This window comes from Phyllostomus hastatus, unplaced genomic scaffold, assembly GCF_019186645.2.
Source record: "Phyllostomus hastatus isolate PE091 unplaced genomic scaffold, TTU_PhHast_1.1 phas_scaffold_93, whole genome shotgun sequence".
Lineage (NCBI taxonomy): Eukaryota > Metazoa > Chordata > Mammalia > Chiroptera > Phyllostomidae > Phyllostomus > Phyllostomus hastatus.
Window position 1 is genome coordinate 12,585,845 of NW_025334042.1, and position 72,089 is coordinate 12,657,933.

Genomic DNA, 72,089 nt, shown 5'->3' on the forward strand with positions numbered 1-72,089 from the left:
TTTAATTATTTTCATACTAGATTTATAAGTGGTTGGTCTATCATCTTTACTATATGTTTGCCTTTACTAGTGATAATTTTTTCCATATATTTACTTATTTCTAGTTCAGGTCTTTTTTTTTCCACTTAAAGAATTCCCTTTAACATGTCTTGTAATGTTGGTATAGTAGTGATGAACTCTTTTAGCCTCTGCTTATCTGGGAAAATCTTGATCTCTCCTTCAGTTCTGAATGATAATCTTGCCAGGTAGCATATTCTTGATGGTAGCTTTTCCCCTTGCATCATACTGAATACATGACACCACTCCCTTCTAGCCTGAAAAGTTTCTGTTAGTTTAATGGACATTCCTTTTCAAGGAACTAGTTGTTTTTCTCTTGCTGTTTTTAAGATTTTCTATTTTTATCTTGAAATTTTAACAATTTAATTTCTTTAACTTTTAACAATTTAATTTCAATGTGTTTTGGTGTGGGTCTCTTTGTGTTCATCTTGTTTGGAACTTTCTGTGCTTCCTAGACCTGGATGTCTCTTTCCTTCACCAGGTTTGGGAAGTTTTCAACCATTATTTCTTCAGATAGATTTTCCATCTCTATCTCCTTCTCTTCTCCTTCTGGGACCCCTATGATACAAATGTTGGCACACTTGATGTGTGGTCCCTTATGCTATCCTCATTCTTTTTCATTCTTTTTTCTTTTTGATCTTCCAGTTGGGTGATTTCCACTATCCTCTCTTCCTGATCACTGATCCATTCTTCTGTGTTATCTGATTGTTGTTGATTCCCTCCAGTGAACTTTTAATTTCAGTTGTTATATTCTTCAGTTCTGATGGGTCCTTTTTTTATAACTACTATCTCTTTGTTGATGTTCTCACTGAGTTTATTCACTTGTCTGCAAGGTTTGATGAAATTAAATCAAAATAGTCTTCAAAGTTAGATGACTATTCACATTAAATAGGGGTGTTATGTTGTTTGGAATTAATATTATGAGGTCCTTCAGATATAGTATCACAAGTGGGATTGCAGGGTCAAAAGGCATATTCATTTTTAATTTTTTGAGGTATCTCCATACTGCTTTCCACCGTGGCTGCACCAATCTGCATTCTCATCAACTGTGCAAAAGGGTTCCTTTGTCTCCACATCCTCATCAGCACTTGTTTGCTGATTCATTGATGACAGTCATTCTTACATGGGTGAGGTGGAATCAGTGGTTTTAATTTGCATTTCTCTGATGATTAGTGATGTTGAGTGTCTTTTCATATGCCTATTGGCCATCTCTATGTCCTCTTTGGAGAAATGTCTGTTCCAGTCCTTTGCCCATTTCTTAATTGGGTTGTTTGGTTTTTTGTTGTTGTGTTTTATAAGTTTCTTATAAATTTTGGATATTAACTTTTATCAGATGTACCTGTGAATATGTTCTCCCATTCTGTGAGTTGTTTTCTTTTTATTTTGTTGATGATTTCCTTTGCTGTGCTAAACTTTTTTAGTTTGCTATATTGTCATGTGTTTGTTTATTCATTTTTTTGTTTCCTTTGTCTGGGCAGATACAGCTGATAAAATATTGCTATGAGCAATGTCAGAGATTTTGCTGCCTATTTTTCTTCCAGGATATTTATTGTTTGGGGTCTAACATTTAGGTCTTTGATCCATTTTGAATTTAATCTTCTGTGTGATGTAAGAAAGTGGTTTAGATTCATTTTCCTGCATGGATCTGTCCAATTTTCTCAACACCAATTATTGATTAAATTATCTTTAGCCCATTGTATGTGATTGCCTCTTCTTTTAAATATTAATTGACTATAAAGGTGTGGGTTTATTTCAGGGTTCTCTCTTCTGTTCCATTGATCTATGTCTGTTTTTATACCAGTATCATGCTGTTGTGATTACTGTGGGCTTATAGTATACTTTCATATTAGGTAGAGTGATATCTTCATAACCATATCAATAGACACAGAAAAAGCATTTGATAAAATCAAGCACCCATTTATGGTAAAAACTCTCAGCAAAGTGTAATTAGAGGGAACATATCTAAATATACTAAAAGCCATGTATGACAAACCCACTGTCAGCATCATATTCAATGAGCAAAAATTAAAGCATTCCCCTTAAGACTGAGAACAAGACAGGAATGTTTGCTCTTACCTCTCTTATTGAACATAGCACAGGAAGTGCTAGCCACAGCTATCAGACAAGGAGAAGAAATAAAAGGCATCCAAATTGGAAAGGAAGAAGTAAAACTGTCATTATATGCAGATGACATGATTCTGTACATACAAAACACCAAAGATTCCACCAAGAAACTGCTAGAAATGATAAATGTATTCCACAAAGTAACAGGATGCAAAATTAATATCCAGAAGTCAGTTGCATTTTTCTATGCCAATAATGAATTAACAGAAAGGGAAATTAAGAAAAATGATTCAATTCACAATTCCTATATAAAGAATAAAATACCTAGGGATCAACCTAACCAAGGGTGTAAAAGACCTCAGAAAAGACTCAGAAAATTATAAGACACCGAAGAAAAAAACAGAAGAAAATACAAATAAGTGGAAGGACATACCATGTTCATGGATACTAAGGATTAACATCATTAAAGTGCCCTTACTACCCAAAGCAATCTATAGATTAAACACAATTCTTATCAAGATTCCAATGACATAATTTTACAGAAATAGAAGAAATATTTAAAAAACTTATATAGAACCACATAAGGCTCCTTAGATCAACAATGATCCCAAGAAATAAGAACAATTGTTTTCGGTATCAAAGTACAAAAAAAAATCATGTCTTATGTTTTTTTTTTTAAAGCCATCTTCCCTTTTAAAAAAGAAAACTATGTAAGATATTTCCCCTTGTTTCACAAAATACTCATCTCAGACTTGAAGTATGATGGAAATGATTTTAAAATAATGTTTCAGATAATATATTAGACAAAGAATAGAAAAAGAAGAAAAATAATATTTTAAATATTAGGCATTCAATCATGTGTTAAAAGTTTTGAGCATATATTATAGTTCCTGAATCCATAAATTAAATTTGGTTGATAATTCTGAGTATTCTAATTAAGATCTTCTGTTAGCTTGATATAAAAGAATTTTAAATGGAGAACAGTTGAAATGCTATGATTTGCTCTTAAATCATAAAAATGGAGTTGAGTCCTACTAAAACAATTTCAATTGGGGTATTACTTCAATAACAATTTTAAAATGGTTTTCTTCCTGTCAAGTTCAATTGGGATAGCCTGACCAGGGCCTTCTGCATTGTCACTTTTTAATAGAACAATTGTCAGGGTTAGAGTAACATTAAATTGTTCTTATCTCAGCTTTCTACATAATGATGCTTTTAAAAGCCTAAAGTAGACAATATGATTATATTTTATGTAGGTACTATAAAATATAAAACATTTCTGCTGCATAGACAGAGAACAAAAGGAAAGCTAAAACATGCTTGGACTGATACATTTGTATCATTATATGCATCAAATAGTTTAGGCTTTACACTGATAGTAGATTGAATTTATTTGTTCTATAATAGATAATTTTATTTATTATAGAAGAACTAAAAAACCCAGCCTTAGAGCCATTTCCTTCAGATTTTACGTTCTTTTTTTCCCAAGGTGTTATAAACTCATATAGCATCTTGAAGCAACTCATCATATGACAAGTCATGTAACATATTGTCTCTTATACAAGCTATTTCATCAAATTAATATGTCAGTTTCTTAATTTTGAGTAAGAGATAAAGGATCAAGTTTTGGAGTAGAATATAGTATATAAAATTATTCTTGCAGCTTAGAAATACAAAATATATTATCCAAATTTAAAATCTCTTTATCAGAGCTGGGACATAAATCTATCTCTTTCTGACTCCATGTGCTTAATTTCAACACTCTGTGGTTTCATAAACATTATATGTGTCCATGGTTATTTCTTCTACTATACTGCAAAATTTCTCTGAAGTCAAGGCTGAGTTTTACTAATCTGGTTATCCCCTCTATGCACACAGGATGTACACAGCACAATGCTTGCACATACTTGCTACTTTTACTCTTTTTAAATTTCTGTTTGTGTACTTACTGACAACCACCATAAACAAAAACAATAACTGTTTCTAAGTGTGCTTATATAATAAAATATACTGGGATTAAAATCAGTGCAAGTGCAGAAGTACAAAGAATAAAATTTCTCTGACTTTCTACTGCCTGAATACCTTTTGTTGAATAGCCTCCTCTTCATTACATTCCACTTGTCAACTTGATACTGGGAATAAAAACTGATATACTGATATAAGTACAGCTTAAATAATAATTATAGTTCAAGCTTATATAATACATTGTAATTTATAAAGTGCATTGGAATACATTATCTGTTAAATCCTCAACATCTAAAGACTATACAGGACTATTAATTTTATTCTAATTTTATAAATGTAAACCATGTTTCAAGAAAATTAGAAACTTCATGATAGCATGGATGGAACTGGAGAGCATTATGCTAAGTGAAATAAGCCAGGTGGTGAAAGACAAATACCATATGATCTCACCTATAAGTGGAACCTAATCAATGAAACAAACAAGTGAACAAAATAGAACCAGAGACATAGAAATAAAGAACAAACTGACAGTGGCCAGAGGGGACGGGGGTCGGGGGGTAGAGGGGGAAAGCAGGGTAAGGGTCAAGTCAAGGAACACAGATAAAAGACCCAAGGACAAAGATAATGTGGGGGTGGATTGAATATGGAAGGTGGGGATGAGTAGGCCAGGGGAAAGTAATGGGGGGAAATGGGGACAACTGTAATTGAACAAAAATTAAAAAAGAAAAAAAGAAAAAAAGGGAAGAAAAAGAAAATCAGAAACTTAATGAAGGATATGTGACAGGAAAATGGAAGATCCTGGATGAGAACTTCGGTTCCCATGTCACAATTATTTTAATTTCTTTTATTCTACAGTGGTAATTAAGGTTAATAATTTTATATGATATTAATGCTAGATATTAGAAACACTTGTAGTCCCCTAGTGAAGACATTTTACTTTTTGTTTAAATATTTTCTTCTTTTTTTCTTAATAGAAAATCAGCTATGAGAAAGTTGACTGTACTCACTCATCATGACTAAATCCTAATCTTAGCCTTCTGAATTGAATTATATTTAAAGATGGCTTCTGATAATTTGGTTAATGACTCATGAGAAAATTCTATGGTGGGTTGAAGGTATTTGGTGACTAATTCACATCTAAAATCAGACATACAAGATGAAAGTTTATTTAGAATAATGTTATATCCCTATGTAGTACTTGGAACTTTTGCATCTTTACGATAATGGCCATCTGAGCATTTGGGATAAAATCTAGGTTTTCAGAAGCATCTTTGAGTCCTCAGATTAACTAATCCTGAACTACCCTCACCTCTGGTTCTGTAATATGTGATATAGGAAACAGGTCTTACTACTTAAATCATTTTATGTCATTTCTCCCCTGAAACATGTAAACTGATAAAATTAGGTATTTATTAAACACCTAATTTGGTGTTTAAAAAATGAATGAATCCTATGCATATAGAATACTTACTAAAAATAAAGTTTCAATTATTTTAGAGAACATATACACATTTTCAGTAATATGAATTATTATTGACTGAAGCTTCAATGCTATTACACTGGTATAAGTTACCATAGATACCCACCTTACCAGGTTGATCATGCAATTACTATACTTCATTTCAGTTTGGTGTCTTGAGATATAAAACTTGGTGGGGTCCAGGAATGAGATAATAAACACTTTTCTAAAGTTATTACTATTTATGTGACCAAAATATCCATATGTAGTGAATTAGGTTGAAAATCATATTCCTCAAAATATAGTTAATTTTGAAAACCTGAGAGTCTTCCAAAACTGAAAATGGAACCACATTTTAAATTTTACTTTTGTTTTCAACTCTAGAATTATGATTTTAATTCATGATTTGGTGGGTTCACATTTGAAAGAATTGTTCATAAGAGAGAGAGACTCCCAATGACAAGTTGTGTTTTTTTTTTTTCTGAAACACTTGGACTAATTGAGTTTAATTAGATTGCTAGTTAAAATAGTTTTTCCATTGATTTTTAATGTGTGGCAATGAATGGAGAAGTTAAAAATTTATTAAAGTAATGGCCAGGTGAAGGGTAGTGGGTGGGAAGATAAATGGAATTTTTCACTGTGTGTTGAAGTTTATGTTGCTGTGATTAGAGGGCGTGGCTTCTAGTTTAACATACAGTCTAGCATTCAGTCTAATTGCTGGAGATATGCTCCCTATTTTCCTGTGAAGTCTTATATACTTCAATCATTACATTCTATTTTCTGTGCCCCTTTGATAATTGATAGTTTTTATTCATGCTTTATTTAATAACTGAAAAGATTATTTTTAAAGTTTGTGCATATTATTTGGTGTTATCCTATACTATGATCATCCACATATCTCCTCATTTCATGCAATTTTATCAAATTATTGTCTCTATTTATTCATCTTATATTCATTATTATCATTTTGCTAATATTTTAATCTATATCTTGTCCATTTCTTGGAATTTTTTTTAAAGATTTTATTTATTTATTTTTAGAGAGGGAAGGGAGGGGGGGAGAGAGAGAGAGAGAGAGAGAAACATCAATGTGTGGTTGCTGGGAGTTATGGCCTGCAACCCAGGAATGTACCCTGGCTGGGAATCGAACCTGGGACACTTTAGTTCCCAGCCCGCGCTCAATCCACTGAGCTATGCCAGCCAGAGAATTTTTAATTAAAACATCTAGTTGGTTGTTTATTTTGCTGTGCAAAAAAATCTTTAGTTTCATGTAATTCTACTTTTCTACTTTTGCTTTTGTTACTTTTGCTTTTGGTGTCATAGCCAAAAGAAATTATTGCCAATGTCAAAGAGCTTTTACCCTATATTTTCTTCTAAGAGTTTTATGGTTTCAGGTCTTATGCTTAAGTGTTTGATCCACTTTGAGTCAATTTGGTGAGCAGTGTAAGAAAGGGGCCTAATTTCAATTTTCTGCACGAATTATCCATTTACCCAACACCATTTATTGAATAGACTATTCTTCCCTTATTGAGTATTCTTGGCTTTCTTGTCTATTATAAGATGACCATATATGTGTGGGGCAACCTGTGAAATGGGAAACAATATTTCCAAAATATGTAAGAAACTCATACAACTCAATAGAAAACAATTTAAAAAATAGAGGAACTGAAGACATATTTTTTCCAAAGAAGACATACAGATGGCCAGTAAGTACAAGAAATGACTTTCAATATCACTCATCATCGAGGAAATGCAAATCAAAAACAACATGAGTTATGTAACCTCATAACTGTTACAATGGCTATTATCAAAAAAGAAAGGAGAAAGTAAGTGTTAAAGAAGATGTGAAGAAAAGGAAACTCTTTTGCATTTTTGGTAGAAATTTAAATTTGTGCAACTACTATATAAAATAATATGAAGTTGGAGGTTCCTCCAGAAATTACAAATAGAATTACCAGCAAATAGAATATGATCAGCGATCACACTTCAGGGTGTATAATGGAAGAAAATTACATCCGTTTCTCAAAGATATGGCTGCATTCCTACATTCATTGCATCATTATTTACAATAGCCAAGATATTAAAACAACCTAATTGTCCATCTACAGACAGGTCAATAAAGACGCATACACACACACACATACACACTGGAATGTTATTCAACCACAAGAAGGAAGGAAATTCTGCCATTTGTGACAACATAGATGGATCCTGAGGGCATCATGCTGAATGAAATAAGTCAGAGAAAAAGAAATACTGTATGACCTCACTTATATGTGGAGTCCAAAACAGCCTAATTCATAGAAGCAGAGTAAATGGTGGTTTCCAGGGCCTGGTGGGTGTGGGAGGGTTGGGAAATGGGAAGACATTAGTCAAATGGTAGAGTTCCAGTTATAAGATGAATAAATTCTGGCAATCTAATGTATAGTGTGGTGACTATCGTTAACAATACTTCCTCATACACTTGGAAGTTGCTAAGAAAGTAGATCTTAAATATTCTCACTCCAAAAAGAAATGGTAGTTATATTAGGTGAGAGAGCTGATGACTAATTTTATTTTGGTAATCATTTTGCAGTTTATAAGTGCATCATATTATCACATTGCACACTTTAAATTTACACGTTATATGTCAATTATATCTCAATAAAATCATGTAGTTTTTATTTATTTATACAAACACTACATGCTCTTATATATTTTATGAAACTGTTACTGTTTATCACCATTTTCAGTTGAATCTGTCAGACGGACAGTTGTGTCACCTGCCAGTAATGATGGATCTGCTGTATCTCCAGTATTAAAACTGCTATTAAAATTCCTTGTCTAGTATCATTGGACATAAATTCCAATCTTCTTGTCAATGGAGACCTGTACTCCCTTATGAATTACATCTTTTGATTCACTGCATTACTGCCACTCCCTCTCTCCCAGCTCTCTGACTACTCTAGATGACTCTTGTCTGACAGGATGCTGTTCAAGTAAAAATTAATTGGACTGAATTAAGCACATGAGTTTTTGTCGTGGCAGCTAATATACTTTACTTTCAATGTAACCCTCAAATTGTATTACTTTTAAAGGTTTAAAATAGCTTTAAATGGGACTCAAAAACCAATTGTGCTTCTGGTCCTTGCTCACCACAACATAAAGTATATTTGTCTAGGATTCTCAGAAGTAAGTCCCAGCAAAAAAATGAAACCCAAGAGTCTCAGGCTTAATCTAGTCTTTTCTGTCTTCTATCTACCAAATGTTAGTAGAGCTGTATTATTTTGATATTTTTGCCAGTTTCCATAACTACTGCAGGTTCTCCTTTTATAGATGTTTGAAAGGCATTTCATTTGGAGGGTGATGCTAGGGTGGGAATGGAGAATCAAATATTTATTTGTGTACTTAAGTTACTGCTTTTTTGTAGAAATCTTCCCACGCTTTTTGGAAAACAAAGACAATTTTTTTTGGCCATAGGATGTTGATTTCTCATATTTTTGAATGGTTTATTAAAATATAGCTTCCCATTTGCTATTAAGCCATTTCATTTATTCTTACCTTCTCCCCACTTATTGAAAATACACTGGTTTTTAAAGTTTATTTTTATTTAATCTTTATTGTATGTATTCACATTATTATTTAGTCCCTTCATAATACTCTCACCCCAGCAATGACCACACAGTTATCCATACACAAGTCCTTTCTCTTTTTTGTTCAATCTCTCTGCCCATTAACCTCCTTCTGCCACTAGCTGTCATCTTCTCTCCCTCTGTGAGTCTGTCCCTATTTTCCTTGTTAGTTCAATTTGTTCATTAGATTTCACATATGAGTGAGACCATATGGTATTTGTCTTTCTCTGACTGGCATGTTTCACTTAGCACAATGTTCTCCAGGTCCATGCATACTGTTGCAAAAGGTAAAATTTTCTTTATTATGGCTAAATAATATTCCATTAATGTCCCATAGTTGTTTTATCCTTTTTTTTTTTGCTAGTGACAAAGGCTTAAATTCTTTATTCTCAGAAGAAATATTTTAAAAGCACTCATGTTTAGGCATTATTTTAAAAAATTCTCTCACTTCACAGTTTGAAATGCTTTCTCATTACAGACACCTCTAAGGTCTGAAAAGGCTTCTGGGGTGTCTCTATGTGTACTTTAAGCATTTGTTTCTTTGGTTTGGCAATATAGATTATCTCAATTCAGATAGCCTTTGTGATGAGATTAATAATAATTAAAAAATTAAGATATAACAGGATTGCAAGAGAAATTGGGATTAATGCAGTGTCTTAAAGAAGCTTGGTGTTGGTCAAATATATAAATAAAGCCCCTGGTTATGGGAAATTCTTCTGATTAGTATGCAGCTGCTTAATTGCCATCTTATTGTATAAGGTCAGCATCAGAGTCTTTAGCCTGCTGAAATATCAGAAGTGCTGTAATCATACTTTCTTCTATAACCTTTAGCTTACAAATATCAAGGCTAATACTCTTGCTCATATTAAAAATTTCTGGGGAATCCAACCCAGAAATCCTCTCCACAAAAGTAACAAAAAATACACTTTTATTATTGAATATACTTTAAACCAGAATGTGATGCACATCAGGGCATGTGCTAAGATGGCAATTTTCAACTGGTGTGCTGTGAGAGACACACTAGTGTACTGCAAGTATTTTTAAAGCATGTAATACCTGACTATTTAGTCAGGAACACTGACCTCTTTTCTCTTAGATTGTCAAATAAAAATGACAATAGCTAATGCAATAGCCTTCTGGTATAAATGAATAAAAATTATATCTATTTCTTGTTAGATGAGCAAAACATATATTTTTGGTGTTCTACAGATTTTCAGTAATTAGTTTATGAATGCCATGAGATGAATGAGTTTGAATATCACTCTGCAAAGAGATTGCAAAGACAAAGAGACTACAGCTATTTAGATGGCCAAGGAGACATAGCTCATTACATACACACTTTCCAGATGAACAATAACAATTTTTAAGTAAGAAGAATTGACAGTGCCATTTGTCACACATACGTCATCCTAAATTTACCTGGTAATGGAGGTGACCATCTGTGTTAGCTAATTGGCTTAATGCAGAGGAGAAACAAACTTCGTATATCTTTATGACAGGAGGTAGTTTTGCTACCTGAAGAAAGTGGCCAGGGAAGTGAGGCTCCTACCCTGTCACAGAAGGGGGAGGCAGGGTTGTCCTCTCCTCTGATGTTTAACGTTTCAAAGGGATGCTGCCCAGGTACTTCAGGAAGACTTTCCTAGTTATAAGTTGACAAAAGGCCAGCTGACAAAAGGCCCATCTATTCTTCAAAAGAATTTATAAACATTTTGAAGAGATGAGAAGGTACTTACAATTATAGTGTAACTTTTCTACCAGTAAATGCTCTTATGAAATGGATAGAAGGAAGATTTTTCTCTCATTACGAGAGGGTGAATTAAGCCTCATTTTTAAATTGACATTTGTCCTTAAAGTGTTCATTCATCCACTCATTCATTTATACAAAAATTTTGAATAATTAAATAAAAAGGTAAAGTAAATTATGACCATATTTATAGCATTCTTTGAGGTTCAGAAAATTAACTGTGAGTCTGTTTTACACAAAGTTAGCAGAATAGCAATAATTAAATGAAAACAAGATATCAACCTAGTATTTGCATTTCTGACAATGCTTTTTATGATTTTCAGCATGCTTTTGAATGACTCAACCAGACTCAACCAAAACAATATATGAAGCTGTCATGAAGTGAATTTTTTTGTTACTCATAAAGTTAAATAATAACTACAATAATATAATAAAAGGAAGATAAATACATAAGGTAACAATGATTGTGAATCAGGACTAGGAATTAAAAGCTAAATGAACAAAGAAACATTTATCAAGCTCAAAAGCAGTAATTTCTGCAGCTCTATGAAGCACAGCTAGCAGTGACATGTAGAACATGACTATCTAATTAACACTACATCAGCAGGTGCCTCTCTTTATCCAGGCAATTACATTTTGCCACACATACTAAACCTTACTACTGAGACTCCTCTTTATAGATCAAATTATCTTGAAATCTATTATCACATTGTATTTCTAATGCTATGTTGAATATATTTCAATACCCACAAAATTAGAGTTTATAAACTAAAAGGTATTTCTCAGCAGAGAATTCAACATAGCATTTATAAAGCATCGGTGTCCAACATATATTGCAAGCATTTGTAGTGTCTATCTATTTCCTGTGTGCCTTCTTTACCGAACAGTTACTGTCTAGTACTAACTTGTTCTAAATTTATTTAACTACTAATAGTGAAAATATGTAGTAATAGATAAGTCTTTTGAAATGTTTAAGAGTCTGAATTTATGCTATTGGTACAAGTTTAAAAACATACTGAAAAGAGTTTGTAAGTGCCCTAAAATATTTTTATGTAAAAAATCATGCACAGATTAAATATCCTGATGACCAAAACCATGTCTATTTATTTAACGGTTCTCACACAGCCCCAAGTACAGTGCCTTGAACTGACAGACTCTCAATAAATATTACTAGCTAAATTAAAAATGAATAAAATTCTAAAGTGTGGAATAATTATAAACATATCTACTAAATGTTTAGGGGTTTATTAAAGAAAAATTGAAGACAGTTATTAATTTACTTATCACAGGATTATGTCTAGTTTATATGCTAAAACACAAAGAATATGTAAATGTGAAAAAACAATAACCTGACAGCCACATTAATTTTTAACCTATGACTCAATAATATTTTGTGTATTTCAAAAAGTACGTCAGTTTTTAATATAATTTTATTAATGTTCATCTAATTCTTTAATTTTTGACTCACAATAAAGCTGCATTGTTTTCCAAAGACTAATTAGGACATTGAATCTTTGAGCTAAAATGATAGATATTGATATCAGAAATCTTTTAATCAAGGATTGTAACCTCAAATGTTTGAACATCTAGAAGTTCACTGGGTGAGATTGAGTCAACTTATGTAATCTGCAACATTTGTGTAATATTTTGAGTGTGCTGTAGCTCCCTTATCTGTGGGGAATATGGCCCAAGACCTCCAGTGGATGCCTAAAACCATAGATAGTACTGAATCCTACATATACTATGCTTTTTCTCTACAAATACAGATTTATGATAAAGTTTAATGCCTTTTCCATCATCAGTAAGCACTTGTCTGTCACTGCGGCCATAACTTCTGCAGTCTGAGGTGTAACAGCAAACCTAGCACACATTTCTTTCTCTTTCTTCACAATTTCATGAGTAGAAGATTCTTTCTTACCTTATATTTCCACAACCTCAGCACACAATTCTTTTTTCTTTCCCAATTAAGTCAACAACTTTCACCTTTTCACTTATAGGAACCACTTTACAGATTCTCTTTGGTATATCCAAATTGCCAGCATCGCTACTCTTATGCTTTGGACCATTATTAAGTAAAATAAGGGTTACTTGAACTAAAGCAGGGTAACACCTTAACTAGTGGGTGGTGAGTGTATTTATTGCCTGGAGATGCCAGACAAAGGGATGATTCACATCCCAGGCTGAGGGAGTAGATCCCTCGAGATTTCATTGTACTACTCAGTGGACTATTTAAAACTCATGAATTGATTATTTCTGAAATTTTCCATCTAATATATTTAGACTGAAATTGACACAGGGTATCTGAAACTGCAGGAAGAAAAACTACAGATAAGGGGGAACCATTAAATATACATTTTGGGGAGTCTCAAAAGTCAGTAACATTCCTAATGATTAAAAAAGTGTCATCACTTTCAAAAGTTTAAGTATTACTGACTCAGTTCTGTGGTCAATAATACAATTTATGGTCCCTGGACAATTAGCATAAGCACACCTGGAAACATGTTAGAAATGTGACTTCTTGGGCCTCACCTCAGGCCTAGAGAATAAAACACCTATTAGGACAGGGACCAGCCATGTGGGTTTTAACAGCCTGCCTCCCAGGTGACACTGCTGCCTGCTGATGTTTGAGACCCATGGGTGGGTTTATAGCCTGATAATCCATAACCCTGTAGAGTTTAAACAGAAATCCAATCCCAGAACATATGTGGACCTGATAAAATTAAAATCTTGAAACATGAGAGAGGTAAGGCCCAGACATTGATATTTTCTTAAAGCTATCCAGTGGGTTTACATGCGGTAAATGTTGAGAACCACAGGTTAGTTAAATGTCTTTTTTTTCTTTCAACAGCTAACAATTAAATATTACTTTCAAACTAGTAAAATGATTTTAACAAACACCCCCAGCTACCCATGAACATTGAAAGGCTTAGGGTAAGACTAAAAATATTCAAGTGTCTAAAAATCTAGAAGTTTCAAATCATCTTACTGTTAAAATATATTTTAGTTTTCTTCCTTAATAAACATACCTCCATAAAGACAAAGCTGAAATATGTAAGTAAACTTATGTTTAAAAATAAACTTCTACTGATTTTATTTATTGAGTACCTATTTCCTGTCAAGAGCCTACAAATACTTTTACAATTAATCTTTATAACAATTACAAAAAGTAGATAATAGCTCCATTTAACTTTTAAGGAAGTTGAAACTCAGGGAAAGTTAGAAAATTGATTCAATAGGAAAGAACCACAAATTAATCCCTAATTGACAACCTCTCCTAGAGATTGACCTTAACTCTACGTCACCTACCATTGCTAAATACAAATAAAATAATGATAACTAATATTTACTAAGATCCTATCACAAGGCAAGTATCATACTAAGTTTTTAATATATTTTATTATGGTATAATAATCATAATAAAGTTGTTATTCCCATTTTATATATGAGAACACTGAGGCACAGACAAGTAAATTACTTGCCCAAGGTCACACAATTAGTTTTCTTTGGGGCCAGATTGGAATTCAAGCAGTCTTCATCCTAAACCTGGGAAAAAATTACTGGGGATTTGTTACTGCAGGAGGGGAGGGTGCTTTTGAAAAACAGACCAGCGCCGACACCCCAGAGCTGCCAGGGCATTTCTACGTTTTTCTCTCCCACAGGCCGCCTTCCGCAGGTGCCTGCCTTCTGGCCTCCAAGGATTTTGATGAGAAATCTGTTCGTGATCTCCCTGAGGAATCCTCACATGTGACACGTTGCTTTTCTCTTACTGTTTTAAAGATTTTTTCTTTGTCATTCAACAGTGTGAATGTTAATATGCCTTGGTGTGAATCTCTTTAAGTTCATACTGTTTAGAGTTTGTTTAATATCTAGTATGTTTATATTCATGTCTTTTATCAAAGTTGAACCATTTTCAGCCATTATTTCTTCCAATAACGTCTCTGCCCCAATCTCTCTCTTCTGGATGTCCCACAGTGTGTATGTCGGTCCACTCAGTGGTGCACTACTGCTTTCTTAGGCTCTGTTTGCTTCAATCTTTTTTCTTTCTGTTCCTTAGAGTCAATAATATCTACTGTTCTATTGTTATCTTTGCTGGTTCTTTTTTCTGCTGCTTCAAATCTACTATTGAATCTCTAATGGATTTTTCATTTCATTTATTTATTTATTTATTTTCAGCTCCAGGTTTTCTTCTTGGTTCTGTTGTTTTCCATGTGAGCATCTATAAGACAGTTGATCTAAAGTGTTAGTCTAGTAAGTTCACCAACTGACATTTCTCAAGGACAGTTTCTGTTGATTTCTTTTTTCTTTGAATGGGCCATGCTTTAATTCTTTGTATGTCTTGTGATTTATTTACTGAAAACAGGACATTTTAATCTTATAATAAAGCAACTCTGGTAATCTAATAATTTCTACTCTCCAGGTGTGCTGTTTTTTGATTGTGCATTTCTTTGATTTTGTATGATGTCTCTACAAAGATCAGTTTGAACTATAAACCTAATCTTTTCTCAGGACTTTTTCCGAGCCCATGACTTTCCTTGGACATGCATGGTGATTTTCTAAATTCTCCCACATATGTAGTTGCTTGTGGATGTTCTAGTCCTTAAATACCTGCCTCCTAAAAGGGCAAGAAGAGAAAAAGACAAAAACAAAAATAAAAACAGAAAAGTGCAAGCCCTTTAAATACCCTGAAAGTTGCTTCAGCCAGAGAGGAAGAAGCTTGTGACAATGATAGTGAGGGTTGCAACAATGTCTGCCCAGCTCTGTCTGTGTGTCTACAATCAGAAGATCTAGCCAGCAACCATAGCACAGATTCTGATGTTTGGAGGACGGCCCATTCTGACTTCCACAAGCTGTGCACAGGCTGCTGTAGAAATCTGGAAGGGCTGCTTCCCTGGGTGCTAGCGGCTACTGTGCTTAGAGCTAAAATTGACTAAAATTAACACAGTTCGCCTCCCAATCCTTCCTCTAGAAGTTCCAAGCCATAAATAGACTCTGGAGTTCCAAAATAGTTACATTAGATATATTATACCTGTGTAATCATTAGAACTTTTTCCTTGAAAATCTGAAACTTAATACCTAATAAACAATAAATTTCCTTTCTCCCATCCCCCAGATACTAGCAACTACCATTCTAATTTCTCTTTGAGTTTGACTATTTAAGATACCACATATTAGTAAAATCATGCAGTATTTGTCTTTTTGTGATTCATTTATTTCACTTAGAATGTCCTCAAGTTTCATTTATGTTTTAGTATACAATGAAGTTTATCTAGAAAGTATCCAGCCAAGCACTGTGGAAAAATACAGACATTTATTGAAGAAGATACAAAAAACATTGCACATAGGACAAGGATGTCTCAGTCCTCTTCAAAATAAGCACCTTGGGACCTCACACAGTTCTCCCAATCACCATCAGCTGTCCCATCATATTTCCCTGAATCTTATCAATGGTCTGAAATCTTTTCCCTTTGAAAGATGATTTTAGTTTTGGGAAAAGGCAGAAACTGCAGGGCACCAATTCTGGGCTGTGTCACCTGGGTGATTTGATGTTTCACCAAAAAACCTTACATAAGATGTGATGCATGAGCAGGCACATTGTTGTGATGAAGCTGCCAATCACCAGTTGCCTATAGCTGTGGCCTTCTGAATTATCCATATAGTTTCCATGGAGAAATGTTCAAGCTTAATGAAAAGTTTGATGCAGATTTTTTGCTTTTCTCGCTCATTTTGAATGAGACAGCCACACAGTACACATCACATGTTCATTCAATGGCATCTACTGCCCCCACTGACTAGTACAATGAAGTCCTCATTGTTCACACATGCACATTCCAGACCACTGTCTTTGGTTGCCAGGTTAAATCAATGTCACAAACACCATTCTTATTATATTAACAATAGTTGTTTTAGGTAGCAGCTAGGAATGAGCAGCTAGAGAGAAAATAAGGGCAGGCCCTCACCATTACAATCTAACAAAGAACTTAATACAGGAGGCTAGAAGAAAGAGGAAGACACACCTCACCAATTAACTCAGCAGTCCTGAACTCAGTTTGGTAAGAGGTTTGATAAGATTACCAGGTGTCCAGAGCATTAGAAGCAAAATATCACAGGAGGAGAGAGTCCTTGAGACTGTGCTGAGAAAAGAGGTTTCTGTAACAATCTGACTAAGATGTGGGTGTTCTGAACATCACAAGCGGGAATTGCACAGGAGGAAGAGGGGGCCCATACTGGAAAAGGGGGCCTCTGTAACAATTTCACTAAGACAAAGAGCATTTTCTAACTAAAAAAATAAAGCCTTTGTAGCTCTACATGATTCCCAAAATTTAGAAGGGGGAGAAATAGGGGGATCCTAGAAACTGACTAAGGTATAAAACCCTTTAGCCCCAATAGTCAGCATACTTAGATTAGCTAAATATCCACTTGTAGCCTCAGTCCAAGTGTATAAAACGTATTTACTACTTACTGACAAACTCACTAACAACGTTATTCTCTCTATAAATTGGAAATTTAGACAAGCTGGGTGCCTGCTTGCAGTTGTGTGCTCACGTGTGTTTCATAAATAAACTTGCTATCTCAAGTGTTTGCCTCTTGTTTGAATTATTTTCTTGTGAGCAAGACCAGAACCGAGGCAGGGGAGGGGGCCTCCTGACTTGGGTCTCTCTCTCCCCATCTGTAATAGTTGGATATTTTCTGGACAGTCCTTGTATGTTGTGATTTCATTCTTTTTATGAATATTATTTCATTGTTTTCATATAGCACATTCTTTTTATCCATTCCTCTATTAGATATTTGGGTCAACTCCACCCTCTTGTCTATTGGGAAGAATGCTGCAAGGGACACGTGTGTGCAAATACAGAATGAGGCTAAAGTAAGTTTACAGTTTTGAGTACATGAAACCCAGAGCAACTTATTAATTCTTGTATTATTATTTATTAATTATTATAATATTTTCCATACAAATAACTGTAAACATACTTTTGCCCCAGCCTGTATCTCTTTGAGATTCTGTTTTCAGTTATTTTGGATATATACCCAGAATGGGAAATTGCTGGATCACATGATAATTTCATTTTGAATTTTTGGGGGAGAAACTTCCTGATGTTTTGTGTAATGGCTGAACTATTTTGCATTCCTGCCAACTGCACCTTTTTTAAATGTTGTAGCTCTCGTAATAGATGTAAGGTGGGATCTTATTGTATCTTGATTTGTAATCACCTAATGATCAGTGATGATCAGCATGCTTGTTGGATATTTGTTTATCTTCTTTGGAGAAATGTCTACTCAGGTCTATTCATCCGTGGAAGAATATACCTGCCCAAAAGGTCTCCTCTTGGTTAACTGGACTCAAATTTATAAACAGAGTCTGTAGTCCTTGCTAAACAGGGGCAGTTCATGCTCTCTGTGTCTCTGGGAAAAGCTGCACTGAGGGGCCTGCCTCCTGAACGGTGTTCCTTTCCTCAGAGCTGACCCTTATAAAGGAGCTCCTAGGAGCATAAATAGATCAATATCACAGAGACTTTCCCTGTCCAGTCTGAGTTGTGCTGCCATATCCTCATTTGCATCTTTACTGGCCAGAGTAGCTTCATTCTGACCAATCAGGATAGTACTTTTTGGGTCAATGAAACTGTGATGATTTGGTGTCCTCACTTGCATATAAATGACCCAATATGGGACCAGGGGTGGGAACTGTTCTGTCTATAAGTCAGTGTGTCTCCATGGAGCATACTTTCAGTTTCCATCAAAGACTGTTCCCCCAACAAGAGCTGTCTCCCTGGAGCTGAGCTGTAACACCGGAACTGTAACATTGGATCCACCTTGCCCAGGCCACCTTGCTTGGGCTATTTCACAGCCGTGCTGTTCTACAGCTGCATTATCTCACAATTTAGCTGTTGCACAGACAAGCTGATTCACAACTGAGCTGTTTGCACAGAATAAAGTCACTCCTCCCCATCACTTCTCAAACTGGCAACTCCTGTTTATGTTGAACTGGCATTGATGGCTTTCAGTTGACAAACCCTTTGCTCATTTTTAATTGCATTTTTATTATTGAGTGGTAGGAATTATTTATGTATTCTGGATATTAATCATTTATCAGATATATAGTTTGCAAATATTTTCTCTCATTCCACTTTTTTTTTCACTGTTGATCATTTGCTTTGCTGTTCAGAACTTTTAAAGTTTGATAGCATTCCATTTGTCTATTTTTGCTGTGTGCCTGTGCTTTTGGTGCCAAGAAATCAATGCCAAATCCAATGTCATGATTTTTTTCCTATCACCTAAGATTTTTATATTTCAAATCTTAAATGTATATCTTTAATCCATTTTCATTCCTTTGCATGTGAATATCTAATTTTCCCTCAAGTTATGAATCTGTGTAGAAGTTGACTCAATTTTCTGTCCTATACCAAATAGCATGCCAAGTGGTTTGCATATGTTATTCAACTTTATGGTTCAAGGAAATATTTTGGACAAGTAGTGCTTAGTTACTCAGGGCAGTATTATATACTTTTTTTCTGGGAGATAAGCATTCTTACCATGTTATCTCAGTACAAAACCCCACCAACATGGCACTGGGATTGGCTGGGGAAGGGGAATGCAGGAAAGCTGACCCAAAATTGGACCAGTAACAGATTTTTGCAGAGATTTTTGAACTTGAGGCCAAAGAAGGATGCCCTCATTTCCCAGCTGATGGCTGACCCTGTGGAGAGTAATCGAGGGAGCTACATAATGGAAGAAACAAATGGTGGGTAGCAGAGAATCAAGCAGATGCATAAAACAGTGAAAGATTGGGGACTGTAATCCTTGTGTCCTTGAATTCCCTTCAATGAGCCTTCCAATTAATTCCTCACTCAGGCCAAACTTTAAAGAATGTGTAATAGGTACAAGAATCTGAGATACGTGCTTAGAATTTCACACCATCACATTCTTTGAAGACAAAATCTGCTTTTCCTTCCACTCTCTGTCTATTCCCCTGGTTCACAGTTCCTTGTGTTTGTAAGTCAATCTATTTTATTTATTGTCTGAATAGTAATTTCTTGTCCCCACTGTCATTTTTTATAGTAGAATTGGGTTCCATTTCACTGTTTTCTTTATAAGCAATAGCTTCTTGAGATAATCACTCAGCAGATTTCCTTATTGAGAAAAAAATCTAGAAACCAAATGTTAGTACTGTAATAAAAATTATGCTGTATAAAATTGACCTTCTCAGATATTAGCATACTAGGACACACAACTATCACAATGAAGTAGTTACCAGCAAAAAATTCTATTGATTTTTTATCTATTGACACAGATATACTTGTCTATAAAAATAAAATCTGTAACACATTTGGCAAGTTTTCAGATTTTTAAGTTATTTTTCTCTATAGTGTTATTAGATGGCATTGTTAAATGCCATCTTTCAGTGTTGTGAGGGTTTGTTTATTAGCTTCTTCTTTTAGCATTTGTTTACTTTTTGAGCATTAAAGACCCCCTTGAGGGTTATGCAAAAGATATTAATATATGTAGTGAATTTCACATGGTCAGGCAATTGCAGTGGCCATGGACAAGAGTTTCTATCTTACCTCATGATAAGAGATTTTGCCACCAAAAATTTTTTAACACATTTTGTTAGCTACCTAGTATTTGGTGACATATGAAAAATTAAATTAATGAAATTGAAATATCAAGTTTGAATTAGATATGATATTGCACAATATCATATCTTTTAGTTAAATATATTTAAATTTTTAAATGATGTCCTAAAAAATACCTAGATATATCCATTTAAAATACAGAGAATTGTGGAATTAATAAACATATTTACACATTGAAAAGTACTTTCTTGCTGAGAATATTATTTTGCAACATTGAAGGAATTACAGGTGTAAAATCCATAGAAGAAGTCACAGAAAACTTTGTAGGCACATTGAAAGCCACCTAAGCATCCGTTAATTTAAAAGAAGTTTAGGTAGTATGCCTCAAGAAAGAAAATACTGTAAAATGGTTTAAAATGTAACCATTTCTCTGATACACCCTTTAGCATCTGGTATGTCATAATATTGCGTGTATATTTCATTATATAAAAGGGACACATGGTGACTTGTGCTCACAGACTATATGCTTTGGGGAACTGAGTGATTGATTTTCATCACCTGGTTGACATAACTGTATTGAGGTTAAAAAATGAAACCACATCTTTCCTGCTCCCACATATCTTTACTGACTAAAGCAATTTTGGCTGAGATGCCAACACTACTTAACTTCTATTTGAAAATTATAATAATATGATTGGGTTACCTGGGGTATACAAGAGTATGTTTGATGAACTTTCTGCCCATCTTTTCATTAAAATATATCTCAGAGCAAATATGAAGAATTTTTGCACAGGTACTATCAGCTGTACAGAAGAGGCAAAGGGAGCTTTCTTCCCTCTCACAGCCACAGTCCTTTCCCAGTTCTATGAAATAGTTTTTAGATCATCTTATATGCCAAGGGGCTTTGCGTTGTTCCTTTTTGTCCTTTGTGACCCTCAAATAAAATAGAAACTTTCTATGCTCATGACTTTCTTTTCATGTTCAGCTCATGGGGGTGTGGGGGTCATGCTACCAATATATTTTTAAGCTTCACACAATTACCCTCAACCCCAGTAAAGCATAGAGTAGCAGGAAAGTATTTATGACCTGTCCCAGTGAAAACCACTGTCTTAGGCAGTCCCACAGGAGACCAAACATTATGCAGTGCTTATAAAAAATATATAAAGGGACAATGTAGGGCTAACATACTTAAACATCTCATTACTGCACCTTTGGGTATACGTTTTTCCAGCTTGAATATTCTGCTCTGAAGTTAAGCTGTGTGGTTCCTCTGCAGGTTGCCGAAGTGGAAATTATTCTTCTCTTTGCCTACCACCTATTATTTTCTAGACAAAATTATCATCCTGCATTATATAAAACTGAGGAAGGGAAGTTATAAACTTTAACCACACAGATTCAAGGGCATTTCACAATATATTGCCACTTTATCCCACTAAGCCAGGGCATTTAACACATTTGAAGTAAACACAATCACATATTATAACACAATTTTGAAATGAAATTTTTAGTTTTCAAATCATTGTTCTCTTGTTTTATTTTATTACAATGAAGCATCAATCTTTTGACTTTAAAATAAAACTAACACAAAACAGAACAGAAATGATAATTAATTGCCACACGATAATACAATATTTGAATTATGATTCTTAAAAATCTATTTCTGGAAAAATTAAATTACTTCTCTGGGATATATAGCAACTCTGTTTCTTGGGAAAGATAAACAATATGACCTATACTTTCTACTCTCTCATTTGTCAGATGTGGTTTTCAGCTCAGCTGCTATGCTAACCTTGTATCTTTCACAAATGCACTTGGCTAATATGTGTTAAGTCTGTCAGTTCATACATCATCAAGTCTTATGGAAATAACTAGCCCAGTGTGATTCATCAGATGGCTTCTTCTTCAGAGTCTCTGAACCTTGGAGCTTACTTTGAAGTCTCCCATGAAGCTCAGTATTTTCTCTAAGGTGGCACTGGATCTCATAGTGACTACATCTCTGCAGGCTTACACTTTTGGATCCATGTGAGCTAAGGCATGATTACTAATGCATACAAAGTATCTCATCAGGAGAATGTCCACAATCCCTGTCAATACTTGTGTACACCCCTCACAATTAGTCAGAGGGATTCAAAGGCCTGATATCAGGAGGTCAGTAGAGAGGCCCTGGAGTGTGGAATTTGTGAGACCAGATACACTAATATAGATATATGACAACAAATATTTGCAGTATAGGTTGATCTCAAACATTTTATTCTATTATTGGGATGAAAATATTGTTCTTGATATAAATGAATCACACTTAAAATCACACTTTCAATGGAAATGTACTATTTAATTATAGGATGGACCTAGATTCTATTGTGTGATCACTTTTAGAGAGATGACAATTCCTGATTTTCAGTGTTAAGTGAATTGAGGATTAAATGTGGAATATGGATAATCTCTATGGAACCGAGATTTTTATTTCAGTTTTAAAATAAAAAATATGTATATATGTGTGTATCCTAGAAAACATTATTCAGAGCACACAACAATATTTACTTTAACTTTGGGGTTTTAAATGTGATTTGAGTTTAGTCATAAATAAATAATTTGATATTTTACACTAAATGGAAGTGTAAACTATGGTAAATCTAAGGTTTTTCCTTTAAATGATTGTCCTATTGTCCAAACAATGAAATGAAACCAACAAAAATAAACACAGGCATACATTTTCTCTTTCTCCAACTATCCCTTTTTTTATAATTTGGAACCAGATTTAAAAGAGGAAACACCATTATATAAAGGAATGCCATCATTTGAAAATTGAAATTCACCCTCATTACAAAATAATAAATTCTTATGCTATGAACTTCTGAAATATGAAAGAATAAGAAATTGCCACCTATAAGGCCAAATTCAAATATATCCACCACAAATATGTTAATGTCTTTATTCATAGACAAGTATATACATGCAAACATATTTTAGAAAAAGGGGATCATGCTTTACAAACTGATCAAAACATCAGTTTTCCATGTATATTGTGAGTCCCTTTTCTGGCTCAATATAAAAGTAGAATGGCTAATTAGAGAAATTAGAAAGGTGGTACCATGAAGAAAGAATTTATTTCCCTGCATTGATGGTCATAGGAACTGGCCCCTGTGTGTTTATGTGTGCGTGTGTGTTCGGGGGCAAGAACTTTCTGTGTGTGTCCTTGCCAATTTCAAAGGAGAAAAATAGACACCTTTGTATTTTAGTGCATATTTCCTTGATTGAACTTTTAACACTTATGAGTTTTCTCATTCCTTTTTATATTAATTGGTCATTTATTGTTCTTTGGTGATTGTCCTTTGACAACTTTTCCCCATTTTGGGAGGATGCCTACTTTTAAAATCAACACATATGAGAACATTACTAGGGGCACCGGGCTTTCATCTATCATACTTTATTTGACACATGGTCTTTTTGTTTTCCATTTATGCTTGCTTTATGGAAATATTATTGTAAATATTATATAATAGTGTAAATATTATAAAATAGTGAACATTGTAAATATTATATAATAGTGTTACTTTTAAACTAGTGAATTCTTTCTTATACATATTATAAAGTACTTTCTTTAGGCTGGTAGAAGGTAAATGTTCAGAAATCTTGTACTCAAAAATTTTTGTTGTTATATTTAGAGATATTTCTAGGGTAGATGACTGTGAGTTCATGATTTAAATCTTTCCTTTGTTCCCAAATGCATACCTTTGGCAAAGACTAAATTAATAAAATGTGGTTTACATTTAATTATTAATATAGACATAATATAATGTGTTGTATTATTATTTCTCTGAACAGCCAATAAAGTTATAAAATAATCCATTTCTTTTCTGCTGTTTTTAAAATGTGACTTTTATTGCATATATTACTCTGTTTTTGAATATTTGCTAATTTTATAGTTTATATTATCACATGATTTTGATTACTAAACATTTATAACTAATAACTAAACATTTATTATTAAACAATTTGATTACAATTATTATTTTGTAATGCAGGTCCCTCTACATTTTTATATGAGTAGATGGAAAAGTCAACAGTAAGTTGAAAAAAATAATTATTATTTTATAATTCAAGTAAATTTTAACTTTCAAATGATGACATTCATTTATATAATTATGTTTCCTGTTTTAAATCTGGTTCCAAATTATAGAAAAAAAGAGATGGTTTAAAAGTAACAAGTAGAAATTACAGTCACAGCATGAATTAAATGAATTCTTTTTTTTTAATGTCACCTATGTGAACACATTTATTTGTTCAGCAGACACTTTTTTAAGTTTACACAATACACAGAACACCTTACTAATCACTATGGAGAATTCAGGAGGAACAGGAAAAAATTCCTATGTCTGAAAAGTCTAGTCTATGAATCTGATTGACTTCTTTCACTTGATGATGAAAAACATAATTTATTAATATTTGTCAGCAATCTAAGGAATTAATTCTCTAAAAAATAATAGAAAATTAGGCTAAGTGATGAGGAGTTTTATGATGCTTCTGTATTTAGTTTGGTTAAGGCATTTAAATGTAGTAATCCTTGACTTAACAGACTGTAGCTGGAATATCTGTATGCCAATCTTTTAGTCCTAGTGATAGGTGTGCGAAGTTTAATGATCATGTGTTTGTTCTAAAACCAGAGTGGAAGAGTTGAATGCCATGATATTGAGGCACAAAAGAGCTACATGATTTAAATGTGACATGGCCTAACAATGAATGCCTAAAAACAGAGTATCCACTTCCACTAAATGTTTCTTTCTGCATCTATTGTTATCTTTCTTTAAGGATAAAAATACAATTTAGAGGTCATTTTAAGTACATTTTTATTCTAATGAAAATACGGAACTATTAATTTATAGGCACGTGGAAATGACCTTCTGATAATGGAGCATTTTCTTCCTTTAAAATTTACCCGAGATGTGTATCTTAATTCAAGCAATTTTGTTTTGCATGTATATCAGAGCACTTAAAATGTCACTGTTCTAAAAATTGATAGTGGAAAGAATAATGACAAAAGTACTTTCCATTCACTCATATGTAGAATCAAATCACCAAACTGAACTAACAAGCAAAACAGAGGTGCACTCACAGATGGACAGCAGGCTGACAGGTGGGGGCAGGTAGGTTGGGGGAATGGAAGGATCAAGCAAAAAAGAAAATAACTAATGGACGTGGACAACAGTGGGGTGATTGTGGAGGGCAGGGAGAGGTGTGTGGGTGGAGGTGGGAAAGGTTCAGGGAGGATAACTGGAAAAAATACAATAAAATAAACTATTAAAAAAAACAAGTAAAGTCCACCCTTTCTCTGCCCCCCCCAAAAGATATAGAAAATATGAGAACAGAGAGTGGCTTTCAGGAGGCTATCTACTTGCTGTTTTGCTATAGGGAATGGGGGTTAAATTTAAAAAATAGCAAAAAGCCTAATGTAACATCCAAATTACAAACTGTTTTCTAAATCATAAGCATTATGCTTATATAAGGGCTGTGGATCTCACTTGTTAGATTACATGAAGAAACATATAGGTTTTATTACTCAATTTAGTAGAAATTATGCTGTATTTATGATTATAAGTTGAAGCATTTTCAAGTCCAACTCAGTGTACTATATTTTACTTTCATACTTTCATTTTAATCTGTCAAGAGATACTGACTAAGCAGAATCATTAGAACTACAATCTTGTGAGTGGTTGTTAGTACTTCAGAGAAAGAGGCAGCTTGTCTTGTTTTTCAGTTGAATTTTAACTTTGTGAATATAAACAGAGAGACCAAACTTGTGTGTGTGTGTGTGTGTGTGTGTGTGTGTGTGTGTGTGTGCTGGCAGCTCAGGCATAAGGTTTTATAATTATTTGATAAATTAATTTATCTTCAAAACAAAAATGTGTAAGTGTGTGTAGACACAGAGAGATACACACATATACATAATTAGTTTTGCAAGGAGTTATTTTAGAATATAAAATTGAAGTATATTCTTCTTATGGATTAAATTCTTAGAAAAAAATGGCAGTATTTTATTTTTTGATTTGGGTTTCTATGCTGAACTACATTATTTTTTAACCTTCACTTCCTACTTCTTCTACCTGTTTATACAATGCCATGTTTTGATTCTCTCATACAAGCTGATGAGAAAACAAAAATAAAAATCATGGTACAAAAATTATAAAGATTGATAAAAATATGAGTACACTGCCACCAAATATCTAAGTATAGTTTATTACAAGGTAGAAATAGGATTAGTAATTTTTTGAGTCTGATAGAATGGTAGAAGATTATAAACTTTCTGTTTTTCAAATGAAGCTAAAATCCGTTGAAAGATACTATACCTAAAACTTTCCAGATTGTAATTTCTTTGACAATAGCAAGAGGCAAATGAACAATACTTTGCATTTGAAAGACTGATGAAGGCTTGCTGGATAAGAACAAAGCAAAGAAGAAATCAAAATTTTGAAATAGAAAAAGAAAGAGATCAAATACTAATAAAAATACAGTAACAGCCTGTATAAAGCTTGGAGGAGAAAGATAAGTGCAACAAAATTGATTAAGGCAATCTTAGATTTAGCAAAAAGAAGACATTTATTGAGAAAAATCTGTATGGCATTATAGAGTATTCTAGTCCAAAATATCAGCTTTCTGGCTGAGCATCAACCTGCAAAGCAAAAGGTCTCTGGTTTGATTCCCAGTCAGGACACATGCCTGGGTTATGGGCTCAGTCCCCAGTTGGGGCACATGGGAGAGGCAAGGGACTGATGTACATCTCTCCCTCTCTCTCTCTTCCCTTCCCCTCTCTCTAAAAATAAATAAAATCTTTTTAAAAAATATCAACTTTCTAAATAATGAATGACAAAGTTATTTTGTAATACTTATTTCCTTTTTTGTTGCTGTAAAAGATAAAAAAAACTGCCTAAAATTAAAAAAATAGGTATGATAAAAATTAAGATTACTGGAGATGAAATAACATGTTTAATTTTTATCTGTAACATAAAGCAAGTCCATTTAGCAAACAGGCTATTTTTAATTGGATATTAGGTAACAATTTTTCTTAAATAGATACATTTTAATTATCACAAACAATAAAATAAAAAATAAATATGGTGGAGGACAGGTAAGTAAACATAAATAATATTTTACATGTATGAGATTACATTAAGTTTTTTCCAGTAACAGGCACTGAAACTTTATTTAGTAAAGAAAAAGTTTTTGACACAGAAGATCTCTTTGGGTGAGCCCATGATGATTTGCAGAAAATTATATAGCATTTATATATGTTTAATTTACAGTTTTTACTTAGACAAATGAGCTTCAAGATTCTAATCAACATCCCTTGGCCTATCTTATAGTCTTACTACAACCTATCCCAATGATTTCTGCTTTGTTTTAGGTAACTTGATGTTGAGGTCCGCCCTGCCTGGTCTTAGGAATCTGTAACCTTGACTATGGCTGAGTAAGAGGCCTCTGAGCCAGGAGATGCTAAGGAGACAAAAACTTATTTCCCTGGCATGAACACTACCTGTTCTAATGCTTGGCTCCCTTTGCATGATCGGAGAAATCCAAGTCTCCCAACGGCCTTTGTCTCCTCTGCCTGACTCAGACCTGCGGAAATAACAGGGATGGTGCAGTTCAGACCAGAGTCAACGGACCCCCGGGGTGATCGGGCCTGAGACAGAATATGAAAGACCCTGTGAGATCTGCTTGCTGGAAGATGCTCTTTAATTAAAATATGAAGGCACAGGGAGGAAATGAAACTAAGTTTTTAAGTCCTGTAGTCTTTTTAAATAGTAAAACCCAAAACACTCCGGCTTAGGATCCCAGCAGAAGACCTGCCAGCGCCTTTCATAGCTAACTACTTGTAATTTGCAAACGGTATTTGTATTCAAGAATAAAAGCCTGCTTGGGCAAAAAGACGAGGTGCTTTCCACTAGAGACAGTGGCCGTTTCACCCCTATTTCCCCACAGGACCCCATTGTCTCTGTGTATGTTTTTCTCGTGTTTCGACGAGCATCCACAGCAGGGATGGATACTGCTGGCTGGTATCCTCCACAACTTTATTGAGCTAGAATTCACATACTATGTATTTCACCCATTGAAAGTAGAAAATTAATAATTTTTAGTATATTCATAGTGTACAATTATTACCATAAGTTAATTTAGGGCATTTCCATTTCTCTTAAAGAAATCCTGTACCCTTAGCAGTCATTTCTTATATCACTCCAAAATCCACCCAACCAGAGGCAACCACTGACCTTAATTTTATACAAATGTAATTATACAATGTGTGGTATTCTGTTGTATGTGTGTGTGATTGGTTTATTTCACTTATTATAATGTTATGAATTCTCACCAATGTTGTAGCATGTATCAGAACTTCATATTTTTATGGACAAATATTATTTGTGTGTATATATATACACACATACACACTGGCCTTTGTTTATCCATTAATAAATAGATGGATATTTGAATTATTTGTAGTTTTTGGATATTATGACAAATGTTGTTATGAACATTTGCATGCACATTTTTAATATATTATTTTTCATTTCTTTTGGGCATTTATCTAAAAGTAGTACTCATTGGTCATGTAGTAAATCTATATTTAACATTTTGAAAATCTGCCTAAATGTTTTTTAAAGTGTATCCACCATTTAATATTTATACCAGAGATTTATAATGGTTTCAATTTCTCTATACTGTTGTCAACACTGGTTATTTTCTGCCTATTTGATTGTAGCTATTCAGTGGCATTAGTGGTATTTTATTGTGATTTTGATTGAATTTATCTATGACTGATGATGTTGAACATCTTTCAATCCCTAAATTTGACCATAATCCAGAAAGACTCTTTTTGGCTCTTTTCCTGATTCTTTCAGTTAAACTTCTAGCTGCATTGATATTTACTTGCATTTTAGAGCTACATCCTTTTTTTACTTGCTTTTAACAATACCCTCAGGCAAGGTGTTCTCCACTGTCTGCTTCAAATGAAGTCAATCTTCTCAGACAGAGCTATGGCTCTCTTCATTTAAATGGCTTTCCTTCCCCCTTGGGCAGAACTGGAGGTGGTAGCTCATTTTTTCCTGAAGTGGCAGTTTCATTGAATATGAGGTCATGGGAAGGAATGGCAAACTCTGGTCTTCTGGCCTTGTCTCTCCCAGGGTGGAAGTTCTCCTCTGTGAGCATGCTGGGGCAGCAGCAATTGAATTTATTTTGTTTTCAGCCTTTCTGATGAGGGAGCCTTGGCCTCCCTGGTAGTACCTGCCTGAAATAATGCTTCTGACACAGAACAGGAGAGATGAGAAACAAAGGTGATCTTCCCAGACTGAAAACATAACTCTAGGCTTGAAGCTTGGGGCAGAGAGCCCTGCTTCCTTGGCTGCATCTGCATGTACTAGAATGCCCGCAGTTGGTTCCATAACATGGAGCTGAGTAGGGGAGAAGATGAAGCAGGTTGTGGCTCAAATGTCACTAATTTTCACTCTTCCTACTAAAATGTAATGTCTTCTTCTTTTTTTAATGAATGTTTCTCCATTTGCTGTTTCCTCATAGGACATTTCTAGACACTTAAAATATTATTTAAAAACAATATTCATTTGTTAAATTGTTGTGTGGCTGTGGAGAGGGTCTGCCAATCCATTTGCTGTGCCATTCTGGAAGTGCTCCTCTTATTCCAATTTTTGCCCCAAATATACAGTTTCTTCATTTCAACAATGAGTGTTCACTCTTTCATTGGCAGCAAATAATGACAGTATACCCTTAACTAATGCCCAAAATGTGTTAGGTGTGTCATTGATGGTGGGGATTCAGAAATGAATGAGATTATTTTTACATCCTGACTCTAAGACCTTAGAACCACCTGGGAGACAGACATGCTTGTGTACTATACAAATGCTAATATCACACCTCTCCAACATCCCAAGGGCTGAAATAGGGTAGATGCAGACTAAAGACTTTCATAAACCCCAGAGGCATACGTGGCATACCTGCAAATCAAAATGAGGTACTCTCTAAGAATTATAAAATAAGAAATTAAAGTGTCCCTCCATGAGTTAAACTGAAAACAACAATATATATTGTTGCACAGAGAGATATGCAAAGATACCTTTAACAGAAAAAGGATACCTAAACAAAAACCAAGATTCTCTGCATGATTAAATTTATTAGTACATCTATAAAATACACATACAATTAAGAAATCATGAGAACATCAAAAGATTGTAACTCTTATGATGATTATTAAAAACTTAATCCCATAAATATTGACAGTGTCATTTCTGGTATTAACATGAACTATGGATAAGGAAAATTTTAGTCACTGGTTTTTAGTATTTTCATTTCATTGACAAGAACATATTTATGAAATAGATAGTATGTCTTTCTCAGCCTAACTACTTTAAATACTTGATTCAGTTACATATCTCCTTGTGTTTGGTTTACCTGTTCATTAAGGGACTTTGGTCTAGATCCCTATGCAGTTCTATCTACCAGGTGTGAGCACCCTTTTTCCATACCTAGATACTCTATAATACATGCTCATTTTATTTTTGGTTTATAATATGAGTTTGTATTCAGGTTTTATGTATCACATGTAATTGTGGATAATGTGTACATGCCTCTGAGAGATAAAGGTATATTCATTATGATGATAAAATTAGGTTTCTGTTCACAAGGAGTTGCATGTTACATAGAGGATTATGATGAATGAGTCAAGGCAATCAAAGGCATTCAGCAAGGTCTTTTGGGAGAAAGTGATCTAGAATTCCAGAAAACAGACTTGTTGACTTGCTACAAGGGAAGTATGCAGTACACTTTTCTCACTAAAAATTTCAATGCAAATTAAATTGATAAATTAAGTAATGATGATGATGATGACTATTATTTTGAATCTTATTAGGGCCTAGGTTCTGCAGAAACAGTCTTGCATATCTTTTATTTAAACCTCAAAAACTGGAAATATAATTAATAACGAATTGTGTATTAATTTCAGTAATTGAAAAAATGTATTATTTTCTTGATTTTTCTGTGTGTCTAAGCTTGTCTGGTTTGGTTCCTTAGTGGGCAAGTAATATAAGCATTTCACGAAGGCTTATGGGATGTTAATGTAAGTTAGCTTTGAGAAACTTGCATGCAAGTCAGGGAACCGTGCCTAGGAGGACACTTCCTGTTCTTCACTCTCATACACAAGTGAAAATACATAACATGCAAATAAAACCACATGCAAATATAGATTCCACTAGCAAATGAAAACACACACATATATGACACACTCAAGTTTATGCAGAGCCATGAACACATGCATACAAGTAAATACAAACTCAGACATGCACATGTACATTAAACATACACATAAACACAGAAACATATACATACTTTTACTCACACATACAAACATATCCATAGTTTATATTTTCTCCAGATGTTAGCACATGTGGCAGTTAGATTTTACTAAAGTCAGTATAATTTCTATGTTCCATATTCTGTAGGTAAACCATATTTCTCCACTCATTTCCTTGTTTAATTTTACTCTTATAATAATCTCTGGCTCCATATTTTAACTCTATCTCAACTCTTCTTAAATATGTTGTTTAGATGCTTTTACTTATATAAGTGCTTGCACAGAGCATGCATGACAAAAATAAGTTTATAAATACAAGTATGAGCAACTTTGTTTTTTAAAGCACTAAATATACCCAATATAGGTTGAATTTTTCTAAAAAATGTACCTAAGGAAATAGAAAGTCTCCTCAGTGTTGACCTTTTAAAATCTCTACAATATTTGAAAGCCCTATTATGTTTTTTCTGTATTAATGAAAAAATGCTATATATTCAGTAATGTATTAAATGTGTATATAGGACTTAAAATATAGTAAAGGAAACACTTAGGTATCCATGGCCCAGGTTAAGAAATAGAAAAATGGTAAAATAAAAGCTTGGTAATAAAATAAAAGTGGTAAAATAAAAGCTTCCTGTTTATAATGATTGAATAAGAACAATAACCTTAAAAGAAAGCTTTTGGTAAAAAGAAATAACTGAAAACACACAATTGCCGAAGCTCCAAAGTCATGCTGGTGGGTGGAAATCATGAAGACTCTCTATCTGACAGTGCGGTAGTGTCCTTGATTAGTCTATTTAGGCACACTTAGTTTTTCTGGCATTGCATCTATTTTTGCTAATGACCATATATGAAATAGAAGCTGTAAATGTATCCCATACTTTAGACAATATATTCCTTATAAACAATTTCCTGCTGGGACAGATTTGAGGCGCTGAAGTAAGCTTCAGGAAAGAGAAAAACAAACAAAGAAAGAAACAAACAAACAAAAAAAACCCAAGCACACACTCTGTAGACCAAATTTCTGTTTCCTTGCCTAGATAAGCCCTGGAAAGTATAATTATCATCTAAGTTTGTTTTTTGTTTGCTTGATTGTTTGTTTTTCTTAGACAGCAATATTTTAAGAGCTTTTATTAGAACTACAGGAATCTTAGGCACTTGGTTTTTTCACAAGTAATTTCAAGAGACAGTTTACTGAATATTTTTGGTCATACCACAGTAAGAATCACCAACTTTCCATACTCTAATGTTTAATCACAACATAACTGCTAATACAATGTCATTTAATATAGGGTGTTGTTTCATGATCATCTCAGTGATAGTATTGTTTCCCATATTTTTTCATCATAGAGGCCCTGAAAATATAGTGGCTTAAGTGAGGTATGTTTGTTTTCCTCATACAAAATACTGCAGAGTTGGGAGATCAGGGCTGGTGGGGAAGCTGTCATATCCTAAGTCATGCCACTCACTTCAATTTCCAAGCCATTAGGAAGCAAAGAAGATAGAATTTCCCTTACAAAGAGCAAGCATTAGTTGTACACATCATTATTAAGTATATCTCACTTGTCTTAAATAGGGTCACATGTGCATAACCAGCTACAAGAGAGTCTATCAAACACATTTTGTCCACATGTGTCATGTGCCCCGTGTAAACCAAGGAGTTTCTCAACTAAGAGTAATTTTGGAAGGCAATTAACCCTCTTCATTTGAGCAAGGAAACAGGGGAGTATATCAGATCAACAGACAGTCAGGAAAATATACATCACAAGTATTTCAAATAGAGAGGGAATGAGTATTGGGAATTCATACACAATTTTTGAAAAATCTGGAGGAACCAAACTGAAAAAAAAAATCTTGCTTTGAATTTAGGAAGGCCCTACCAATCCTGGGCTGAAATGCAAAAGGGGAGGGGAATGCTTAACCTAGATGAGGAGCTTGACATTTTCTTGCACTGGAGATCCAAAATAAGAAGAGAACGCTACACTGAAAGAAAAAGACTCTACTGTCCGGAGGCTGGAAACATGAGCCCGCACTCTAAAGAAAATGTTGGAAAGTGTCATCAGTGCCCCACTGTTATACTTGCTGGAGTTCCAGCCACTGCTGCTAACGCTCCAAAGCTTTTGTCACCACTGCTGGAAACCACAGAGCTGTAGGTTGTAAGAATCTGTCTTGTGTTGATGAGTAACGGAGGCTCATGTTGCTGTGGCTGATGCAACCACTGGGGGCGCCATCAAGGGCAGGACGGTTTTTACACTCCCCCTGCTAATGCAGTACTAGTTGTCTCTTAATGGGAGAAATAAGCACAAAGTAAGTTTGCTGGCAATGGAGTCTGAGAAGCATGGTTTGGAGATATTCAATTTACAGAAGTATAGTGAAAGATGGAGCGTGAGAATGAGGTTCAGAGCTAACAGTTAATTCTTTGGCAATAGTGCCCTTATACATCCAGTAGTCAGGAAAGGCCTCAATGACAAAGTGACATTTGAGCAGACACATGAATGAAATTAGAGTCAGAATCTGTAAATAACTGGAGAAGAAAAAGAGTAAGTGAAAGACTGTGAAGTGGAAGTGTGCATGGCATGGAGGGCATTGTGGTGGGCCCCTGTGAATAGGTATTAAGTTCAGAAAGGCAATTGAGGGTCAAATCTTTTTTTTAAGATTTTATTTATTTATTTTTAGAGAGCGAAGGGAGGGAGAAAGAGAGAGAGAGAGAGAAGGAGAAACATCAATGTGTAGTTGCTGGGGGCCATGGCCTGTAACCTAGGCATGCGCTCTGACTGGGAATCAAAACTGCGATGCCTGGTTTGCTGCCAGTGCTCAATCCACTGAGCTATGCCAGCCAGGGCTAGGGTCAAATCTTATGATAAGGACTTCATATTGTATTCCAAGTAAAATGGGGAGCCACTGGAGGGAGGTAAGGGTAATTCTTTGCTAATGTAAAGAGGTGAGTCATTACAGGATCTTGGCTTATCAAATATTCAAATGTGTTGCTGAGATTTAATAAGATAATTGTGTTGTATTATATAATATCACTATGTTAATGGAATATAACACAAATTTGAAATAAGTACTAGAACACATAGGAACTTAATAGATGGAAGATTAAAAAAAATAAGATAGTAGCTTGAGGTGACTAAGTAACTGGAAATTATTTCAATAAAATAAATATAAATTTAGATCCAAAGATAGTGGTTAACCTTACATGTTAACTTGGCTACACCCTTGTGCCCAGTTTGGTCAGACACTAATCTAGATGTTGCAGTGAATGCATTCATACAAATGTGATTGACATTTACAACCAATTGACTTTATAATGTGGGTGGGCCTCATGCAATCAGTTCAAAACTTCAAGAAAAAATACTGACATTTTCTGAATAAAAAGCAATTCTGCCCCAAGACTGTTGACTTAGAAACTCTCCCTGAATTTCCAGTCTGCTAGCCCACTGCAGATTTTGAACTCAAGGCCAAAACATCCACCTGAATAAATGTCCAGCCTGCTGGTTGGCCCTATTAATATTAGATTTGCCAGCTCCCATAGTTGTGTGAGCCATTCCTTAAAGTATATTCTGCTTCTGTCTCACTTTATCTCTTTCTCTCTCTATTTCTCTCCTATATATATCCTCCTATTGGTTCTATGGTTCTGGAGAGCCCTAATATAGTCCTCATGTTATACACAAAACAAAAAAGAAATCCCAGATGGGTTTGTTAAATATAAAATTATGAAATTGCAAAAATATTATACAAATGTTTTGGTTATATACAATAAATTTTGATGTGCTTTTAACAAGTAAAAGAAATCACAAGTAAAAAGTATAAAACATTTGGCTAAATTTTAAAAGGAAAAAATATTCTGTATGAAGTAATCATTATAAACATCATAAAGCTAATAACTAGAAAAAGCAAATAAAACCAAAATATGATCAATATCTTTAATATGCTAAGAACTACTACAACCTACAATATACTAATATAAGAAAGATTCAATATGCTAATAGGAAAAAGGCCTAAGGGCAGAAACAAATCATCTCCAAAAATATAAAGATAAATTGATAATAATGATAAAAATTAACTCTCACTTATGCAAGTATATGAATTGTAATATTCTTGACATACACTCTCAGTTGGGTTTTAAATGGATGTCAATTTTTTTGGAAAGCTATTTGGTGTTATGTAATAAGACCATTGACACAGTAAATCTGCTTTTATGAATATGTCCTAAGGAAATAAACAGGGATGTAGACAAAGACTCGTGGACAATGATATTCATGGCAGTATTATGTGTAATTGTACAAAATTGGAAGCAGTTTAAAGTAAACAACATGGAGAATGTTTAATAAATCACTGTAGTTTCAAGGGAATATTATAAAGGCATTAAAATGATGCCTTAGAGAATCTATAATGTCATAGGCAATGTACAAAATGTAATGTTAATTGAATTTGCTTCTTACAAAAAGATTCTGAAAGTGTCTGGATAATGAATGTGATTTATGCTAACACATTTAATTGCCTTTCACCTCAGATTATGATTGAAATGGGCAAAAAAAATGGTAATAACTTATTCCAGTATTGGAAAATGGGGAAGAGAGCAAGAAAATAAACATCATATAGCAGAACACAAACACAAACATTCAGCATGTGAATGTTTTATTTAACAAAAAACCCCTCAAAGTTAAAAGTACTTTTTCTTCAGTTTTGCTGTATGTAGTTCATATTTCCTATTGGCATGGTAGGTGGCATTGGAAGTCACATCCTTACTAGGATGGAATGTAAACATATCCCCAGAATTTTAAAAAATGGTGTTTTTCCCAAGGTCCAACCATGTTGTTGCAAATGGCAGTATTTTATCTTTTCTTATGGCTAAGTAGTATTCCATTGTGTATATGTGCCACACTTTTATCCAGTCATCTATCAAAGGACACTTTGGCTGTTTCTATGTTGTGGCCACTGTGAATAACACTGCAATGGGCATAGGGGTGCACATGTCTTTGTTAATAAATGTTTTCAATTTTGGGGATAGATGGAACCTCGAGAATATCATGCTAAGTGCAATAAAAAGTTAAGAATCATATGAGTCCACTCATATGTGGGATATAAGACTGAAAGCAAGGAATCATTAAACAAGAAAAACAAACAAGCAAGAACTCATAGACACAGTGTGGTGGTCACCAAAGGGAAGGGGGATGGAGGGACAGTAAAGGGTCAAGCAAGCCAAGTATATGGTGACAGACGGAGATCCAACTTTGGGTTGTGGGCACACCTGCAATGTGAAGATCATGTATCATAGAAATGTACACTTAAGGCTTTTGTAGTCCTATTAACTAATGTCACCCCAGTAAGTTTAATAAAAATAAATTAATGAAATTAAATAAATAAAAACTAATTAAATTTTTAAAATTGGTGTTTTTCACATGAGTATTCTCTCTGGACTTAAGGAAACAGAACTCAATGTTTTCACCATTACATATATATATTGGTTTAGATTAATGTGTGATTTTCCTCTTTCTGAATATACTGTGAGTTGCTGTGAAAAAAGACTATAAATATAGTGAGAGGGTGAAGGGGATAGGAAAAGAGTGTGTAGGACACTGCCACACGTAAATTCCTTTGTACCATTGTGGACTGAGGTTCCCCAAAACCGTTCCCTCACTGTGTCTACACAGTGGTTATTTGAGTCACCTAAAATCTTCCAGTTTCCTTGCTGCCTGCTGGAGCCCTTAAGGTATAGGACATAACCACAATGGGCAGAACTAAACACAGTGTAGAAACCGAGTGGGCTAGGCCATTTGGTGGACAACTTCTTTGGGTTAGTCGTAGCTTAGAGCTAAAACCAAATAAAGCCAAAAGTAGTCTATGTTTTCTCAGTTAGCACTCCCACTCCTCCCCCCTATTCAAGTCCCGTATTCAGAAATGAGGAAAAACCAGCCCAGAGCATATGAGCAAGCAAATGCAGCAGAAACAGAGAGCCAGATCCTCTGCCCTAATGCCTAAGTCCTGCTGATGAGCCCTTCTTGACAGGAATTTGGAACTGACTTTCCTTTGCAACTGCTTGGAGAAGATTTTATCCTAAGAGCAATCTACCATTCACTTATTCAATCATTCAATATTTATTGTTATTGCTATGTGCCAGACACTGCTAGACATTGCCAGCTTATAATAGTGAATAAAACAAACAAACTCTGCCCTTTCAGGGCCTGAAAGCTAGTGTGAGAAATAAAGTAAGTGATAATAGTAGTGTAATATAACTTTATATCCACTCACAGAGCCTATAGGCAATGTTAAGCCACTTGGATTTTATTTTAAATGCAACAGAAACTATTGCCTTGATGGAGTTTATTCAGTGGGATATGAAGAGATTTGCATTATCAAAAAATTCCTCAGGCTTTTATGTGAAGAATAGATTAGAGTGTGGAAAAAAGGAATGGGGGAACTAAAGAAATTTATATTAATTGAGCTGAGAAGTGCAAGTGATTTGTTTTAGGTAAGCAGCAGTCAAAATGGAGAGAAACAGAAGCTTTGATATATATATACATTCAAAGTAGAACCATCAGGACTTGCTAATAAGTTTAATGTGGAAAGAAGGAGAGGAGGAATCGAAAGATGTTTTCCAGGTTTCTGACTTATATATGGAGGCAAAGTGTGGAGATTATAGTGGACAAAGGGGGTACTGTAGGAACAGGATCTGGGGAGCGATCAGCAGTTTATGGGAGCCAGATTAAACTGAGATGCTTATGAAGAATCGAAGTACATGTCAAGAAGTCATGTCTATATGATGTCTAAAACTCAGGAAAGAGGTTGGAGTTGGAGACGAAAATGTGAGTCTACTGTTATGTATAAATTGTGTTTAACGCCCTGAGCACAGATGAGGCCATGTAGTAAGAGACCGGATCAAGAAGGTTTATGTTATCCTTCCACCCTACCTAAAAATGTCCGAGGGATTGGATATCTCCAATTTAAGAAAACATTAGCAATACTCTGCTTCTCTGTGAACACACTTGGGGGTAAGAGAAGAGAAGTCAATCATCTCTCCTTAGGTGACATTTTTCAGATTCTCTGTGTACTTGTTTATTTCATCTATTTGATTACTTCAGAACTGATAGAAATATTTTACAATCTTCTACATTTACAATTCTACAAGTAGAATTGATAGAAATATTCTACATTACCATATTTTACAATCTTCTTTAGAAATGGAGGTAATATTTCTAAAATTTTCTTGGTACTTCCAAAAATTTTATTTTAAATATTTTGAGATTATGCTTTCTAGCCCACAAGCAGTGAGAGCTATTCTATCCTAATGACTGTCCCAATGCTCTGCATTATTACCATCTCTTGATGTTTCCTCAGGGACCTCCACCCAACATCCCTCTTTTCTTTAGCTGAAATGTCCTCTCTCTGCATTAGCACCTAAACATGTTTCAAATTTTTCTTGTCCTCAAAAGTTAAAAATAATTTTTTTTCAATGATCCCACATCCTCTTCCTACTACTAAATGAGTTCTCTTTCCTTTGCTGCCATAATTCTCCACTTCATCACTCTCCTCTATCTTTTGCCCCTACCACTCTGCTAAGCTGTTTGCAATGTCACTCTTAACACTGCTGTTGCTAAATCCAGTGGGCACGTATCTTACCTGACATGTCTGAACCAACTCATAACTCCACTCCTTTGGTTTTCATTCCATTAAATGCTAATGACTGCCAACTTTGCTTTTCCTGCCCAAAGAGAAACTCAGGAGAGACCTGCCTTTCAGACCCATATATTTACAGAAAATGTTCAATTTTCCCATTCAGTTGGATATCTTAATTAAAATTTGAAAGGGTCAACATTAGGGCCCTGTATTTACACTGCCACCTTGTGTGGAAGTTAACAGAATCAGTAAGAACATTCAAAGCTTATTCAGATAACATTAGGCAGATACTTGTATTAGCATATTTTGAAAATAATGGATGCTACATAAAATTATAAGTCAGCGTTTACTAATAAGGATGAGGATGAGTTTAGTAACAGGCTTAAAATAATACATACTTATGAAGTAGCTCTGGGTTATTATGGCAACTAATGTTCATTTTCATTATCTCGATAGAGACATTTATGTAAAATTAAATTTTGCTTGGATTAATGATTTGAAAGTAGCTGGTTATTGTTGTGCTTCATGGTTAAGTGTACATTATTTGAAGTTGATGACACTGGAGTGTTATGAAATTCAGCAGTCATTCCCTGCAGAGTGATTGCTACTTTCTCCTTGCAGTAGTTTGTCTTTGAAGAGTGTATCATGCAGAATGAGTGATCATTTCTTTTTATTTTACTCATGAGTATTAAGTCTGTGCAGTAAGATAAAAAAGGTTGTGTCTCCATTCCAAAGCAAATTGCAAGTGTATTTTTGAAAAACACAAGAACTCCATTTATCACTATTTGAAAGGGGGGCTAATTTTACTTCTGAAATGATAATTCTTTGATTTAAAATATGCAAAAAATGTATTCCTTATCACTTTTCTATAACTATTTGCTTTTGATAGTTTATATTTTGAGTGCATCCTAGTGCTCTGTGCTTTACTCCTTTACTTTTAATTTTTAAGTATATTTTATTGATTATGCTATTACGGTTTTCCTAATTTTTCCCTCTTATACTCCTTCTGCCCTATACTCCCCAATCCTCCAGCCTTCTTCCCCCTTAGTTCATGTCCATGGGTTGTACATATAAGTTCTTTGACTTCTCTGTTTCCTATACCATTCTCAGCCTCTCCCCATCAATTTTATGTCTACCAATTATGCTTCTTATTCCCTGTACCTTTCCCCCCATTCTTCCCCTTCCCCTCTCCACTGAAAATCCTCCATGTGATGTCTATTTCTCTGATTCTGTTCCTGCTCTAGCTGTTTACTTAGTTTTTTTTTTTAGGTTCAGTTGTTGATAGTTGTGAGTTTGTTGTCATTTTGCTGTCCATATTTTTGACCTTCTTCTCTTTCCTAGGTAAGTCCCTTTAATATTTCATATAATAAGGGCTTGGTGATGATGAACTCCTTTAACTTGACCTTATCTGGGAAGCACTTTATCTGCTCTTCCATTCTAAATGATAGCTTTGCTGGAGAGAGTAATCTTGGATGTAGGTCTTTGTCTTTCATGACTTCAAATACTTCTTTCCAGCCCCTTCTTGCCTGCAAAATTTCTTTTGAGAAAACAGCTAACAGCCTTATGGTCACTCTGTTGTAGGTAGCTGTCTCCTTTCCTCTTGCTGCTTTTAAGATTCTCTCTTTATCTTTAATCTTGGGAAATGTAATTATTCTGTGCCTTGGTGTGTTCTTCTTTGGGTCCAATTTCTCTGGGACTCTATGAGCTTCCTGGATTTCTTGGAAGTCTATTTCCTTTGCCAGATTAGGGAAGTTTTCTTCATTATTTGTTCAAATAAGTTTTCAACTTCTTGCTCTTGTTCTTCTTCTGGCACCCCTATGATTTGTATATTGGGATGTTTAAAGTTGTCCCAGAGGTTCCTAAGCCTCTCCTCATTTGTTTGAATTTTTGTTTCTTCATTCTGTTCTGGTTGGATGTTTATTTTTTCCTTTTGTTCTAGATTATTGATTTGAGTCTCCATTTCCTTCCCTTCACTCTTGGTTTCCTGTATATGTTGCTTTGTTTCACTTTGTGTAGCCTTCATTTCTTCCTTCATTTTGCAACCAAGCTCAGTCAGTTCTGTGAGCATCCTGATTACCAGTGTTTTCCACTCTGTATCAGATAGGTTGGCTTCTCGTCACTTAGCTCTTTTTCTGGAGTTTTGATCTCTTCTTTCATTTGGGCCATATTTCTTTGTCTCAGTGCACCTTTTGTGTTGTAAAAAGGTGGGGCCTTAGGTATTCACCCAGGTGAGGTAACCCTCTTTGCTACCTTGTGGTGCTGACTGTGGGGGAGGGGTCAGAGGGAGAATAATCCTGTTTGCTTCCTCAGCTCTAGCCCCACTTTCCAATGAACTCTGTCATGTGAGACAGGGAGCTTCTCCCACCATGGCAACCCCTAGGGTTTGCTACAGCTAGCTTGAATCTTTAGTTTCCTGTCTATCCAGCCCCACCTTGTTGGGAGTCCTTTCCACCTGCCTGGCTGCCCATCTCTGTCCTTCCTACTGGTCTGGTGAATGCTTCTTTAACTCCTTTGTTGTTGGAATTCCATGCATTTTGATTTTTCTGGCACTTCTGGTTGTTTACTGTTTTTAGATCTGTTGTTATCTTCTTTTTGGTTGTGTGAGGAAGAGAAGGGTTTCTACGTATGCCTCCATCTTGGCTGGAACTCTCCTTTACTTTTAATTTTTAATGCATGCTCAAATATAACCTCAACATTGTTATATTTGCAAAATAAGAATTTTTATTTTATTTTTATAGCGTGAACTATGACTTTATGAATATTAAACATAATTTTTAAAAACAATAAAATTATAAATAATACAACCACAAAGATGAAGAATATCTGCATATTATCAGAATCCATCACCACATTCAAGCCATTCATATTGCAAAAGAAAGAATTATATAGCCATTAAAATTCTATTTGAAAGCAGCACAATTTAGAGTAGAAGTTCTTATTACTCATTATATATAAAACCACTTATGAAGATAGAAACATTTTAGTAAATTACTGGAGTCAGCTCTCATACCATTGAGTCAGAATCTTTGATCCATGAGAACTAGATTTTAGTAAACAAAATCCCGTAAGTAGTTTTAATGTGCAGCACTTTAATGGTCTGCAAAGACTGACTTTAATAATGGAAAACTTAAGTATTAAACTCAGGGTCTAGGCCATAGCTGTCATTTAATAATTTATAAGTGCTACTGTTAACATTAGTAGAATCAATCATCATCTTTACATCATCATTTTGTCATTTTTAGTTTGTAGATATTAACTGTGTCAAGGATATATTCTGTGATTGTACTATAAATCAGAATTATAATGGACTTATTTATGTGAAAATAATAGTATACTGCAATAGAAAATTCTAGAATAAATACAGATTTGTTAGGTGTTCTGTACCTTGTTCAGTCTTCCTGTGATTATTCCCCAGGTGCGTCTTCCCAGATCTGCTAGCTCCAGAATTTTATGTCTCTCTTGAGTATGGTGGTTTTCTAATCTCATCTGTATTCATTTTGGTATAAGGCACTAAAGGTATACAGTTGTTATTTTTGATTGGTGAATGTAATAACACATACTATAATCTATTATTGTCACGGTAGACGGGTTTAATTTGGGGGTGGAGCAGATATTCAAGTATATTTGACAATTTAAAGCCAAGAAATATATAATGATTAAATAAAATAAACAAATTTCTACTTAGGGAATTTTATTATGCATGAGAGGAAGATAATTCTTTCTCTTTTTAATCAATCATGTACACAAATGACAAGGAAGATTTAATTAACACACCTCTACTGAGGTGACATTAAAAATCTGGAGATGGAATTTTGTCATAGTGGTCTCTAACCAGACTGAAACCTTATTTTCATAAAAAAATATTGATTTCTATGTTTACTAGAATAATGATAAAAATCTTCAAAACATAGGAACTGAAGAGTTTATCTCAAATGTTGAATATTACATTTTTTTAAGAAATGCATTAGTGTCCTCCAGCTTTTTCAATTGGGGTCAATCAAATACTTTATGACATATATCAAAACACAAATTAAAACCAGGATGAAACTTACAAGTTGTTGCAGAACCTGTTTATAACTAGAGGTTGACTGTAGTACATATAGGTTTCAAATGGAAGAATTTGAATAAATGTTCACTAAAAATCAGTACAATTAAGAAAATATAATTATTTAAAAGATATTTTCTACTCTTATTTTTATTTGTAAAGGACTAAAAATATTGTATATGTAGTGCCTATTTCAGTATCCCTCACCTTCTGTGCTGTGAAATCATTAAGATAATAAAACTAAATATTTAAATAATAAATGTTTTCAGCATAGCAACATGGTTTCAAATTCTGGCTTCTTATCAATTCACTACATTTTCTTTATTCAAGTTATATAAATTCATGAGCCTGGTTTCCCTTAATCGTAAAAAGGGGTTGAGAAATTCCAGCTTACACAATTATTTAGATGATTAACTAAAGGAATAAAAAAAGTATACGGTTGAATTCTGAGCTCTGCTTTCTTTTAAAAGGGTGGTATACAGGCCACACTTACTCTCTCACCATTAACAACCTGAAAAGTTGTTAGAATATATGAAACAAATGTTCTTGGATTTGAACATCAGAAAGTGCAGGACTGTGATATTAAAGAGAAGAGAAACAAATGAGGCAAGCTTTACGAAGAAGCACAAGGACTAAGAGAAACCGTAACTGAAGACAAACCAACAAGTGCCTTCTGAAGGATGGTAAAAGACTGAGTGGGTTCAGGAAAATGCAAACAAGTGTATTGTCAGGGTGAGTTTATGGGAGGTGAAAGATGACTGAAAGAGAGAATATTCCTAGAAGTATCTCACAGAATTAAATGCAGACGTAGGACAATTAGGCAGCAATGTGGCTGAGGAGTCAGGCTTTCCTTTTCTTTTGATCTTCAGTAATGGTGGCACTTGCCAGTGGACCTTATATATTAGTAGTGTGAATGGGCCGGAGGGAGCAACTGAGTGTGGACCTCATGGTTCTCCAAAAGGCAGGCAGTCAAATAAAAGTGATCCCCAGCTTCTAAAGGTTTGCTATCTGTTAACATTACATACTTAGTTAATGTTCTGAGCTAAGTCAGTACTCCTAGAGAGCAGGATAGAATCTTTAAAATAAAGTTCAAACCCTTTAATATATTCTATAAAACCCTCTGTAGGTAGCCTCAATTTTTCCTCTTCCTCTCTACTACCCAGCCACAGGCCCTAACCCAACTAACTGTGTTGTCCTTTATCAAAACTTATATGGAAGATAATTTATACCTGCCAGAACTTCCCTATTGGTAACTGTGCAGATAGAATACCTTTAGGCTAGCCTGTTCATTATAAGCGTGCTAGTTCATTGGCACAGAATTTTGACAGACACATATTTTGGGGGTGGAGCTTAGGAATTACTTTTGAAGGTTTCTCAGCAAACACTGAGCTTCTCCATATCCATTTTCCTGCTTTTACCATTATCTCTATCTAGAAACAAATATTTTCTTATCAACCAGATTCCTTTCATTTAGTTATTCAACAATTATTTTTTGACTGCCTACTATGAACCAACCCTCCTGAAACATTATGAAACTGAAATAGTAAATAAGCCTCTCTTCCAGTGCAGACACCTACATAAGAATCACCCAAGACCTTTTAAGATACACATTCCGGAGTCCATCTTAGACCTACAAAATCAAAATATCTTGGAAGGAAGTTGAAAAAATTGCACTTAAGTTTTCTACATGATTCCTGTTGCTCCGAAGTATAATAGTTGCTGAGCCAATGTGAAAAACAAACTTCAATGGCATGGGTCAAGATAAGAACTAATTTCATATGCCAAAGTAGCTTATCTCAGTTGATCCAGATGATATGAGATATAAAATGATATATCAAGGATGGGTAGGATTTAGCCAGATGAAGAAGATAGAAGAAAAAGATGTCCTAAGCAACATGAAATGGATATGTAAAGCCCTTCTGTGAAAATAATAGTGGCTGCTTATTAGAGGATTTGAAAAAAGTTCAGTGTGGACAAGGTGCCTATTTATGGAGATATGGAGGAGAAGCAGAACAGGAACAACAGGAGATGAAACTAGAGAAATTAGCAGTGAGTACCCAGCTTAATAAAGGGCCTCCTAAAGCATCTTAAGACTTTGTGTCTCATGCTAAGGAAAAGAAGAAGATACAGGAGTGCTTTAATTGGGAGAGAATATGAACATGATTACATTTTAGAAAGATTATTATATGAGGAAGATAAGACCCGAGCTATTTAACCAGGCTGGTGGCTGTTGGAGGACCCAAGGCTATTGGTTCCTCAAGTACAACACATGTTCCCAAAGGCACAAACAAGCTCCACGCCACTATGCAGAAAGGATATTTAAACTATTTGTTTTTAACTTATCCTTGTATACTTTCTATGTTTCTAATTTTCAAAATTAGAGTAATTTAAAGTTGCCTGTATAATTTAGAAACAAAATAAATATTCACATCTTGGAAGTAGTTGCTTAATATTTTACTGATAAAGACTCATGATTAATAAAGATTTAGTAGACACTGCTGTAGGCAAGAGGTTATGTCAGCCTAAACTAGAATAAAAACAGAAGGAATATTATATATAAATATATACACACACTTACATATATATATCAATATATATGAATTCAAGAGGTGTTTACAAAATACAGTTGGCAAGAGATAGTAATTTACTGTAATTATTAAACAGACGAAAGAAGTCAAAGATAAATCTATAATTCTGGCTTGTACAGCTAAGTGAATGGTGAGAGGTGATCATTTTGGACATGAGGAAATACAAACTGAAAGTAGAAAAAAAATGTTCCAGTTATGTGTATGTACAAGGAAATGTAAAACAATGAAGGCAGCCTGGAGTCCTGCCACTTGCCCCCATGTATAAGCATCACACAAAGATTTGTTGGGAAGAAAAGAGGTTTTTTTAAACAGGATTCCCAATTTGAGGGGGCTGGGAGCATTCCTGCTTTGAGCCAACCCCTTCTGCCAAGTAAAGAAAGCCAGCCACTCCCAGGACCACAGTCAGCATCCAGACACCTTGTCCCATCTTATCTGTCCTTTTGAGTCCCATGGCAGCTACATGAACAGGTCTCCATTCTCAGAGTCTCTCTCTCTCTCTGGTGTGCACTTATGGGTTTCAGCATCACCATTGCCTCCTGCAGCTCTCTCCTTCTCCTCGTGTCTCAGGTGCACTGCCATATCACTCCAGATGGTCATGCAGGGAAGCTCCATTTGTGGAGCCCTGGTTCTTGAGGTTGCCTGCATCCCTTTGGCCACCTCATGCCTCTGTGGATTGCTCTCAGGACAAGAGAATGGAAGAAGTCCGGGACCTGGGCTCCTGTACAAGCTTGCAGTGTCCCAAGGGTTGGTGCCCATTGAGGCACGCCCCAGTGCAGGACTCTGCCTCTCTAAGCTGACTCCTGACCATGCAAGCCCTAGCCCTAAGCATGTTTAGTATCTGCTGGTCCTGTGACTGCTCCTACCCTTGCAGTGCAAAGAAAGAGGGAGACTTCTGTTCATGTTCTGTTTTAAAGTCCCCTCCCAAAATTCCATGTGCTGTAGGAGTGTCCAGTTTTTCAACCAATGTGGACCAATGTTGGCCAAGTGTGCCTGTGCTCCTCTTCTGGCCACCATATCTCACAAGGGGGAAGAGCTCCTAGTCACGCACAAGGATGCAACATCTTGGCCTGGCACTGTGCATCTGGCCCCTGCTGCAGTTTGCTGACTTCTACCATAAGTGTGTGTTTTGACCTCCACCCCCAGCTTCAGTGTAATCTCCCTCTGTGTGGATTACAAGATGCCTGACTGCCAGGGACACTCAGGCTGATTGTTAAGAGTTGCCTGAGGTGACCTCTCTTGCAGCCCCACCCTTCACAGAAGGCTGGCTCTCCCTAGCTGCTGTTTCAATCCACAATCTGGGGGCTTTTCCATACCCTCTGCTTTCTGCAGGTAGAATAGCCTCTCATGCCTAATTAGAGGTACCCCCTGCTCCCCAGTGATTTGGCCAGAACCCCCTTATAGTAAGAGGGTGGAAGAAAAGAGAAAATGTCCTAAGAAAAATTAAATGCATATGAGCTTTGCTTTGTGATATTTTAATGCACCTAGCAATAAAAATTTCAAACGCCTTTATAAGAAACTGAAGGCAGTTTGGAGATTTGTTCCAGCCTAATGACTAAGGAGCCCTGTTCTGCTCTGAATGATGATTAATTGAGGTCTTATTGGAATAGAATAACAACAAATCATCACCCCCACTATCTAGGCATTTTCCTTGAATGTAATGAAACTAAGCTTTCATATAAAATGACAGATGTCAATTATTGTAAATGCATATGTGAAAACTGGGAGCAAAACTCTTATCCTTAGTTACTTATAAAGCATATAGTGAACGATAAAATCACAATGAGGGCATATGAATATATTTGTTTATATAATATACACATATATATTAAAATAACTTTATAGCGGGCCCATTTTTCTTCACTTCAACTAATAGAGATTATACATCTAATATATGAGAAAATTACTTATTCTAAACCAACATATTGTAAAGTTGTGGATCATCTTTTCAATTTTCTTTACCTGCCCACAGCATGATTTCTTTCAGGCTGTGAGCTGTGGTAATTTGCATGCTGAATTAAACCACTTTATCACTTTGACTTTCTGTCTCTAGGAGCATAGCTGGAGAGGACTGAAAAAAGTGGACAGTGCAACCAGGAGCTGGAGGCATGTCCTACTGCCTGCATTGAGTTATGATAGTCTCTAGTGAATTGTGAAATTATAGAATGTTAGAGCCAGGAACAACCTTAGAGATCACCTAGACCAACTTCTTCCTTTCGAGGAAAATAGCTTGCATTCAGAATCAAAAAGGGACTTGTTCAGGTTTGTATAATCTCCAGTATTTGACTTTTTTTTTTTTTGCTTATTTTCTTTTTTGTCTTCACAGACTTATTTCACAGATTTTTTTTTCTGGTTTGATTTTTATTTTGAGCAACTCATATGGTTTGTATCAATCATTCATTTATCTGACAAATATCTGTTGACATCTTATGAAGGACATCCGGGATGACTGTGATACATGTAACATACCATATTGTCATTGGAGAGCTTGTACTTCAGTAGGAGAGGCAAGATACAAACAAATAACTGTTCTAAAGCATATGCAAAATGCTTTAGTAATGTAAGAAAATGACTTCGAGGAACATGAATATGTTTGGTTTGGAAAAATCAGAGGCTATCATTGAAAAAGTGACATTTGAGTGAGTCATTGTGATATGAAGATATAATAAGAAATATATATTTGGTCTTTATCCCTGGTTTAGCACACAAGCTTTAAAAAGCTATAAAATTTCTTGAGAGATAGGGGTTACAAGAGCATCTTTTGTAACAATGTTTGACCTTAGTCCTTGCCTTCTGACACAAGAGCTTCTGCAACTCTTGGAATCTCTGGAACATGAATGTTTTTTAGTTATATGCTAATAAGATGAATGGGGGCTGGAGGCCCCTAGGTAGCTTTAGAGTGGGAGGATAGTCACCCAAAAGACCCAGGCATGACTAGAGGGTTGGAACTTTCAGACCTAGCCCCTGACCTTGGGAAGGAGAGAAGGACTAGAGACTGAGTTAATCACCAATTGTCAATGATTCAATCGATTGGGGCTATGTTATGAGACCTCCTTAAAAAACTCTTAAATTACAGGGTTCAGAGAGATTCTGAATTGAACTTACTCATGTACTAGGGGAGTAATACACCCCATTTCCAAGATGATAGAGGCATTTATGCTTCAGACCCTTCTGAACCTTGCCTTATGCACCTTTTCATCAGGATGTTCATTTTTATTGAAGGAATCAAAGTTTTGCCACTGTGAAGCTGCATTTTTGGGATATTGTTTTTAAGCTGTTTATTAAGAAGCAAAACTCGGAAAGAACCATTGATAATCCCCCTTTCCTGCATATGAGATTCAGAAAGAAAAATGTGTTTCACAAAGGAGATCTTAGGATGTCAACTCAATGTAATTTGAATTAAGTATGGTACCTAAGACAGCTTTAGGCAGGGGCCTGGTGGGTAGATACCTCCTGTGGCCCATTATTTTTGAATTTCCTAAGAAGAAATTTCCTGCCATTTATGTTCAGCTTGTACTCATCTACCTGTAAATCACCCACACTCACTTTTGAAATCTAATACCCAGTTCCCCCCACTTTTTCCTTTATCCAAAATGTCTTATATATACAATGTTGCCTTACTGCCTTTGAAATTTTTCAAGCCTATATGAATTCCCCATGTTCATATATAAAACTTTTATTTTCTACTGTTAATCTGTCTCTCTGTTAATTTGGTTATTAGCCCAGCCAGAAGAATTTAGAAGGTGAGAGTCAAGTATTAATACTTTTTAGCCTCCACAGTATCCTTTTTAAATAAACAGAAAAATGTAAGTAAACTCTTTCCCAGAGTTATGTGAGATGTTACATCAAATTATCATACCTGAAAAGAGGGTTGTGGGAAACTCCAATTTATAGCTGGCTGGTCAGAAATAGAGGAGACAACCTGGGACCTGAGCTTGCTATCTGAAGTAGAAGCAGCTTGTGGGACTGGACCATTAACTTGTGGGGTCTGTGCTAACTCCATATAGTGGCAGAATTGAATTGAATTGAATTGAATTGGAGTGGAGTGGAGTGGATTGGATTGGATTGAATTGTGATATCCATTTGGTGTCTTCAGAGAAATGGAGAATTTATTGGTGCAGAAATCCCACAAGTTTGGTGTCAGAAGCTTTGGTAGTCAACAAAGATTATAGTGTCAAAGAATGAATAGGGTGTTCATTAGCATACTAGTAGAAAAATTAAGTGTTATGCATAAATATGAAGAGATGGGGAAGGAAATGGAAGTCTTAGGGAGTACCTGGAACATTTTTTTGCATCATATGGAAATAATGGAATGTAAGCCTTGGAAAGATAGATTGGAGCAAATTTTAGGAAAACTTGACTCTGTTAGGAGGAGGGAGAAATGTGTGAATGATCAGCATGTATGAAAATGACACTGATCTCTTAATTTCAAAGGTAGTTAGATTTGAGACATGGAAGCCAATTGGCAGACTATGAGAAAGTTGAAATTTGAGAAAAAGGGCTTCTGTGGCAGCACAGTGGCAAGAAGTGCCAAATGAGGTGTGGAAGAGGGGACACGATGAAGTCCTGGTGAACAGGAATAGAGGCTTTAATCTATGCAAGCAGAGAAGTGGGAAGAACAATCTGTTACTCCAAGGCGTAGATCTGGAGAATGAAGAAATAAAAATAGATTTGATAGAGGAAGAGGAAGAAGGTAAGTGCTTAAAGAGGACGGTAACTGAATTAGTTCTAGACAGGCTGAGTCTAAGAAGCAGATGAGGAAATAATTTGCGTGTGTGACCAGCAGGTAGGTAGAAAGGTAAATCTTCTGCTTGAGAGTTTGGGATGATGTAATTTAAGAGTCATCTGCAGAGAGCTGTCACCTGGAGTTATGACAAGAATGGAAAAAGAAGATGGTGTGCAGAATCAATGGATACATTCAAACTTGGTGAGTGGAACAAGAGACACAACAAAAAGAAAGCAAGATATAAAATATCCTGAAAGAGACCTGGCTTAATTGTGAGCTTAAGAGACCTGGCTTTCACTTCTTTGATTGAGGCAGAGTTCATATATGTTTTATCCAATGTGCTACATACATATTTACTGCCACATATACCAACCAAGCGTTAGGGAAAAGGTTTAGAGTTTTGGTCATCTCACACCTCTAAATTTAGCTTCAACAAAGCTTTTAAGGTATATCTGTGTCTACTAAATATTTATTTAATAAAAGATATAAGCTGAACACATATTATGTGCCAAACAGTGTTTTAAGTGCTGGGAATAGTGTACAACACTAAATTCCCTTACTTTGTTTTAGTGATACAAAACAAAATGGACAAAACATATAATTTAATGTGAGTTGGCAAAATGTGTTAGAGAGAAAAGTAAAACATTCAGTAAGTGGAGAGGGAATGTATTTTTCTCTTCAGTAGAGCATTGCATTATATATGTATCAGCCTTTTATTAGACTCTGGATGACTTAAAATTCTTAAAAACTTAACAAGTCAATCAAGTGATAGTGACTGAGATATTTTAATCTGACAAATGATCTAAGGTCTGGACCTTTCTTGCATCCCTCTAATCAAAGTGTGGTGATATTTATTTTACTGTTAATTTGAAAATTTGATCACAAATTGCATCACTGAGTATTATATGTTCAGGTATTCTTGTATACCACACTGAAATAAACATCATAAATGCATTCATGAGGTTTCTCTATAAACAGTGTAGTCAAAAATTTCCAGGAAATGATTTATTTTGGTAACACTCTCTAAGTGCTGTATCTAATGTTGCCAATGTATAATTTATCCCTTTTTTTTGCTAATTACTCATTGAAGCTCTTTAAAAAGAAGAATACACATCCTTTCTAAACATAAGAATGTCTAAATAACATAAGGTAAAACATATTTGCCATAAGTAATAAATGATTTAATGATTATTCGCCATGGGCAATGAATGATTTATTATTTGCCATAGGTAAAAAATGATTTAATGATGACTGTCTTCATCATTATTATTAATTTATTATTATTGACAATACAATTACAGTGCCATCATTATGATTATGAAAGCAATCATTATGAACACATTCTTACATGCCAACAGCATTTTCTTTTTCTAGTAGTGATGTGCTTTTGAGAGATGTAAATCTTCTCATCTAGTTGTCTTAAAAATGCAGGCATTTGGTGGACAATCAAGTTGGTTACAATATAGGGGAACTGCCTGTAATTATTAAATGATTTCCATCTGCATGAAGCCGGTCTAAATAAATAGTGGATCTAATATTTTGGCTTTGTTAGCAATACAATCTAATAACCTAAATGGGCATGTGTACAAATTCTATTCAAAACCAACTATGAAGACTTGGTTCATCCGGATTGCTACTTAAATTCCCTACTTGTTACTTGGCAATGTTGTATATTGGGATTATGTTAACTTCCACTGTTTTTTCTGTTGGTTAGTGTGAAATATATACATTACCTAATTTTTCTGAAAGAATAATTTTTCAGTGGCTATGTAAAATAATTTGCAAACTTCATTAACCTATTTTTGAATAGGAATCAATATTGTGCCAAGAAGCATAAGGATTATATGAGGTCTGTCCAGAAGGTATACAGTCATGTAATATGAAACATAGAGACATTTATTAAAGAACATACAAGACACAAGAAACATTGTGCAAAGGACAATGACACCTCAGTCGCATTCAAAGTAGTCACCTTGGGACTTCCCAAAGTTCTCCCAATAGCCATCAGCTGCCCCATTGTATTTTCCTGAATCTCATGAATGGTCTGAAATCTCTTCTCTTCCAAAGGTGATTATAGTTTCAGGAAAAGCCAAAAGTCACAGCACACCAAATCTGGGCTGTAGAGGAGCTGAGTTACCCGGGTGATTTGATGTTTCACCAAAAAACTGCAGGAGATGTGATGCATGAGTGTTGTGATGAAGCTGCCAATCTCCAGTTGTTCATAGCTGCAGCCTTCTGAATCATCTGAATAGTTTTGGTGGAGGCATGTTCAAGCTTAACATAATATTTGATGCAGATTTGTTGTTCTCCTCACTCAGTCATTTTGAATGTGACACTATACAATACACATGCTCACTCAATAGTTTCTACCAACTACCCCACCCTGCCACTAGTATAGTGAAGTCCTCATTGTTCATGCATGTGCATTCCAGTCCACTCTCATTGGTTGTCAGGTTATATTGATATTGATAAACCATTCTCGTTATATAAACAAAGGCTGAACTTTTTCTAGACAGACTTTGTATAAGCAAATTATGCTGTATATTAACTTTGATGCAGATCATTATAGTAATATTTTTAATTTGCAGCACAGAATTATTTGGAAAGTCTTTTTTTAATATGCATTTAAAAAAATTAAAAACTCATAAAAAATTTACCTTGGGTCTTGTGACTGAAAAGGAAATAGTACACCTCCTATGTAACTAGCTTTTTAAAAAATATTAATGGACATTTGGATCATGTATTGTTTTTATAAAAGTAGAATATGTTATAATGTATCAGAAGACAGGCAAAATCATAGATAATATGATTTGCATTTTAGTTTGTTTTCCTCAGGGTAATAATTTGAAAAATATAAAATGTTAAAACAAATATTAAAGTAAATAAAGGTAAAATATATAAAACTCTATATGTTATAAAAGACAAAACAAACATTCTAGGAATCTTCAAGATAAACAGGAGACTTAAGAATAATTTTTTTTTGCTTCTGCCTATTAGTACCCCTGAAACTGTGTGATCACTCTTCAGTGGAGAACTACAAGGCACAGTGATGAAACTGCTTGTTTTCTTCTTTCATGCTACAAAATTTGGTCAAAAATTCAATCTGTGAAAAATTTATATAGTGTGAATTTTTAACCACTAAATACTAGCTTCATCTGATATTTTCTCTATTTCTTTCTTTCTTCTGATTCTTACATTTTATCTTATAATAATATTCATCACATAAAACACTTCACATACAGATTTTAAAAGATGAGATGTAAAGAAGAAAATAAAATATTTAGTTTATTAGGAAGGTATGGCCAAAAGTAACACACAGAATCTGAAAGAGTTAAAGGATTAGTCCTAACAATTTTAGCTGATGTCTGCAATATGTAAGGCAGGGCGATGATGAGCTGTGCAGTGCACTTACATCACTAATACAATTCCTATAGTTCGTAAATGCAATGCCCTGCTCTGGGGTTGGAGAAACATGGGTGTTTGCAAAAAGAATGCAGTTACCCTTTCACCCTCATATTGTTAAACTCAATAAAATGAAATTAAAGCTGAGGGAGGAAAATAGAGTAGTTGTAGCATCATCACTTCTTGTAGCCCATCTTTTATAAATTTGAGCTTTGCTACAGTTCATTATCCCAAAATTGATAGAGCATATTCATAGAGCAAAGTTATTTTGAATATCTGAGGTCTACACCAACAAGCTGCAGGCATTTACTCTTTAAAATGTTTTCTTCCTTCTGTGCCAATGTCTTATGAATTTGGTCCTTGGTATTGATTTCTATGCTCTGTAGTTGCAAAAGTAAACTCTGAAATAGATTTAAGTGAATAAGATCTATGCCTTAACTTACTTTACACAGGAATTTACTGTAGGATTTTACAGTTACATAGGAATAAATTCCCATGAATAATAATCATGGGAAGTATTAATGTACCTCGTTCTAAATGGCTAAATAAAACCACCACCTCAAAAAATGTTTTTTTTTAATTTATGGAAACAAGTTTTTCATGCATTCTATAAAATCTAAAACTATAATTGTTCAGAGAAAAGAAAACTATTGATATTGTCACATATGCTTAGATTTTAGATTTGATTTCCTAAATATGTGAGAACTAAAGTCTCAGTGTAATTATAATTAGCACTGTATTATTAGAGAAATTATGTGAACTAATAAGAAACATTAACCTACAGCAAAGTTAACTAGTATTTTCAGTAATAATATTTCATTATTGAAGAGACTGCAATCAAATTAGTTTGCCTTTCATCACCTGTAAAACAACCTTGCCTCCATTTGTGAACTTAAGTGTAAACTGTGGTACCAGTTGTCTCATGCTTTGGGGATAGAAATATGGTAGCTTTTCAAAGCAAACTAGCTGACAAAAGCTGGCATCTAGTATTCAACTAAGTCCATTCTTCTCCTTGTTCTTAAAATCAAGCTGAATCACCCTATGCCCTCTTAGGGTTAATGTAAGATAATATAAAAATCCCCCTGCTGGAGTCATTCAAGTCTTTCCTCTCCCTCTTTGGTGAGTGGCATCCAACTTCCTCACAAGCCTGCTTCTTAATCACTGGCTCCCAAACTCAGTGTACTTCATTTGGCGACTTTCAGTTCTGGCGTTCCCCCCTCTAACTTCCTAGTTATTGGAAGCCTTGAAATGAATTTGATGTTTCTCATTATTTTGATGTTCAACATCAACAATTAGCTTCTGTACTCTCCTAGAAATTCATTCTTGGTGACATGAACTCCCATTTCCTCTGTTTGGCACTGCTTCCTCACCCCTACTCCAGCCACAAAACATTGGGTAGGAGAGGGTCTAGATAGACGAATCCTCACTCCCAAGGTTGAAGTCTAAAGCAAATGTAAACAAACAAAACCCAACTCCTGACTTCTCATGTGGATCCAATAATGTCATCACTTTGGCTCTAGCTGCCCAATATGCCCTAATTCTATAATCTAGGGATTAAAAAGTGGATGTTTTTCAATTGATGTCTTTTCAGGTCTGTATCACAGAGATGAAATTCCTTACCTTGAATAGATATTTTTTCATCCTTCTTCCTAATCCCTGTCCCCTCACTCTACCAGGCTATTGCATTAAAAATAAACAAAAAATTGAAATATAACATAGCTAAAGAATTTTTACAACTCTCTTTACAAAAACTGATGAAGTGATCTGAGTCAGTGGCCTCTTCCAGAGCTCACCTCCAGTTCAACTTAGGTCAAAATATATAGGAAATATAGGGTGAGCCAATAAAGTTCTTTAAAGAATGTGAAAACAGAGAGGAAAATCATAATTTCCTAGGAAATATCCTGAGGCTCAGGAAAAAGGGAACCACTTTAGGAAATTGTAAAAGTTTCCATTTGAAGTAAATTTCCCCTAAAACTCAACACTATTCAACAAGATGTTACATAAGTGTATTAAAACACATTATAAATATGAAATATTTTGAGGTCACAAAAATTTTCAAGTAGAGAAAAACAATGATGTATGGATTAAGAATCACAATCACAGCATTATGTAAAAGTTCAAAAGGTATAAAGATCAAATTATAGTAAAAGGAGATATTAGAAAAAATAGTCTAAGAACTTAGACGAAAAGGATATAGTAGTGTTCCCAATAAGAGAAAAGATGACTGCCCTGGAAGACAGACTAGGGATAAATTGAGAAGAAATGATTATTAATAAATAACAAAAGAAAATATTACTGATGAAAAGAATTACCATAACATGAAAATATAGAGCATGAGTCATGGTTCAGGAAATCCTAGTGAAAATAAATCCACACTAAGAAGCAAGCAAATAAACTTGGGTGGAGTTTTCAAACTCTACAGATAAAAAATATTCCACAATAATCAGAGGAATTAAAAGCTATAGTAGATTTAAAAAGGAGCAAAATTCTATTTGCCTTCAACTTTTCCTGTGCAATTTTAAATGGTATAACATAATGAAATATCACTTATAGAATAGTTAAGGAAAAATTGTGGCATAGGATTTCATACAAATGAGAAATTTTTGCCTGGAAATGAATGACATTGAAAACAGAAACATGCTCTAGTTTTCCCATTTCTTGAGAATTATAATACTGGTCTTTGATGAAATAAGTTTGGGTAACAGAAATAAATAGGTTTAAGTCAGACTGGACAAATAATCAAGCTAGGCAATGGTTAGAACTGAGCACAGATTAGGTCTGGAAGTTCATATAAGTTATATTCACAGCTAGAAGGGGAAGAAATAGGGTGAAGCAGCCCTAATCATTAGGGTTAGAGGCAGATTTAGACAGAAAGAATCCAGGATTCTAGATAGCTTGCTCTGCAAACTTGTTTAATAGAAGTCTAATTCATACTGAAATATTGATCAGTGTTTCCATCCCAGTGATGAGTTCTGATTCCTTGGATACTTAATTGTTTAAAGATCTTGACCTTATGAGAATTAGTTAAGCCAATTGTGATTAGGTATCCTTTCTATTTACCTAACTGATTTCATTTTCCCCACTAAATAAAGATTCATATTTTGTTAGTTCTGGCCAAGTTGGAGATGTAGGTAGAAACCCTTTGTTTCTTTGCACAATCAAAGCGAAGATAACAACCAATGTAAAATCAATAAACAACCAGAAGTTCCAGAAAATCAAACTGCATTGAACTCCGACCACCATGGAATTAAAGAAATAGTCAAACTGAACAACCAGACCAGTATGAGGGCAGACAGATGGAGAGAAACCTAGGGGAGGCAGTGGGCTGTGCAGGCAGGACTGACGTAAGGGAAAACTGAGACTCAGAGGTGGCTGTGGGCTATGGGGTTGCTGTGGCAGTAGAAACTCCCAGTCTCACATGAGATTTAAAGTGGGCTATGAATAAGCAAAATCTTTTTTAAAAACTTCTTACTTTTAAATATTAATCAGCTTCAAGTCAATGTTCTTACATTGTCCACAAATCATTACTGTTTAATGGTCTCTGGTCCCCAAAATTGTTGCCAATAAACTAAAAACCAGAGATGAAAGTATTTTTGTTACACTAACAATGTGTTATATCTGTCTAAAAAGCTTACTTGTTTCTATGTCTGATTCTTTCAAATTACAGTATATTGACAAATGTAACTTTAACATTTAAAATATGACATGTTGAATCTGTTTATGGTGAAAATGTAAAAACAAGCCTCAAGTTATCTGTTATTTATTAATAAAAATAAAAAATACATAAGCTTGACATGTTTTTAAAGGTAGTAAAGTTATGCATTATATTTAGTGTACTGTCATATTTACTTAGGTTATACCTCCCCATGTTACTGAATTTGATTATATATTATATGAGAAATAACAATGCCAAGAGTTTGCAGCATTTTTATTGACTGATTTCTTGTTTTATTTCAGAATTTCTTCCTCGAATCATGAATGCAAATGTAAATAGAGCAGTGAGTATATGAAAGAAAGAAAGATTGAGTTTGACAATAAACTATGTAACTGAATTTCTTTTAACGCCTACAGCCCTTTCAGAAAGCCTGTGACTCCTTTTCCTTTAAACAAAGCCTGCAGAGGAGAAAGAACACTCTCTGTCTCCCTCACCTGATCTAATTACTGACACAGATTGTTGAGTGATTACCACAGTAGCAACTCTTTCCAGAGAGAGGGAAATTAGCTGTGAGGACATTTACAAAAGACTTTTGTCATTAATGTTTCAGCCTCTATTTTCCTGATATCTAAGTGACATTATTTACATTTATTTCTGCATAAGGGTCGAGATAATTTTGCAATATGTCAAACATCCCCCCCAAAAAAGCACTTTAAAATCTGTTAACTATTCGCTGAAGAAAAAACATTAAGACACATTTAATTTAAAAAATTTCATCTTTCTATGAAAACAAAATGTACCAAATCAACCTTAATGAAAGGAAATTTAGCTCCATAACATTGTTCAAAAGGTAAGAATGGAACAATGGATGGAATTGCTGAGTGGTCGATCTGATCGAATTAAGATGGTTGTTGACCATCTGATTGTTGTGTTTCTCCTGGAGAGTCTATTGGCCAGAAAGGACATTTGTTTCTCTGATAAATAAACCTGGAAAAAGGTCAAGTTAGTGAAGTGCCCAGATACTGCTTTGTGAAGGTTTAAATCTCAGCTAATTGCTACATAGCAAGCTAGGAAATCCTTCTGACACCAGATCTAATATAGAATGGCAAACCATTGCTATTTGCTTTAAAAAGCATAATGTGTTAGTTTATTATTACACACTTCACAGAGAAAATGTCTGTTGGCTGTCCTTATTGGTTCAACTATGACACGTTGATACAGAGTATTTTGATTATATATATATATATATGTATATATATTTATTTATTTATTTATTTGAAAGTAGGCATGGTTTGGCAAAAAAAAAAAAAGGTTAATACCAAAGTTATGTAAGTGTGTCTGTTTTAAGAAGTATCTTGAACACTGAAACAAAGTGTAAGGACTTGGTGTAGCTATTTTATTTAGTTAGTTACTTATTATGGCCACAGTTATCCAGTGAATTTCTCAACTTACAACTTTACTTTACAGTTTTCATTTGGTGGGAGAAACATGATGCCTCTATCAAATATTTGAAAACTTCATAAAATGTTATTATATTTTATACAAATATTTTTATACATTGTGGTTTTGTATGAATGCATGGACATTGCTTCATAAATGCAACTTCCTCTATCTTTAGATGTGTGTTTTAGGTTTATTTCCTTGTTTGGATTAAATCTGGTATAGTTAAAATTTACCTTTTGAATTTGGTAGGTATTTGATTTCTGTTTTTGTAGAATAAGACAGAGGGGCTCTAGATTTAGAATACTTGGGTCCAAATTTCAGATCTGCCACTTGCTATTTATTTAACTGTATCAAGTTCTTTCAAACTCTTTAAACCTCATATGTAATAAGGGATTCATGGATTTTCTGAATAAAGTGAGATAAAGCATGTAAGTGTTCAGCATAATATCATTAACCAGGGCTCAATATGATTATTTTTATTATATTAATAATTTATTATTAAAGATGAAAAATCTCAAATGTTTAAATTCTTCTATAATATTTTACATGTATCTTATTTAAGCCCTCATAAAAACTGATATAATGTTGGATATCTTTTATAAATAAATTATAATCCTAACACATCAGAATTAATTATGGCTAGAATTAGTTATAATTACAAATGAGAAACCAGAAGGCAGTAAAAAATAAGTAAATCTCTCAGTATTCTGCACTTATAAAAATAGATTCACAAAACAAATTAATGTTTTATGAATATATCATATATATCATTTATGATTGTGCATGGTTCAAATTTGACTTTTATTTTTTAAATATATATTTTATTGATTATGCTATTACAGTTGTCCCATTTTCCCTCCTTTATTCCCCTCCGCCCTGCACACCCTCTCCCACACACATTCTCCCCCCACTTAGCTCATGTCCATGGGTCGTGCATATAAGTTCTTTGGCTTCTACATTTCTTATACTATTCTTAACCCCCCACCTGTCTATTTTCTATCTATCATTTATGCTACTTATTCTCTGTACAAAGTTGACTTTTAATATGACTCAAATTTTGGTTTATTGTAGTTCTTCATCTATTTCAATGGACATATGATATTTGTCCAGTTCTGTTCCCTTGAGGAACCACCTCAAATTCAGTTCATTGTGAATCACAATATCCTAATCCTCCACATGTTTTACCAACTGAGAAATAGTCACATAATCCAAGATTCAGACATGAGCTTACCTGCCTTTTAATAGATATCTCTGCATTTGTCTACTCACATTGGAAAAATAAAGGTTCTCACTTTTTTGCTAATATAGTTGCATTTTAGTCCTTTTTTTGATTCCATAGGTTACTAATATAATAAAAAACATAATCCTTAAAATGTATGTATGTATTTATTTATTTATTTTAGCAGCTGTTACAGTGAGAGCATTGGCCTGCCATATACTACTGTTTCCTGGCCAGACTGGATACCTATGTATTCTTTTTCTATTTATCAAATATTACATTAAAATAAAGTAAAACAGAGAGGAAAGCCAAGCAAGACTAGGACTGTTTCTCCCCAGAGCTACCTAAACACCACCAGCCACTGGAGAGAGCGAGCACAACGGGTGGCCTGGTACTCGTGGGACTGCCATTCCTTAGTTGCCAGGGCATGAACAAGTAAATCTGCCATGACCCCTGTCTGGAAGCCCAGCGTTTATGAGCTTGTTCATCTTCCATCTGCCCCACTGAATATCCCAGATGGGACTGCAAGATGTGTGATAGATCGAATAGAGTGAGGGCCTATGAGCAGTCACTGGAGGAGCCAGAGAACCTGAGTTTTCCATGGGTTAAGTTGACTGTCTTCCCAGTATCCACCCAACAGGGCTGCCCACTAGTCAAGAGGTGCAGAAGCAAAGCGAGATTTACAATCATATCCAGTTTACTATGTTTTTCCCCCATTCTTCTTTTCTGTGTTAGATATTTAATGTTTTTATGGTATTGTGAATGACATTCATTTCATTTTCTAATTGCTTTTACTCAGAATGATTTCTACTTCTCAACATATCTATTAATGTCTTTATTTATAGATACACAAAATTTTTTGCACTGAAATACCTATTTTATTCAGCCTCCATTCATTTGAGACAATACAATTATTTTAGAACACCTAGTTTCCCACACTATTGAAGTGGAAGTACCATTAACTCTTTAGAATCTGGCATAATGAATACCTTGTGGTCCCCAACTAGAAAATCTAGATGCAAATCCTGGAGTGTCAATAATAATTGTACTTGAAAACCTGTTACATTTAAAAACTGATCTGTCTTCTAAGAGTTAGACTATTCATTTTATTGTAACCTGAGTGAATTTACCTGTTTATTTCAAATATATACCAAAGCAGTTAAATATTACCCTCAAAATAAAACTGTCAAGTCACTTAGTGTCCTTCTACATCATTGTTTTCAACTTCAAATCTTTAAATAGGCACTTCAAGTTAACTTATAATCTTTTATGTATGTTTATATGCATGTAATAAGCTTGTTATTTCATGTTATGCATTGATTACTCAACTTTTTTTGGGGGGGCCCTCCACTCTCTGCCATTCAACATTCTTGGTCTCAAACAAGAGAAATATCCAATGCTTAATATAAGCACACACAAAAGAGGGGGATAAGTAGGTTCTGGAGAGAGTGTCTCCATCATCCTAGAGATTCAGATTTGAAAATCCTTCAGGAACTGTGGTAGACAGAATAACATGCCCTCACCAAAGATGTCCTAGTCTTAATCCAAGAACTTGTAAATATATGTTACTTTAATGGTGAAAGGGACTTTCCAGAGGTGATTATTTTGGATTATCTGGGTAGGTCCAATGTAATCACAGGATGCTTACAAGAAGATCAAAGTCAGAGAAGGGGGTGTGATCATGGAAGCAAAGGTAATAGCAGAAGAGAGAGAGTTGAGCAAGAGAGAGATAAAAGGAGAAAAGGAAAGCAGACAGATTCTTCCCTAACACAGTCCTGCCAACACCTTAAATTTAGACTTATGACCTCCAGAATTTAAGATAATTGTGAGATGATTGTTATGTTGTGTTAAGCCACAAGCTAGTGGTAATATTTTATAGCAGCAATTGGAAATTGTTATAGGAACAGAGAGGGGCATCATACATATAGTCACAATCCAATCACAGGAGGTATTTACTTAGGGTGCTAAAGCTTGCTCAATAACTTCCCCAAACTTGTCATAATAGCACCACTGAACCTGCTGAATCATTTCTATCTGTCCTTTATTATGCTCTCATGGTTGAAAGTGCACATGGAAGCATCATTTTGGCTGAGTCTTGATCAAATTTCCATCTGTAGTTGCCAGAGCACTGGGAAAATGAATCTGTGACAACCTTGTATGAAAACATTAGTGAGAATGAAATTCTTGCCTTTTGTTGTTCTTAACATTCTCCCCCACAAAAGGGCTGTTTTAATTCTAATAAAACCCCCAAAATATATGTCCAATTTAGCCTCTGAATAATCTTTCCTCTTATTCTTTTCTATCCTCACTTGAGTATGTTTTTTTTACTGATTTTAGAGAGAGAATAAAGGGGTGGAGAGAGAGAGAGAGAGAGATATTAATATGAGAGAGAAACCATCAATCAGTTGCCTCCTGTATGTTCCTGGACCAGGGACTGAACCTGCAACCCAGGTAAGTGTCCTGATCAGGGATCCAACGTTTAACTTTTTGGTGCACAGGACAATGCTCCAGCCAACTGAGCAAACTGGCCAAGGCTTTCCTCCTATTCTTGTAAAGTTATCAATAACTAAGTGTACAAGTTTAAGCCCTCTCCTTACATAATTTTTCAGCTGCATAATGCTGATCATTCTCCTCTTGAGATATACTTTTATATGTTTTATGAGACCATGGTTTGCTACTAAATTAATCAGGTAGTAGGCCATTGTTGTTCTGCTATGTCATCTTAATCTAATTTGACTTTTTTCCTCTTCTAACCCATTGATAAATGTTGAAATTCCCAGGGTTTGTCCTAACTCTCCAAATTTTCTTTCTCAATTTTTCTCTTTTTAATGGCTCCCTTAAATTTCCATGGTTTTAAAATATCTTATGTACATATATGTCACAATGCCCCCTAAACTTTTAATTAAAGTGCTCTTTTTAGCCACGAGACACTTCTTTCCAACTGCTTCTCAATGTCTCAAACATCCCAGAGGCATCTCAAACTAACACATCTAAAGATTCATTCTTCACTCTTACTCATAAACCATGTCTGCCTTGTTTTCTCCTCACTCAGCAGGTTGTTCCACCTGATGGTGTGGTTTGAACATCACTCAAATGCATACATAAACTGAAAGGTAAAAAATTCTTGAATTTTTCATGTACAAACCATAGAACCTGACTCTGACTAACATAAATGTGATATTATCCTTAGTAAATTTAGATTCCACAAATCAACCAATAATAGAAAACCAGGCTTTGATCCAACCAGGAAATGAAAACTCAAACAATGGTCTTGTGGCAGAAACTACATGGTTAGAGCACCCTCTAGCCAGTGAACTGCAAGTGCTCCAACTTTCATCTCTCCCTCAAGATGGAAACACCTGGGAGACTGTGCCCAATTAGCTGTGCTTCATGTACCTAAGCCCTGGTTTAAATTAGGGAAAAGGGATGTGACAAAAGAGCCTACAGGGTTACATTCAGTTTTGCGGTAAAGATGGAATGTACAGTTTTATTGTTCTATCAGTACTATGCATTGTGGGATACTGTAAAAGGAATTTGGATACTGTTAAAAAACAGGGATGGATTCTGCAAGATCACAAAATATACTATCTACTATAAAACTTTAATTTAGCATTTTATTCTCTTGAGTCTAATTCTATATTACAACTCAAAACAATCCATTTTTCTCTATTCCCATTTCAAGGCACCATATATTTTTTGACACAGCTAAAGACTACCTTCTGGAGCACAACTAAAGACCACTGCCCAGGGCGAGAAAGCTGCAGTTTTTTAAAATCCAATGAACTTTTCCCTGAATTCCAAACCTCTTACCTACACTTTGACTGCTTATAAGAAGGGCCATTTTAAAATGGAATTTAAGACAGTGTGTTAGGGTGCCAATCAGCTGTCTTCTCAGATCACCAGCAATCTGAATAAAGCACCCATAAAAATTCAAAAAGAAATATTTTATTGTTTATGCTCTTACAATTTTCCCACTTTACTCCCCTCCACCCAGTCCATCCCCTATTCCCTCAGAGAATCCCCACACCATTGTCCATGGATCATGCATGTATATATGTTTTTGACTAATGCCTTCGCATTCTTTCAACCAGTCCTCACCTACTCCCTTCCCTCTTGAAGTTGTCAGTCTGTTCCATTGTTCATGCCTCTGGTTCTATTTTTCTCATTGCTTTATTTGGTTGTTTAGATACCACTTATAAATGAGAGGATGTGGTAATTGTCTTTTACTGACTGGCTTATTTCACTTAGCAAAATAGTCTCTAGTTCCATCCATGCTGTGGCAAATGGTGAGAAATTCCTTCCCTCTTACTGCTTCATACTGTTCCATTGTGTAATTGTGCCACAGTTTTTTATCCATTTATCTACTGATGGGCACTTACACTGTTTCAAGATGTTGGTGATTGTTAATAATGCTTCTATGAACACAGGGGTGCATATGTTCTTTTGAATTGGTGTTTTGGGATTCTTAGGGTACATTCCCAGAGGTGGAACTGCTGAATCAAAAGGGATTTTCATTTTTAATTTTGTGAGGAAACGCCATACTGTTTTTCACAGTGGCTGCACCAGTCTGCATTCCCACCAACACTGCACTATGGTTTCCTTTCTCCATATCCTCATTAGCACTTATTCTTTGTAGATTTATTAATGATGGCCATTTTGGTGTGTGGGAAGTGATATCTCATTGTGTTTTTAATTTGCATCTCTCTGATGGCTAGTGATGTTGAGCATTTTTTCATGTGTTTATGGGCCCTCGGTATGTCCTCCTTGGAGAAGTGTCTTTTCAGGTCCTTTGCCCATTTTTTTAATTAGATCATTTGTCTTGTTGGTGTTGGGTTGTTTGAGTTTTTTATATATTTTGTAGATCAAACCCTTGTCCGTTGTATCACTGGCAAGTATGTCCTCCCATACACTCAGTTCCCTTTTCATTTTGCTAATGGTTTCTTTTTAAAAATGTTCTTAAAGAATTTATTTATTTTTAGAGAGCAGGGGAGGGAAGGAGAAAGAGAGGGAGAGAAACATCAATGTGTGGTTGCCTCTTACACAACACCTGCTGAGGACCTGGCCCATAACCCAGGCATGTGCCTTGACTGGGAATTGAACTGGTGGCCCTTTGGTTCCCAGGCCTGTGCCCAATCCACTAGCTACACCGGCCAGGGCTGCTGATGGTTACTTTAGTTTTGCAGACGATTTTTAATTTTATGTAGTCCATTGGTTTATTTTTTCCATTGTGTCCCCTGTTCTAGGTGATATATCAGTAAAAATATTGCTACACAAGTTATCTACAATTTTACTACCTGTGTTTTTCTCTAGGATTTTTATGGTATCATCACTTATATTTGTTTTTTATCCATTTTGAGTTTCTTTGAGTGTATGGTGTATGTTGGTGTTCTGGTTTCATATTTTTTTTGCATGTACCAGTAAAGTTTTCCCAAAAACAATTATTGAAGAGACTATTTTTACTCCATTTTATGCTCCTGCTCCATTTGTCAAATATTAATTGGCCATAGAGACATTGGTTTATTTCTGGCCTCTCTATTCTGTTTCATTGATCTATGTGTCTGTTCTTATGCTAGTACCAGACCATTTTGATTACAATGACCTTGTAGTATCATTTGACATCAGGTACTGTGATCCCTCCAACTTTGATCTTCTTTCTTAATATTTCTGAGGTTATTCAGGGTCTTTTATGATTCCATATAAGTTTTTGTAATATTTGTTCTATATCTGTGAAATATGCCATTGTCATTTTAATATGAATTGCATTGAATCTATAGATTGCTTTGGTAGTATGCACATTTTAATGATGCTAATTCTTCCAATCCATGAACACAGTGTATGCTCCCACTGATTTGTATCTTACTCAATTTCTTTCTTCATTGTCCTGTAGTACAGGTCTTTAGCCTCTTTGGTTAAATTTATTCCTAGGTACTTTGTTATTTTTTTGTAGCAATAGTAAATAGGTTTGTTTTCTTAGTTTCTAATAGTTCATTATTGGTGTATAAAATACAGTTGATTTCTGAGTATTGATTTTGTATCCTGCTATTTTGTCAAATTCATTTATTAGGTCTATAGTAGTTCTTTTGGTGGAGCCTATAGTGTTTACTATGTACCATATCATGTCATCTGTGAAAAATGGCAGTTTTACCTCCTTCTTTCCTGTTTGCATGCCTTTTATTTCTTCTTGTTGTCTGATCACTGTGGGTGGGACTTCCTCTACTATGTTGAATAAGAGTAGTGAAAGTGGATATCCCTGTCTTGTTCCTGATCTTAAGGAAAACACTTTATTTACTTTTTATTATCTTCTTTCATTTTTTTACTGTTGTTCAAGTACAGTTTTCTGCCTTTCCCCTTCACTTCTCCCCCGACCCCAGCCCTCTGCACCTCCTCCCTGTTTCCACCCAGCCTTGTTATTGTCCATGTGTTCTTTATAATTTTTCCTATAAACCCTTCAACCTTTTCCCCTATTATCCCCTCTCCTTTCTCCTCTGGTCACTGTCAGCCTGTTTTCAAATTCAACATCTTTGGTTTTATTTTTCTTGCTTGCTTGTTTTGTTGATTAGGTTTCAGTTAAAGGTGAGATCATATGGTATTTGTTCCTCACCACCTAGCTTATTTTACTTAGCATAACGGTCTCCAGTTCCATCCATGCTGTCTCAAAAAGTAGAAGATCCTTCTTTGTTTCTGCTGTGTAGAATTCCATTGTGTAAATGTACCACAGTTTTTTGATCCATTCACTTGAATCAAAAGTCTGATTGGATGTATTTTTTATGTTGTCTTTCAAATTGCCAATTTAATCCTCTGCTTAATGTAGTCTGCTTTTAATTTTTTCTAATGTATTCTCCATTTTAGATATAGCTGTCTTCATTTCTAATTGGTTCTTATTCATATTGCCTATGTCCATTTTCATGGTGATGTAGTTATAAGTTCCTTGTAGTATTCACTAAGTTCCTTGAGCATCCTTATAAGCATTACTTTGAACTCTATGTCTGATTGAGTGCTTGTCTCAATTTCATTTAGCTTATTCTAGGGACCCTTCTTTTTTTTTTGTTTGGGGGTTGTTTTTTATGTCCCCACTTTAACTGTCTCTTTTTGTTTTTTTTCTATATATTAGATAGATCTGCTTCAACTCCCTTTCTACATGGAGTGACCTTATGTGGTGGGAATCTTGTGGGATTCAGTGGTGCAGCCTCCTTCATTTCCTGAGTTAGATGCTCTAGGAATGTCCCTCGTGTGAGTTACCAGGCTCTCCTGTTGTTTTTGGGTCTTGATTGTTATTTCAAGTCACCATATTTTTCAGCCAGTCAACTACAATGGCCTTCTAACTAATTTCTTCCCTCCTTACTTAAATCTCTCAATTGATTCTCCACCAGGTTTAAGTATGTACTTGTGAAAATCCAAAATGGATTATATTCCTTCTTTTTTGTAGTTGTTGCTCAAGTACAGTTGTCTCCATTTTCACTCCACCATGCCCCCCCCTTTCCACCCATCCCTGCCTCCCACCCTGGAACCTATCCCCTTGGCTTTGTCCATGTGTCCTTCATACATGTTCATTGATGGGCCTTGCCCTATTTTCTCCAGTTATCTCTCTTCCCCCTCCCATCTGGTTACTGTCAGATGTTCTTTAATTCAATGCTTCTGGTCATATTGTGCTTGCTTGTTTGTTTTGTTGATTAGGTTACACTTATAGGTGAGATTGTATCATATATGTCTTGTATCGTATTGTATCACATATGGCCTGGCTTGTTTAATTTAGCATAATGCTCTCCAGTTCCCTCCATGCTGTCATGAAGGGTAGGAGCTCCTTCTTTCTGCTGTGCAGTATTCCATTGTGTAAATGTACCATAGATTTTTTTAACCACTCATTTACTGGTGGGCATTTAGGTTGCTTCCAGCACTTGGCTATTGTAAAATGTGCCTCTATGAACATTGTACTCAGAAAACTACACAACACTGAAGAAAGAAATTAAAGAAAATACAAACAAATGGAAGCATATACCATATTCATGGATTGGAAGAATTAACATCATCAAAATGCCCATACTACCCAAACCCAAAGCAATTTATCGATTCTACACAATCCTTACTAAAATACCAATAACATATTTCACAGATATAGAACATGCATTTTAAAAATTTATATGAAACCATAAGTGACCCTGAATTTTGAGATGCCACAGCAATTTTGAGAAAGAAGAACAAAGTAGGAGGAATCACAATACCTGATATCAAACTGGATTATGTTCCTTCTTAAAACTCTTTAATAGCTTAAAATTTCATTCAAATTAGAATCCAGATTTCTTAATACCACCTATAAGGCATTGAATGGACCTCTACAAACTCATATCATTCTACTCATTGTGACATTTAGGCATTTTAATCATTTCTTAAGTTCTATGTCATAAAGTTTTATTCTTGCCTCTGCACTTTGACTCTGTGAATGCTTCAGGCTGAATTGATCTTTCCCATATTCTTCTGTCTTAGCCTTCATTTTAGCTTTTCAGGCAGGTTATTTTTTATCACTGTCTGCATAAGGTCCATTCTATTATTATCACCCACTGTACTTTAGTGTTTCTTCAAAGTGCTTACCATAATTTGTAATAGCATGTATCTAGTACCTTTTCTTGTTCCTTGTAAGCTTCATAATAATAGGAACTACATCTATTTTTATTATTCCTGGCTCTTATGTCTAGTAAGTTTTATGTCTAGTAGGCAGGTAGCACTAAAAAATACTTTAGAATGAATAAATATATTTGTTTCTTAAGGCTACCATAACAATATACCATAAACTGGGAGGCTTAAAACAGAAATTTATTGTCTCACAGTTCTGGAGGCTATAAATGTAAAATTAAGCTGTTAATAAGGCCATGATCTCCTTAAAATGTGTAAGGGAAGATCTTTTGCATCTTCACAGCTATTGGTGTTTATTGGCAATCCTTGGCTTCTAGATGCACATTTCACTTTCTGACTCTCTTGTCACAGAGCCATCTCCTGTCTTTACCTCATCTTCTTATAAGGACACTGGGTGTACTAAATTAAAAGCACACTCTATTCTATTATGACCTCATTTTAAATTAGCTAATTATACCTACAATGACTCAGTTTCCAAATTAGATCACATTCTGGTACAATGGGGATTAGGATTTCTGAGTTATCTTCTTTGGGGATGCAATTCAACTAATAAAAAGATGATAGGAGAGATATGTAAACTCACTTTATATGGATACCTGTTACTAAATCAGAGTGAGACTTACCTAAAATGTGTCTTTAGAGTGATTTTATCAACTAAGAAGGCTGATTACCAACAAAAAGATAGAAAAAGGGAGAAATGAGAGAGTTAGAATTTTACTGTTAATATTTTATCAAAACCAGAAAATTTAGGCCAAAGGACATGAATATTCTACTCTCCTAGCAAAATTACATAAAAATTAAGATTTTTAAAGTGTCTTCTTTGAGACACTTTATTGCTTATACCTCCTTTGAACACACATGTCTCCTTTGGATTCCATAATACCCATTGTTATTTCCTAGTTTCTCTCCTTTCTAACTACTTCCTTTCACTGAGCTTGTTTTACTCTACCATTTTAAAATTATCTGTGTTTTACAGATTTCTAGCTTTAATCCTCTTCTCTTAATCTATAAGTTATTGGTGAAAAAAGCTCATGTTCTCTTATGGCTCAAGCCCTGCCTATATGATAATGTTTCCCAGATTTTCATTCCTAGTCCAGACTTGTGGCCTGAACACCAGCTCTATAAAACTGCAGTTTCACTAAAATTGGTCTTACCATCAATATAGAAAATCCCAAACAGCTAAATTACAATTTACCAGTACCCTTGTAAACTTTGTCATCCTACAATATATTCCATTCCAAAGAAACACACTACTGACCAAATGAGAAAACATGGGATCATCTTTTGCATTATCTTCCTATCCAATTATGCATATAATTTCAGCAATTTTTAATTATTCTTGAGTAGTTATTTTCCTGTGTATTTCTATGGTCCCTATCTAGTTATATTTTCTATTAATGTGAATTACCCCCAAATGATTTTGTTTTGCTGTTGTTTTCATGCCTCTGGGAGGACTAGCCTCTAACCAATCCCTATCATGTGAGATGCTCTAAATATAAAATTTTAAAAACACAAATATGACAATATTTCTTTTCAGCTACATTTCTTTCTATATCCCTCCATAGTTCCCTGATGAAATTCCAAATATTTTATTATGCCACATCTGGTAATTCATTACTTGATCTTTGTTTAGACATTATTTCTTGCTGCTTGTTGCTTATGAAAATTGCTATTCAGTTTTACAAAACAAACTGCTTAGAATTTATTGCAACATTTCCTTTATGTCTATTATATATATATTTCTGACCTTTACATGTAATACTACTTTTTACTTGAACAACCCTTAACTCCCATTCCATCTCTATTCACTTAGAAAGCTTGTATTCATGGCTCAAAAATTTCCTAGTTCCCCTTTTTCCTTACTCCTTTGCACTGCCTTCATTTTTGTCTCTAAAGCAACCTGATCCTACTTCTATCATACTTTTAGCCTTCATTATAGCTGCCTTTCTGCATTAGATTATGACTTCATGAGTGGTATAAACTGCTGATTTCTTTTCTTTATCCTAAGCAATAAGCACCTCTGTAACTTTTTGCAGAAAGCCAATATTTATTGAATTAAAGTTAAATATAGTCTAACATTTAAATATGATCATTTTATTGTGTGTCAAATACAGGAGTAAGCGAAAGTAGGTTTACAGTTGTAATACAAATAATACAATAATTAATAAATAATAATGTAAGAATAAAATGTTTCTGTATTCACAGCTATAAACCAGCTTTTGCTCACCACTGTACATAGAAAATATAAATTATTTTCAATTATATTAAACATATCAGCTTACCTTTAGACAAATTTCTATTGAAGTTACAATGCAAAACAACACACAAAGCCCATTACTATTACAAAAAGTTAGTAGTAATTTTTTTCTAATTTTTGTTAGAAAGTTTTCGCACAAGAAATATTTGAGGACAGGAAATGGTTGTTTGACAAAAAAAATGACTAAGACACTACTTGATAGCTGTCTCCAGTATTTAAAGAGCTGTCTTCAGAAAGAGTGGTTGAAATTGTAGGTTGTTTTTAATTTTCATAAAAATAAACCAGTATTATAAGATGAATGTAAGCTTACTTTATTTCAACAGAGAATATAGCTGTGAAGCACTCTTCTACCACATTGACCACTAGAAAATTCAACAAAGATCAAATGGTATTTTCCTCTCCATTGCAGCTGTAGTCTTTTTGTTTTGTCTTTAAGTGTTTCTTGAGCAGGCCTATATGTTATTTCATGCTTGAGTTTATATTTTTCCACTTTTTAGAATACTTTTGTTAGATGCTTACTGGCTAAAAAGTTTTTGACTCATAGATTGTATTTATAGCTTGCACATTACATGTATTTATTAATTATATGTGTTTTTCTTACCCCATAAGCTTCAATACAATTTATTTTTTCTTCACTTTTTCTTACATCTTTTCTTTTTTCCTTAACACTCTTCAATTTGTGATAAAATATATG